The 72,089-nt window shown below is 37.5% G+C and overlaps 3 protein-coding genes and 2 pseudogenes across 3 annotated transcripts; 3 read left to right on the top strand and 2 right to left on the bottom strand.

The window, feature by feature from the left end:
* Positions 1–14,547: 14,547 nt before the first annotated feature.
* LOC143589440 (uncharacterized) lies at positions 14,548–21,034 on the bottom strand. The gene is made up of 6 exons (XM_077070199.1): positions 20,863–21,034; positions 20,445–20,501; positions 19,998–20,393; positions 19,792–19,923; positions 18,388–18,890; positions 14,548–14,612 (listed from the first exon to the last, which is right to left on the bottom strand). The coding sequence occupies exons 1-5, from the start codon at positions 21,032–21,034 to the stop codon at positions 18,394–18,396; spliced, it is 1,254 nt and encodes a 417-aa protein (XP_076926314.1). The 3' UTR covers positions 14,548–14,612; positions 18,388–18,393.
* Positions 21,035–29,413: 8,379 nt separating this feature from the next.
* On the top strand, positions 29,414–31,781 carry LOC143589443 (V-type proton ATPase 16 kDa proteolipid subunit-like). The gene is made up of 3 exons (XM_077070201.1): positions 29,414–29,549; positions 29,742–30,027; positions 31,607–31,781. The coding sequence occupies exons 1-3, from the start codon at positions 29,465–29,467 to the stop codon at positions 31,737–31,739; spliced, it is 504 nt and encodes a 167-aa protein (XP_076926316.1). The 5' UTR covers positions 29,414–29,464; the 3' UTR covers positions 31,740–31,781.
* Positions 31,782–44,566: 12,785 nt separating this feature from the next.
* LOC143589439 (putative late blight resistance protein homolog R1B-14) lies at positions 44,567–46,542 on the top strand (annotated as a pseudogene).
* A 13,582-nt stretch (positions 46,543–60,124) lies between these two features.
* On the bottom strand, positions 60,125–61,460 carry LOC143589438 (uncharacterized). The gene is made up of 2 exons (XM_077070198.1): positions 60,517–61,460; positions 60,125–60,365 (listed from the first exon to the last, which is right to left on the bottom strand). Exons 1-2 carry the CDS (start codon positions 61,458–61,460, stop codon positions 60,125–60,127), a joined length of 1,185 nt encoding a protein of 394 aa, XP_076926313.1.
* A 5,906-nt stretch (positions 61,461–67,366) lies between these two features.
* On the top strand, positions 67,367–68,124 carry LOC143589442 (ylmG homolog protein 1-2, chloroplastic pseudogene; annotated as a pseudogene).
* The last annotated feature ends 3,965 nt before the right edge of the window (positions 68,125–72,089 follow it).

Raw genomic sequence — 72,089 nt, 5'->3', positions numbered from 1 at the left:
TATTACTATTATTATTATTTAGTAATATAAAGAAAAAAAGAAAAACATGTTTTAAGTTATTTGTCAGCATATTATCTCATAAGCACAAGTTGATTGTTTTGGTTTTGGGCCGTGACCAAAATTTGGTGGGCTCTTTTGAGTGGATGACAAGGAACATATAACTATAAAAGGAAAAGGAATTAAAGGGGGTTTTTTAGTGTGCACATCCATAGCCGGCATTACAACAATAATTTTGTGATGAGAATTTGGTGAATTCCTCTTTGTAGCCGATACAACAGAGACGAAGGTTTTGTGCTCCTAAGGTTTTGGTATTTTGTGAAGATAAGAGACGTTCCAGAGAGCATCATTGGTGATACCTCTTACTTGTCTTTATATATTTGATTCCATATACTTGAAGTAATTATTGTACCAAGTATGTGATGATTTGTGTATACCTCTAGTTTTACCTAGAGAAGGCTTTTTGTATTGCTTATATTGGCGATAGTGGATTTGAAGCGGCTCTAGTAATCCCGTGGTTTTTACCCTCGCCTTGAGAGGTTTCCACGCTAAAATTTTTATGTTCTTTGCTACATTTAAATTATACCTTATTTATTTGCATCCTCATTGGTTCTTTCGGGTCGGGAAAAAGTTTAGCCAAACGAAGATTAATTCCGCACTTTTGTTTACCGTTCGTGGCTAGGTGGTCGTTTTTCCCAACAGAGTGGTATCGGAGCTTTGGCTCTTGTTCTTGGGTTAAGACTTGTTTGAATGATGGAAGCTAATACAAGTAGGATGGTGAATTTGAATGGTTCTAATTATCATGTTTGGAAAGGCAAGATGGAAGACCTTCTTTATGTGAAGGATTATTACTTGCCTGTGTTCACTACCGATAAACTTGAAGATAAAAGTGATGAAGAGTGGAATATTTTGCATAAAAAGGTTTGTGGGTATATTCGGCAGTGGATTGATGATAATGTTTTGAACCATATTAGCGGGGAGATTCATGCTCGTACTCCGTGGACCAAGCTTGAAGAGTTGTATGCTCGGAAGACCGGGAACAATAAGTTGTTCTTGATAAAACAGTTGATAAACTTGAAATACCGTGATGGAAATCCTATTACTGATCATTTGAATGCTTTTCAGGGTGTTATTAATCAGCTTGCTGGTATGGGTATTAAGTTTGAAGATGAGGTGCAAGGTTTATGGCTTTTTGCTACGTTACCACATTCTTTGGAGACTTTTAGGACATCTTTGTCCAACTCCGCAGCAAACGGTATTATTACTATGGAATTGGCTAAAGGTAGTATTATAAATGAAGAGACAAAAAGAAATTCACGAGGTTTCTCTTCACATTCAGATGCCTTAGTTACCGAAAGTAAGGGGAGAAGCCATAGTAGAGGTCCGAGTAATAGAGAAAAGCACCGTAGTAAGTCCAAAGGAAAGTCTGAAATATTTGAGTGCTATCATTGTGGTAGAAAAGGGCACATGATAAAATATTGCAGACAATTGAACAAGGAGAACAAGAAGGCTAATTACAATAATAAAAAAAACAACCACAAGAAAGAAGACGTTGATAAGATACTTCTGAAACTAACACTGCCACCGAAGAGTTTCATATTTGTTGTGATTATGATAGGGTGAACATTGCACGTGATGATTCGAGTTAGGTTATTGACAGTGGTGCTACTTGTCATGTGATATCACGAAGGGATTTTTATTCATCTTATACTTCTGGTGATTTTGGGAATGTCAAGATGGGTAATAATGGGCTATCAAAGATCGTTGGTGTTGGGGATTTTTTCTTGAAGTTTGATACCGGGATGGAGTTGGTTTTACACAATGTAAAACATGTTCCGGATATTAGACTTAATTTGATCTCCGCAGGCACATTAGATGATGATGGTTTCCAAAGCACCTTTAGTGGTGGAATTTGGAAACTCACTCGTGGTTTATTGATCGTGGCAAGAGGTAAAAGAACTTCAAAGTTATACATGGCACATCCAAAGATTTCTAAAGACTCGGTTCATTCATTGATGAGTTCTGATGTGACCGATATCTGGCATAAGAGACTTGCTCATATGAGTGAAAAGGGGATGTCCATATTATTGAAGAAAGATGCCTTGTCCGTTGTGAAAGATGTTCATTTGAAGAAGTGTTCTCATTGTAAGAATGGTAAGCAAAAGAGAGTTTCTTTTCATAGTCATCTGCCTCATAGAAAAGAAAGTATACTCGACTTGGTGCATTCAGATGTATGTGGTCCTATGAAGACTAGAACACTTGGGGGCTGTTTATATTTTGTCACATTTATTAATGATTATTTGAGGAAGGTATGGGTTTATACTTTAAAGTCTAAAGATCAAGTGTTTGATGTGTTTAAGTAGTTTCATGCCTTAGTTGAAAGACAAACTTGGAAGAAGCCCAAGTGTATTCGAACAGACAATGGAGGATAGTACATTGGTCCTTTTAATGCTTATTGTAGAGAGAAAGGTATTCGACATCAAAGACCACCTCCAAAGACACCACAGTTGAATGGTTTAGCGAACGGATGAACAGAACTTTGGTTGAAAGGTTTAAATGTTTGCTCTCACATGTAGGGTTGCCTAATTCCTTTTGGGGGAGAAGCTTTAAATACGGCGGTACATGTTATTAATCTTACTCCTTGTTTTCCTTTGCATAATGATGTTCCAGACAGGGTTTGGAGTGGCAAAGATGTTTCATATCGTCATTTGCGGGTCTTTGGATGCAAAGAATTTGTGCATATTCCCAAATATGAAAGATCAAAGCTTGATGTGAAGTCCAGACATTGTATATTCCTTGGTTATGGACAAGATGAGTTTGGATACAAGCTATATGATCCGGTTTCAAAGAAGCTTGTAAGAAGTCGTGATGTTGTGTTTGTGGAAGATCAAAGTTTGAAAGATATTGAGAAGACACAGGTAGTTCCTTGGTACACTGATGATCTCATTGATTTGGATCCTATTCGACTCAGAAATTTGAGCCACATCATGAAGATGGTATTAAAAATAACGAACAACATGGTACCGATTTTTTTGATAATCAAGAGCAGGCAGAGTTGGATGAGGATATTCATCCCGAGTTACCAGTAGATATGCGTGCATTTGTCCCACTCAGGCGATCTTCGAGAGACCGTTAACCTTCTACTCGTTATTGGACTGGTGAGTATGTTTTACTCACTGATGGGGGAGAGCCCGAGTATTAAAAAGAGGCCATGGAATATAAGCATAAAAGAGAGTGGGTTGAAGCCATGCAAGATGAGATGGATTCCTTGTATGAGAACAATACCTTTGAGTTGGTGAAGTTGCCTAAGAACAAAAGAGCTTTGAAGAAAAAGTGGGTCTACAAAGTGAAGACCGAAGAACATACATCACGGGCTAGGTACAAGGCAAGATTGGTGGTCAAAGGGTTCAGTCAAAGAAAGGGTATTGATTTTGATGAGATTTTTTCTCCGGTCATGCAGATGAGTTCCATTAGAGTGATTCTTGGCTTAGCTGCTAGTCTTGATCTTGAGGTTGAGCAAATGGATGCCAAGACAGCATTCCTTCATGGTGACCTGGATAAAGAAATCTATATGGAGCAACTTGAAGCTTTTCAGGTTAAAGGTAAGGAAGATTATGTTTGTAAACTCTATAAAAGTCTTTATGGGTTAAAGCAAGCGTCGAGACAGTGGTACAAGAAGTTAAGTCAGTTATGGGGAAGCAAGGCTACCGAAAGACTGTGTCTGATCACTGTGTTTTCTTTAAGAGGCTTGGTGATGATGATTTCATAATATTATTGCTTTATGTTGATGATATGTTGATTGTTGGAAAGAATGTGGAAAGGATTGTCCAGCTAAAGAAAGAGTTAAGCAAGTCGTTTTCTACGAAAGACTTGGGGCTAGCTAAGAATATTCTTGGCATTCGGATTACTAGACATAGAGCTTCAAAGAAGTTGCACATGTCACAAGAGCAATACATTGAAAAGGTGCTTAGCAGATTCAAGATGTCTAAAGTTAATGTGGTTAATACACCTCTTGCTCCTAACTTTAAGTTAACTGAAAAAGATTGTCCTACATCTGAGAAAGAGATTGAAGAGATGGATGGTGTTCCATATGCATCAGCGGTTGGAAGCTTGATGTATGCAACGGTATGTACACGGCCTGATATTGCCCATGCAGTAGGTGTTGTTAGTCGGTTCTTGTAAAACCCGGGTAAGAAGCATTGGGAAGCAGTTAAGCGGATCCTTAGATATCTACGGGGTACTTCCAAATTTGGTATAACATTTGGAGATGGGGAGCCGATGCTTGTTGGTTACACGGATTCTGATATGGCGAGAAATAAGGACAACATGAAATCCACTTCTGGATATTTGATGTTATTTGCAGGAGGAGCCGTGTCATGGCAGTCAAGACTGTAAAAGTGTGTTGCTTTTTCTACTACCGATGTACAGTATATGGCAGCAACAGAAGCATGCAAAGATTTATTGTGGTTGAAAAGATTTATGCAAGAGCTTAGCTTTATGCAACAGCGCTACGTGGTTCTTTGTGATAATCAAAGTGCTATTCGCCTTGCTAAGAATTCTATGTATCATAGAAGAACAAAACATATTGATGTGAGGTATCATCGGATTAAAGATGGTATTAAAGACAAGTTGTTTGAATTTGATAAAGTTCACACCGATGATAATTGTTATGATATGTTGACTAAAGCTTTGGCAAGGGAGAAACTGAAAATATGTTGCTCGTTCGCTGGGGTGGTGAGTTCTTTCTCATAGACAAAAAGAGGGAGATTTGTTGGGGTATTTTTTTGCCTATGAGAAAGCCCAACAAATATTATTATGCATGGGTTACTACGACTATTATTATTATTATTTAGTAATCTAAAGAAAAAAAAAAGAAAAATATGTTTACGTTTTTTGTCAGCATATTATCTCACAACCACAAGTTGATTGTTCTGGTTTTGGGCCGTGACCAAAATTTGGTGGGCTCTTTTAAGTGGATGACAAGGAACATATAACTATAAAAGAAAAAGGAATTAAAGGGGTTTTTTTAGTGTGCACATACGTAGCCGACATTGCAACAATAATTTTGTGATGAGAATTTGGTGAATTCCTCTTTGTAGCCGATACAACAGAGACGAAGGTTTTGTGCTCCTAAGGTTTTGGTATTTTGTGAAGATAAGAGACGTTCCAGAGAGCATCGTTGGTGATACCTCTTACTTGTCTTTATATATTTGATTCCATATACTTGAAGTAATTATTGTACCAAGTATGTGATGATTTGTGTATACCTCTAGTTTTATCTAGAGAAGACTTTTTGTATTGCTTATTATTGGCGATAGTGGATTTGAAGCGGCTCTAGTCCCGTGGTTTTTACTCTCGCCTTGAGAGGTTTTTCAAGCTAAAATTTTTGTGTTCTTTGTTGCATTTAAATTATACCCTATTTGTTTGCATCCTCATTGGTTCTTTTGGGTCGGGAAGAAGTTTAGCCAAACGAAGATTAATTCCGCACTTTTGTTTACCGTTCGTGGCTAGGTGGTCGTTTTTCTCAACAAATTCATGTTTGGTTTTTATATAAGAAATATTTCTTGGTTTTGAACCTATTTATTTAGTCGGGTTAAAAGATGGCGGGTCAGATTGCCCACAAGCAATTTTTGTTAGTAATTTCTGTGTTAAGAAACAATTAGTTATTACAATGCCAAAATATTTGTATAAAACAGTTTGGGAGTTGTATGTTAAGAATATTGACATTGGACGACTTTTGACTCGTTAAATCTATTTATAACTAAATGAGTAGAAATTGTTTCGCCTTATCATAAACTTTTATATATATAGCTTGTGTGTGCATATATATGTATGTACGCATTTATAAAATAAAATACAGCTCATAGAAGTGTTTTAAGTTCTAAAGTCAAAATTAAAGTCAAAATTAGAAGTTTATCATTTTGATTATTAATTCTTAATACTTTTGTTAGTTGTTATGAACATGCAATTGGATGTTATTGTTTGAATATTTAGGATGTTTTATATATTGATTATTAATTCTTAATACTTTTGTTTTATAGATTTGTGTCTTTTGCTGTTAAAAAATTCAAGTTTGTAGTGTTTTTGAAATTAGAATTAAAATATATATTTTCGTTTATGATGGTCGGGTATATTTCATATATTTTATCGTATTAAGCATTTAGTTTTAATTAAATTATAGTGTGAACTTTGGTACTTCAACCATGTTTCTATATTTCAGGTCGTTGGATGCTAAGAACGCTTATTGATGCAATATACGAGATTCGATTGACATGTTAGAGGAGCGGAATTGATTGGCACGCTGTTTCGATGCATAAACAAGTTAAAAGCCAAAAATTCCCTACCAAGAAGGCCCGTCGCGCTACATGATGGGTGGAAAAGTGTTCATTCGCGCTGCACGAATGAACCAAAGTTTAGAGCTCGACTAATTTGTCCTTCGCGCTACGCAAAATATTAGTGGGGAAGAAGTTTGCTCTATGCGAAGAAGCATAAATACAGGAAAATTAACCTAATTGATATAAAATCACTTTTCAACCCCCATTCAAGATATCTTTTCTTCCAGCGGCTGTAGACGACCTAGAGGGAGATTTTACTTCATCACGGAGCTCCCGGTTCGTCAAAGTAGTCCATGTTCTCATCATTCAATAGATAAGCGAGCTAATCGTCATGCAGAGGCAAGGCTAAACCAATTGTGATCACTTTAGGCGTAGGCTTTGTATGAAAATGAACATAAACTGTGTTTTCTATTGCTTGTGATTGAATTGAAGTTTGATTAATGATAATTGATCTTTCTTTATACTAGTTGTGATTGTTTAAATGGTTGTTTATCTAAGATTAGGGTTTATCATCAATCGATAGGTTGTGTTCATAAACTGCTAGGATTATGTTTTTATGGCCATTGAGCTGCTAACATCGATCATTAATTTACCTAAAATCTTTTATTAACAAACTATTAATTAGGTAGACCACATTAAATTGTGCCAATTAATCGGATTATGTTCAGTGTATCAACACTATCAAACTATTGTACCTAGTAATTGCATACCAATCTTAACTTACGAGACATATCTATGCGTTTATTCAATTGATAGGATTCACAGTGTTCAGTGGATTGCGTATCTCGAAAGCTGAAGTGTGTCACCCTTTTTCTGAATTGTTTAGAAATCATAAAACTAATTGTGTTGCATTAAAATCATCTTTCAAAATTGTTTGGCATTGTCTATCCACTTAGTTAATTAGTTTTTAAGTCAAGAGTCAAACTTGCACTTTCCACTGACTCTCTGTGGCAACGACCTTACTTACCCGTACGAGTTATAGGTATTTAAGTGATATAAATACTTGTTTTTTTTATTAGAGCACGATATGTACATCAGTTTGCTAAATTCGAATTGAATCCATTCGAATTCCTGAGTTGGTTATTTTAAATTCGAATTGAGACGAATTTGACGAAACTAATTCAAATCCAGCTTCAAAATTTTAAAGTTTTAATAATTCAAATATTCAAAATTCGATTCATTGAATTATTGAGTTTTGACAGTTTGAATTTTAAAGGTAAAAGATGAAGGAATTTTATTGCATTTTGACATAGAAGTGCTTCGACAGTCTCATGTAATATAGCATTATGGAACATTCGCGAACACAATTGAACGAACATGGCCTCTGTTCATGTTCGCTCATTTAATTAATCGAACGAAGTTCCTTGTTCATGCTTGTTAATTTATTGAAGGAACAAAACTCTAAAAAAATTAAATAAAGCTGTTTACAAAGAGATTTTCGGAAATTTAGTGTGATACAGTTTAAAACTGGTATGTATTTGTAAACTTAGTTTTCAATTAATATTACAAAATCTTTTTCTAATATGTGTTTTTTATTTTTTTTTCAGGTCTAATGGTTCATTTATGTTATATTATTTCTTATTCATTGCATTGTTTATTTATAAAGTATTTTCTTTTTATGTTATAGATTTAGTTTAACATCTTTTGTAACATTTGAGGGTAAAAAACTTATGTCAAATATTTGTGTTAACTGAATGCGTAGTTTATATTTTATATTGTTTGTTGATATGTTTTCCACCCGTGTGTAACACGGGTTATTATCCTAGTTTTCAATATAACAAATGAAAGCATCATCCATGTAATCGTCACCCATCCGATTACGCGTCATTCATGTTTACTTTTTATTTTGATGTTCTGTTTAAAAATGTTAATTGAGTTGAGTTTATTAACCCATTCTATAAATAACTTTGAAAATTCTTTTTATAATCTATATATGAGTTGTTATTTGTCTATTTATGATGTTTGTTAGTAAGTTTTATAGTTTTTTAAAGCTTTTTATGTTTTATTAAAAATATATTCATTTCTAAAACAGAATTTAACTAATTTTTTCATAGTCCATGCCTTCGAACTTTTTATTTTGAAATGACATTGAGTTCGCTCGGTGAAAAAGAATGAGTTTGCTCATTAATTCAATACTATAGGTTATATATAAAATCGAAAATGACTGGGTTCAGCCGAACCCGGTGGTCAACATGTGGCTCCGCCACTTAATACACCCCAGTTTTCTTATAGTGTAATAGATAAACTAAAATACCAACTAGATTAAACTAACCCAAACAATCAAAAGACTAAAGCGACCTTCATTTTATTCGACCCAAACTTCCACTACTAGAAAATTGATCAATTGCGACTGTCCTTTCAGTCGCAAAACAGTTGCAAAACGCGATTTGCAACCGATTTACCACCGGATAGGTGGTTACAAAAACCTTCGTGGCTAATTCTATTTCGCGACTGCAGTTGCAACCGGTGTAAATCTGCGACCGTTTGTTGCGACCAAAATTATCGTCGCAAATCTTGCCACCGGTTTGTGACTGTTCTTGTTGAGATTACATTGTGACCGGTAGATAACGGGTTGCAACTCCTTTTGGCATTTGATTTGCAACTGTTTTGCGACCGCATCGATTTTCTTTTAATAAAATTCCTTCCGATTATGCAAATAATTTTCAGATTTTTAGAATTTAACCAATCATTTAAAACTCTAAATTATAGAAAACATTTGAATTAAAGTTCCAAAATAAAGCTTCAAATATCCAAGTAATCCAAACATAATAAGATCCAAAACGTCAAATAAAACGACTTATAGCTCCAATGCCCGTCAAACTAACTTTTGAGACACAAGTTTTAACAATGCTTCAATGTTCGTCACCCTACTTTGCAAATTCTCTTTCTCCGCCTTATCCTTTTCTCTTTCGTTCACCAAATCTTCAATGATCCTGTTTAACCTTTCTTTATCTTTTTCTTTTTCTTTAACCAATTCCTCGATGACTCCGTTTAACCTTTCTTTATCCTCTTCCTTCTCCTTTACTAGCTCCTCTATAATTCTGTTCAACTTTTGTATCTATAAATTATATAATATAAAACATATTTAGAATAGATTTTGGTATATGCATAGTAGAAATGCTGTCAAACTACTTGAAAGAAAAAACTCATGCCACTTGTAGTTAATTTATAATATACATTTAGATATAAAATGTACATGAATATAAAAAAATACAAAACTAAATATTATACTTAAAACACATGTAAACATACCTCGGGATCTTGTCTCCCATGTACACACGTAGTACTACTGCAAGGCATGGTAGATGTACCCGTGATCAAGGCTAACGGGCCGGTGACATTGCTGAACCCATACAACTTTCCTTTATTCTTGCCCCCGACTGCTTGTGACCACAAACATGGGTCAAACTTTGGGTGTTCGCTAACATCCTCTCCATATTTCTCCACAAGAAATCCCTCATATGTTTTCTGATAGACAAACGAAAATAAATTTATAGAGCATTGATATAAAATGCTACTGTCTTATCTATGTAACTTATAAAATATACTAACGCAATGATGTTGCAGGAAATAACCTACCCAAATACAGAAACATACATTAGCAAATACATAAGCATATCCATATACACCCTTGTTTTCTCATAAATATCTACATAATGAAGCATAAACCAGAAGCGTGTCATCAACATACTATATCATAAGCATAAGCAAATTTAAAACAAAAGTACCATATACACCTTTGTTTTTCACAAATATATACATAATGAAGCATATCTAAACCAGAAGCATATCATCAATATACCATATTATAAGCAGATTCAAAATTAAAGCAGAAGTACCATATATAGCTTTGTTTTCTCATAAATATAGGCATAATGACGCAAATCTAAAACGGAAGCATATCAATATAATATACTGTATTATAAGCATAAACAAATTTAAAACAAAAGTACCATATACACCTTTGTTTTCTCATAAATATATACATAATTAAGCATTTCTAAACCAGAAGCAAATTTAAAACTTAAGTATATTAATTATTACTCAAATCTATAGTTTGTGAAACATGTCTAAAGAAACCGGTTTGTCAAACGGGTTAAGAGAAACAGGTTTGTGAAACTGATTTGGGCTATCAACTCCATGGAAAAGTATACGTTGGAAGTGAAGAAATTTACCCAAGTCTCATATGAGCTATCATCAACCCAATCCAGCTGTTCTTAGAGTTCTCTTCCAAATCCTGTTCTAGAGTATTCTCTTTCAAATCGGAGTCTTCCAATACTGTACTGGTACACTCTGCCATTTTGTCCAATGGTCTCCTTCCTTTTTTGCAATGCGATTGCCTCCACATCTCAGGAAATGCAAGATCACGCCCGAGTATCTTAGCCTACAAAAGTAATATCTATAAGTTAGTAAAAAATGGTATATGTACTAAAAGAGGTTGATAATGTTTTTTTACCGCCTTTAGGTTGGAAGTCACCAAGGTTTGTGATCCAAGAGTATGTTTACCCCAGATCGATTTCTTTCTGTTATCTTTGTTTCTACTACTTTTTAATTTCCATTCGCGAGTGTTCCAAATCTTAACCAGTTTTTCCCATGACTTTCTTCTCATCCATGGTGGCTTAAAGGGAAGACGAACCGACATATCATCACCAAGTTCTAAGCCCTTTTTGTCTGCCATCTCTATGGCAGCTTTTCGTATCCTACACAACAAATTACCAAATTTTTCAGCAATGCACCTCTCCCAACATTTGTAAACTTGAGCATTCCATTTTTCATCCCATTGAAAGTAACACTACAAAAAATCACTTATTAATAAATGTACACAACAAACTAATTAAAAGTAAAATACACTATAATTATAACTAAATAGTCAGACCTGTATAAAACAGAGGATGAATCTTATATAGGTACACACCTGAAAACGCTCAAACAATCGTTCTTTGTGCACTTTAGGAACATCTTTCCATCCTTGCCATGCAGCAGACCACATAAGCTTCAAAATTGATAAAATAATCTGGGAAGCCGTGCCTTGATTACTGAATCTACAAAAAAAGAAAATAATGAACGAAAATTACATTAGTAGCATCTTTTGATCAACATACAATGACAATATAAACACATATGTACTTACTGCCCATATTCAATTGAAATCCACTCCCGGTTCACTCGCTCGGGTACTTGGACTTGAGAAACGAATCCCCTCCTCACCGGAGCATCATGAACAACAGACTCAACATCAACATCAACACCACCCTCATCTGGTGAAGGCATCGAGGTATGATCTGGCTGTACTCGTCCAACGGTATCCATACTACCTCGAACACTACCTCGTCCACCTCCACCTGAACGACCACCTCCACGACCCATGCCACCTCCTACCGAACTACGTGCCATGATCTACAACAAAAAAATCTATATTGTCACAATATGTTGGCTTAAGAATCCATCAATATCCGTCTTTTTATACATCCACCATCGATCAATATACCACACTACTACTAATCGGAAATCAAAAGATTAACAAATATTTGACTAAAAGATCACCTAATCAATTATTTGACTTCAATACATCAAACATGAACAAATATCTAATAGTTTGTTAACGATAACACTTCAAACTTCATATAAATCACCTATACTAAATTAATCATACACTAGTTGATCAACATGTCATTGGCACATAAAGCAAATACCTACCTTATGTATGCATCTAGTTCGTTTCTAACATATTTATAAGCAGTTATTCGTGAAAGAATCTTTGGCATTTGAAACATGTATAAAATCTTATACTACTTAAATCATACATCATACTCATCAACCACTGTGCATCTAAATCATCCAAACAATAACCATAGCTGGTTATTGTTTAATAAGAACTCAAACCTAATGTAATTTAATTAAATTATGTTTAAATAATAAATCAAACCTTACATAAGTTAAACTAATAGCAAATTAAACCTACATCATGAATGCATAAACATACACATGCTAGTTTTAATAACTTACATCCAATTTCAACTCAATTACAAGCTAAACGAGGCTTCATCACCTCAAAATCTCGAAAACCTAATAATACAAACGAAGCTAAACAGATAGATCATTGATTTAGGTTTCAGCAATGCAAAATTTGAATAAAACTAACCAGCGATTTTGATTGTTCGAATGTAGAGAGATTTGAGCGCCAATAGATTTGACAGAAGCCGCCGCCGGTAATCGCCTGATGGAAGCTGCCAATGATAGAAATCACAGACGCCTGAGTGTGTTCAAATCGCCGATGGTTGAGTGTGTTCAAATCGTCGATGAATTAGGGCTGGTTGTGAATAAACTAAAATATCTAAATTAAATGGGAGGGTTTTATGACATAAAATATCTATTATTATTTGAAAGCGTCTTGACGATAGGTTTTTTTAATTGATCACTTTATTTATTATTAGAACTTATTTTAAATTTTTTTTTTGGAACGGCCAACTAAGTAACGCCGAGTACTCCGTACGCGGCCCCCATTGGCTAAAGGTAGCCCGAACCAGCCACGAGTCCGGACGGACGGAACCTCTAGCGGTCCACCTATTGAGGGATTCCCCGGATAAAACCCGACCCCCACACCCGCCAAACGGCACGACAGCGAGGAGCCGGTAAAACCGAGTGAGATCAGGACTCGAACCCTGGCTAGCCAGGATCATCCCTCATATCTCTCATATAAATTGGCATAAAATGAAAAAAAAAAACTTTGCAAATATGTTTTTTTTTCAACCGTCATATAAGGAGAAAATAGCCGTATCACAATCAAAGTTATAAATTTGGTATTAAAATCGTAAGAGCGTACAAAAAGCGAGATAGAATAATAAAAAGCCATTTTACTTTGATAGTTGTGGATTCGTTAATATAACCACTTTTATATGCCTGCAAAATTTTAATATTAATTGTCTCCCGAAATAAAGACAATAGTAAAACTTGCGATTGGTATTTACAATTCAACTTTAATTGATTAATCTTGGAAATTTGCGACAGCATATAGACGGTGGCAAATTTGAGACCGCATTGCGACCGATATTCATAACTCAATTTTAACTGATTAATTTTAACCATTTTTAGACTGATTTGCGACGAACTCTGGACGGTTGCAAAATCTGCAACTGTTTTGCAACCGAATTTTAAGCGGTCGCAAGTCAATCACTATCTTTGCCACTGTTTTCTTCAGTCGCAATTGCTTAGTTTTCTGGTAGTGTTCCAGCTCTTCGTCGATTTGGTCCTAACAGATTTTCGTTTGGGATGATAGGCTGTGTTTTCTAATACCAGAACGAGTTATAATTACATGCTGGTCATTAAAAGAAAAAAAAAGTATATTCAGAAATACAGAAATGACATGAAAGAAAAAAAAAGGTAATGATATTATGATAATTATATATATTCTTTAGTGGCATGGAATGCAAGCTAGCATCATGGCTCATTGCCAACAAGTAATGCATTGATTCTTGTATCAAAATATACAACCGCAGTAGTCAATTATTTACCAAGTATAAATATAACTACCTCAGAAACAACGTCAAAAATACATCCAATTTTGAAAACTACATAATCATGCTCATTAAACAACCTTTCCACCAAGTGGAATCAACCGTTACACTAAAAAAAAAGGGGAAATAAATACTAGAACTCTTGATTTGACTAGTAAAGCATAGGCTTTTTTTGGCTTAAAGAGGTTTTTAGAACCATATGTTGAGTGATAAACATCAGCCAGAAGATCATATTGAAGCCTCACATACAAGAAAATGGGCATCGAAGCAGATACGGTGATTAAAATTGGTACCCAAATCAACTTACTGTCATAAAGAGAAAAAAACTAACACTAAACGAAACCATCATGGCCGCAATAGAAAGGAAACGTGTTGCTACGCCTATCAAAAGTTTTTTGGGTAACGAGTTCAAGAAATCTTGCTCGGCGTAGCGAGACGTGAGTATGTATAAGAACATGAGGATTGAAATTGTGGCAAATGCCAAAGAAATCGCATCTGATATAACGAATATTATAAAAGCTTCATGATTTTGTAAAATAGGAATACCATTGGCGTTACTGTATCCACCTGGTACTGTGAAAGCGGCTGCAAACACTACGGTAGCAATTAGTGCAGCAACCACCATACAATGGCTAGATGTGTCTTTCATCCACCTCTCACTTGCAGACATGAGATCTTTGTGGTCTGTGGTGAACAATTCATGTGGTAGTAGACCTTCATTATTCTTCTTTCCTTGAAAAAAAGAAGGGAGCACACCTTTCACTTCCTAGACAAAACAGGTTAGATTTGGTGTCAAAAATTTGAGAATGCAAACGTGCAAGGAACTCAATTTACATTCTCATGTAGAACCAGCAAGATATTAAAATGTGTTGGGGAAAATATACCAACATTTATTTCATTAGTTGAGATCTTCTCTGGTATTTTTGAATTTATGATAAGTGTTTCCTTGAACAAGATACACAAAATAGATACACAACCACGCTACTGTCTTTCTCCCACCACTTTAGTCATCTTGTGTGCACCTTTGTATAAGTGTATTGTACGGGTATGATACTTCTTTACATAGTCCTCTCTCTCTTACACAACACTCATGGGATAACATGAGCATATGTACGTCTTATTTGGTTGTATGTGTTTCTTTGAAAGAATATATAGAGTTTTGGGGATTTTAATGTCACCAAATGAGAATTTACATTTTGGGTAATCGTGCAATTTTTTTTGTAATAGAAATTTATTTGTAGACCAAATGAGAATTTACAATATATACACATAGGGTTTGGTTAAAATACAAAGTAAACAAAAAATGAGAAGTACGAGAAGTAATCTAGTCCATCGATCTTTAGTTTGAAAGTTTTGATTAATTTGAGATAAAAAAAATGATAGAAAGAGCATATATGGAATAGTCCATATTTGTTAACTTCTCTCTCCACATTTAAGGCACATGTCAATTCCCTCATCATTTTAAGACGTTCATAACTTTCTCATATGCCAATTTAAAAAAAACATTCACCGTAATAACAGACGTTTTTTTTACCTTTAATATGAGTACCATATTGCTGTAAAAAATAAAAAAAATTAGCAGGTTTTTAAACATTGTGTTATTGGTTTGTCATTGCGTTCTTTTAATTGAGTTTTTTACATTGTGTTATGGGTTATGGTCATTGTGTTTATAATCCTTACACATATTAAAGATTAAATTTAAAACAAAAGGTGCATCATTGTGTCTTTTGCTCGTCATTTTGTCTTTATGTTCATCATTTTGTCTATTGTTCGTTATTGTGTTCTTATACTCATCATTGTATTTTAGTCATTGTGTATATGTTAAGGTCTTTGTGTATTATGTATTTACCATTGTGTTTTACATTTCAGATCAATGTATAATAATATGTATTCACCATTGTGTTTTACGTTTTATGTTATTGTGTAATATGCATTAATCATTGTGTTTTATGCATTAGATATAGTTGTTGTTTTATCATTATATTTACATATTAAAATTACACAACGATGTTATTTCACTATTACAATTTTCAGATTTCATCATTTTTTAAAAAAAAACACAATGATAAGCATAAAAGACACAATGATAAATAGAGAGGCACAAAGATGAACATAAAACACAATGATAAACAGAAAGACACCATGACGTAATATTTTTTTATTTTATAAAAGAAAGTCATACTAATTTAAAGATAACAAAACGTTTGTTATTATGGTGATTTTTTTTTCTAAAAAAAATATCGTACGAAAAAGTTATAAACGTTTCAACATGATGGAGGAATTGACATGTGTTTAGCATGTGACTAGAGAAAATATGTGTTTTATCTTTTATGCACTTCCTCTTTTGGTCCCCACTTGACCATGGCAATCAGTATGGTTTCTCATCTATGGTTTCTAATCCTTCTAATTTTAGTTGCCCTTTGTAGAATAACTCAATTCTATATACATACATGCACACACATATATATATATATATGTATGTATATCTAGGGTTGAGTTATGTATATGCATATGCACACACACACAAACACTTTGAGTTTTAAAAACTCGAAGAACTCAACGTAATAATTTTTTTTGAATGTTTTTTAAACATACGTAATATATGTAGGTTACATGTACGTAAAAAAATTACAGATTTTTTTACGCACCGAGTCAACATTTTACATATGTGTAACGGGCGTTTAAGTTAGTGCAATCACTGTACATCTTTATTCTCTCTCCTACTTTAATTTTTAATCAAATTTAATCTCAGCCACATAATCTAATCAATTTAATTAAATGTGTGGTTAAGAATGAAGTTCTTAAGTTCTTAAAACTTGACAAGGTTATCAAATTATCCCTCCCCTATATATATATGGTAAGGATCCTAAGATAACTCTTGGTAAATTGAGAACTTTGAGAACCATGTTGGACCACTAAAAAGAATCTCTAAAAAAATATTTAAAAAATTATAAAACAAAAAATACGAAAATTTTAAAAAAGTAAAAAAAACCAAAATTCTTATATTTCATTCCGGTTTCATTAAAAACAACCAAATTTTTTTTAATCGTATTATATCTATACACATATGTATACTTTCATTTAATCTCTAGTTTACGTAATGTACACATATGTATATTATCACTTACCTTAAATTATACATATGTGTATAAAAAACATATGTGTACATATATGTATATATTATACATATATGTATAATTTAGTTAAACCGAGAAATTTTTTTTTCATTTTTTTTAATTCATGCTATACCTATACACATATGTATACTTTCATTTAATCTATAGTTTACGTAATGTACACATATGTACATTATTATTTACATTAAATTATACATATGTGTATAAAAAACACATATGTACTATATGTATATATTATATATATATGTATAATTTAGCTAAACCAAGAATTTTTTTTTCGGTTTTGTTTTGTTAGAAACCAAGATGATAAATAAGAATTTTGGTTTTTTTTACTTTTTTTATTTTTGTGTTTTTTTGTTTTATGATTTTTTTTTTTTATTTTTGGGTTTTTTGTGATCCAAAATGGTTCTTATAGTTCTCAATTCCTATAAAGTTCTCACATGATCCTGATCCTATATATATATTGCTACAAGTTAAGAGGTTGAAGAACACACTTGTCCATGACTATTGTGACTTTGGTATTGAGAAACCTCTATGAGTTTAATATCATGAGGGGGTTCCAAGGGACACCACATCTTGACGGGTTTGTGATAACGCCCTAGCAGGGTTAAGAGGCAACACCCTATAGCAGGGCCGCACACGCACACTGAAAACTTGGCTAAGAATACTTAGACATGAATGGGAAAAAGGTACTTTATCGGAAACGCATATGATCGAAATGGATGACAAAAGATTGGATGAAAATGAATTTTGTTAGTTACTATGTTTCAATAGTAAACAAAGGTCGGTAGGGATGTTGAAATTCGGTAGTGAACTGAAGGCCAATGATGAAGCTGAAGTTCAATAGTGATTTGGAACTTTAGTAGCTGTCGGGTCTGCTATCGAAGGTAACTTCTTAATTGCCTTAATCGACCATGGAACAATCGTGACGTTTCACCCTAATCTTGGTGTTTTTGCGACACTTATATAAGGACACCACTTGGTCTAATATCACGATCACGATTTTCATACTTCGAATTTCTTAGAAGAATTCTCGTTCTTTGGAAAACTTAGTATCTTATCTGATTATTGATTTCGTGATACGTGAAATGCTTAAATTTGAAAACAAAATATTCGTGATTCGATCTAGAAAAATATTCAATCATATCCAAAATCCAAAACTCTTATAGATGTCGGAGTCAAAAGGAAAAGAAATGGAACTTGAAGGGAAAAGATGTTTTGAGGGTTTATTTGCTTGTCTATTCATCTTCAATACACTGGCCGTCTTCCTCTCAAATTAAACCAGTTGTCTTATATGGGATGAAAATTTGTGTGGACTAAATAAATCTCATGTTGACTAATATATTGTGCATTAACAAAGACAAGAAAAACTAATTTTTGAGCAGAATGTTGTAACAAAATTACCTTGTATCATAACAATTCCCTATGCATTTGTAAAGCAACACCTGAGATTTCCTGAAGTCGCTTTTTCTTTGCACTCTTGGCAGCTAAATGCAACATGCCATTTCCATCCATATCAACTTGAGTAGTTATTAAATCCTTGATCCAACCTATCTGGTACATAAGATTGTAGACGCCCACTTGACGGTGTGAGACGGCAACATGAAATATACTTTGGTTACTATCATTTAACTTCCAAATTAGATCTGGATATTGGCGTATGAGTTCAACTATAAATTTAGAGTTTCCCATTTTAGCGGCAATAAATAGCACGTGGGAAGACTGTGATCTTGGATGGACATGGGACGTTGTTGGCTCATACTCTTGCAGTTCATTGTTAGCTGAACGTCCGATAATATTACTAATATGAGGTTTGTCTAGATTCTCCATAATGTAAGTCCAAATGAATCTTAATAATTTCATAACATCACCTTCGTTTTCAACATGAGCAACCTTCCTATGAATAACTGCGAACACTTAAATCAACAAGCGAATAAGAACATCAAATACTTAAGGATCCATTAGCAAGAAGAGACAGCTAAACTTGGCCACGATGGTGATTTTAAGTAGTCAGAGTTAGATGGACCAAAATGAGAAATCATAATAAACATTGATATTTGTTAGAACGTGTGGAGTATGCACTCATTCAATACTATTATAACTTCGGTAATTAGGAACCTCTAAGGTTGTAAGGAGCAAAGCCTTAGACCATGAGGTTTTAAGGGGGCACCACCATGGTGGGGTTAAGGAGATGACCCATAATGGGGGCCAAGGGGAAACACCTTTAAAGACGAGTCATAGGTCGACATGGATAATTAAAAGTTGCATGAAAACAAGATCTTCAAAAGTCACTGGAAATCAGTAGCAAGTTTCTACGGATCGATGGCAACTTGGTTACTGATGGTCGATAGTAACTTTAATACTAAAGGCCAATAATGGTACTAAAGTCTGAAGGTCGATAGCAAAGGAGGTAGTAAAGGTCGGTAGCAATGGAGTTGTTGAGCGTTAGTAGCAACAGAATTACTACCGAATCATAATTGTAAAACAACTATAATACCAACTTAAATGTTGTGATGGTTCATCCCTATATAAATGATTCATTTGGTGTAATTTTAACATCAAATTGATCAATTAACACTTCGAATTTAACAAAAACTCATCATTCTTTGAGGAAACACATTCTGTCTTATCTAACTATTGATTTTGTGTGTTCATCAAATACTTAAACCAGAAAATGAAATTACACGATTTAGAAATCCATCCAAGTCAGATTGATTTCATAGAGTTCTCTTGATCATCCACAACATTAAATTTAATCCCTTAGTAGTCTAAACCTCAGACACTAAATATGCAAGTAGGGATACTTACTTCGACTTATGACTCTCCAGATAAAATGGGGTTTTATTTCTCTAAATGCATCAGTTTTCCGAGCTAAAACTCTGAGTATTTCCCCACTTGTGGCGAGTTCTGGCCGGCCAGTCACTATTTTCAACGCAATATCTACAGTATTTTTATAGATCGATCGCTTAATTAGTGAAGAAAAAAAATGTAGCAAGTACTATATATACACATACCAAAGAAATCAGCTTCTACACATCTCAAGAGAACCCAAACACGATTCCGATGTGTCCAAACCTCACCGCTCATATTGTTCGACTCCTCATAGAGATATTTCACCATCTCATACTTCTGATAAAAAGAAGCGATATAGAGTGGCAGCATTCCTTTATTACCAGGAATATTCAACACGTCGTGGTTGCTACCTACTATAATCTCAGCAATACTCACATTACCTCGTGCGGCTGCCAAACACAGGGCGGTATTGCCTCTTCGATTCTGAAGTAGTATGTCTTCACTGTTCATCTTAGACACCAGCTTTCTAACAAAATCCTCCATCAGCTTCAACTTGGTGCTTATTGCAGATGCGAATATGTGAAGTGCAGTGTCACCATTTTCAGTAATACTATAACCTGTGACCATTTCATATTGGTTTATGATGTCTTCAGCTCTTTTCCAATTACCTTTCACTGATGCTTCATATAGAGGTATGCAAATCCGGCGATATTGTTCTCTATTTCCTTTAAAGATTCAAAAACAAAGTTATTTAATAACCGGCCAGTTAATTACAGCTTAATGTAACAAGAAATACAGAACCACCTAGCAATGCAAAAAGTTCTCTAACCCACGAAAGAAGAGAATGGAAAGAAAATTAAGGAGAGAACAGAAAGGGAGGTAAAGAGAAATATTTAATCAACTATCGTATTCCCAAGTTTGAAGGAAATATAAAGACGATCTTCAATTTGGAATGAAGGAAATAAACATAAATTTTCCTTCCATTTCTTTTCTTAAAAAACCTGTGTCCCACCCGCTTTTCGTTCACATCCCTCAATATCCTTTCTTTTCGCTCGTTAAATGAGACGGTGTCGTTTTAACTTTTACCAAGTAGATCTCCCCTGGGGAGGTTTGGTGGTGGTGGTAAAGATGTTGATGCCACTGGTTCAGAAGGCATGTTTGATAGCATCGCAGGCTCTATTTCGACGCTAACGGAGGTGCTTGTGGGATCCATTTCTTGGACCCGTTCACTTACAGTCTCTTTTAGATGTGTATGCATTATGTTAAGAATGAATATTTGAAGACGTCTGGATGGATCTATATGCAGAATTCGATATATAAAGTCAAAGTCAACATTTATAGAAAATTGCATGAGGGGAGAATCTCATTGCTGTTATGACGAGCCTGAACTTTGCAGAATTTAAGAATGGAAAAATATTGAGCTGACAGTGATTGTATTATTGCATTGGCAATTATTGAGTGGAAGCACGTCATCCTTGTTAACTATTAAAATTTTTATATGTAACTTGCATGTTCCTGAATAAAAACTAAATAATATCATCATTTTGGTATTTTTTTTTTTTATGTAAGTTATTTAGTCAAATCTTTAAAACATTATAGGACGTTTATAAAACTGATATTGATTATATTTTGTCATAACCAAAGGTGAGAAAGATCAATGCTTGACGGTTAGACACGATAAGGTCGTTCCACTACTTGACCATGACACCGACCATTTTCTTGCTGTCATTTTGAATCACATATATAGTACGTCTTTGGTCAGAGTGTTGGTGGTCGTGTCGTTCCACGGTGTACGTATGGGTGTTGCATAACGACTCACATATTTTAAAAATGTATAGATATATTAGAATAACATTTAGCCTACATGTTTGATGACAACTTGTCACAAACTTAATGCTTGTAATATTCACAAACAATATCCAAAAATACACCAAATAACTTCTGATAATATAGATGTGGGATAGTAGAAAGATATAAAAAAAAACAAGTAAAGATACTCGCGGATCATTAACAATACCCGCGGGAGATATCCGCAGGCCATTAACAGTACCCGCGGGAAATACCTGCAGATCTTTCAGAATACTCGCGGGAGACACCCGCGATTCATCCATAATATCGGCGGAAGCCTCACAAAGGAACGAAAGTCCAGATGTCCCTTTTAGGGGCCGCAGAAACTTCCTGCACAAGAAAGAAACAATAAAGGACTTCACATGTATTAAAGAAGGCAGTTACAACGAATGCCCTCCTAGAAGATTGGCGAAAATTTTCCCTTACAATGACGTTTACCTCCCAAAGGAAGAGCACGTGATGGCACAACTAATCAAGAGCGGCCAGCTGGGTATTTTGTAACAACCCTACACATGGCTAGTTGTCACCTCCTATCAAAAGGAGCCACGTGTCAATTCAGGTAAGAGGAAGCTTCCTCCAAGATATGAACAACTCCACCAATCATATTCCCTCCATCCTCGGTTATAAATATCTTCATCATCATCATAAGGTAATCATTCACAATCACAACATTACATCCATCATTTTGTACTTATTCTCTCTTAAGAACGGTATTTATTCTCACGTCGGAGGATGGTTACGGGAAGGCCCCCCATCTTGTCCTTCCGTAACAAAACTCACGGTGATTTGTTTTGCAGGTGTAAATCCGGATTTAGCTTGATTATTGATTCTCTTTGATCTTGATTCACTTCTTAACCCTTACCTAGTGGAAATACAGATTCAATCCTAATACGATTTAGATCCATGTTTCTTCATTGGTGCCACCCATGTTTTTTACTAGAATTGCATTTTCTTCGTACGTTTTGGTTGAATATGAGTCAGATTCAGGAGAATCGGTGGATACGCCGCCGGTGGTTAAACGAATTGCTACTACTAGAGGTCCAGTTCCTGTTGATTAAGGACGAGTGACGATTGAAACCCGTCGACGTCAGCAAACTCTAGATCTGGACACCAAATCTGGAGATTCTCGTCGTAATAAACGGGATCTGGTTCGCATACGTCAGAACGAATCTGGAAATCAAACAATGACTCCAGAGGAGTGGCTTTAGAAAGACCAAGAGTGAATTTCATAAAAATATGAGCGTATGCTATGGAAGGAAAGAATACAAGCAAGAACTTTGGCTTACGAGGACTCACTGTCCTCATCTCCGTCTCCTCCACCGGTAGTACGACCCAGCCAATTTGACTTCAGTGTGAGGACTTTGATAAGTTCGGGAGAATGAAGAGAAGAGGGAAGTCGCGACAGAGGTCGTCAGGTTAAACGGAGTGTCTCCCGCAAAACCGTGTATAATCAGAGTTGTGCTTTTCACAGTTACCGAGACGACACTTATAGAGATAGCAACGACGACTATCCAAGTGAAGATAGTAGGAACTATGGCCTAGAAGAAATCAGTCACCTGCAAAAACTCGTGAAACATATTGAGTATTGTAGTGATGCAGAGGTAGATTTCACAAAACCTTATCGACCCGTGGCTTTTGCGGAGAAATTTAAGTTCATCCCGTGGATAGCTACTGCTCCTTTTCCCATTAATGTGAAGATTCCCAGTAACCTAGGGATATATGATGGGATGACTGATCATAGCGACCATCTTCTTAATTTCACAGCGCTTGGAGGAGTAAGCGGGCGGACTTTACCCTTATGGTGTCACATTTTGCACTCAAGCTGACAGGATCCGCCTGCGAATGGTTCGAGAAATTGGTAGATGGACAAATTCAAGATTGGAATGACTTGGTGGCAAAATTTTTGCAGCACTTTAGCCAACAAAAAAAGAATACGCGAGATCCGTCAGAGATTCTAACTGTAGCAAGGCGTGATAATGAATCGATAGAAGTTTCATTACTCGTTTAAGAAAGAAGGATTGAATATGGGTGGGATAAGTGAAGATATGATGAGGGGTGCATTTAGACAGAATGTCCGCAGTAAATATTTGATAAGATGTTTGACGGGACAAGATGGCACATCTAAGTCTTGGGATGCTATCATGACAACGGCGAAGAATAGATAATTTAGACAGAATGTCCGCAGTAAATATTTGATAAGATGTTTGACGGGACAAGATGGCACATCTAAGTCTTGGGATGCTATCATGTCCGCAGTAAATATTTGATAAGATGTTTGACAGGACAAGATGGCACATCTAAGTAATAGATAATTTATATCTATTACCGACTCGTTTTATGTTCGGGAAATTTTATCACTGAAAAGTAATCGCGTTTATCGAGAAAATTATTATACAATTTATATTTGTTTATTATATTTATTTAATATATATTTAACTTTGAAAAATATACATTTTTAACCCAAAACTAAATTTTAATCCCTTATTGTTCCCACCTTGAATCTCCAAGGACTAAACCTACAAATTCTGTCAATTTAATTTATCACATTTGGCCCTGAACCCGTTAACCCATGATCCAAGACCCGTATACCCGTAACCGTGACCCGTTTATCTTGCTTGAACCACAATCATCGTTCTTAACTAGGAATTGAATCCTGGTTGTGATTCCTATTACCATTAGCGGCCTAAACGACAACATTAATTAGGAAACAATATCAAATATAACGAGTATTGATTCATTAGCTTGACCGTCTGACCTAGAATCAATTATATAACCTAGGACTAATCATAATTCAATTACTCGCGTCTGTACACTGCTAGAACCAGCGCAAACTGAAGCCCCCTGGTTAATTGGACTATCACGTCTGGATTAACCCTGTTTGTCATCATCATTAGGCTGGCTCTGTTGATTCAAGTACACTCGTTTTTAATCATCGAAGTAGGTAATAAGTTATATGTCTGAGTTCGTTTTGATATGCTTCATAATAGCCCTAACCTCAATTTATCAAACGTTTGACGGATTGAACAATTGATAATCTAGGGTTCTTATTCAATTTCGTTATTAATCAGTATTGTATAAATAAAATTAAAGTCTTTCCATAATTAACTGACACACCAGCGCATATGGCTGGTGTGTTTGTGTTAACTCCTTTAACCGGCCACTGGCGCGGGTTTGAGTCTCGGCCAACCGAATTTTTTGGTTATTTTTAATTCTTATTGTTTTAACTTGTTTTAATTGTTTATAATATATTATAAATAATATTAAATATTAAATAAACAATATTTTATGTAACCGACATCATAAAGTTAAACGTTTCTTGTCAATTAATCTCATTACACGTTTTCACACACACACACACATATATATATGTATTATTATTTTTACACAAAACTATAATAAATGTATTAAACGTGTTAGACGTACTACTTATATTTTTATGATAATTATATAAATTGGGTTACGTTAAAGATTCTAACACATAAATTTTATGATAATTATGTATTTAAATGTTTAAACTAGTTGCTTTCCGAATCCTCGTTAAAAACTATATATGAATATATATTAAGTATAAAAATTAATTTTAATAAGGTTTTTAATCTAAAATATACATTTATTATAATCTGGTTGATTAACGAATTAAAAGTATAAGTTTAAGTATATTTAATAAAAGATCATATTTTATATGAAAATTATTATTTATTACTTATCCTTTATTATATACAATATTTAGTTAAAACGAAATCTTTTCTAATGGTGAAAGATATCTATAAATATATCTTTGGTTTAAAATAATTATTTAAAACAAATTTCTTTATATAATCTATGGAAGAATGTAAATATTTAATTATTTGAGCATTTTGTTTATAATTATAAATTTATTAAAGATACGCTATTTATTATAAAATTAATAAATGAAAGGTTTATTGGATTTTAATAATCCCTATTGACTGCTATTGGCCGATAATAATCTCTATTCATTTTATCACAGCTGGCGGTCCCAAATTTAAAAAAGTTGGCCCCCAATGGTTCCCTATTAAAAATGAGTTAACGGCATTATACTTTTTCCGAATTTCAAACTAATGTTTTAGGGCTTTTGATTGGAAGGAGGATACGAGTTGATTGATGCTAAACTTAGCTCGAAACGGTGCTCCAAACGACTTGATTTTTGTTAATTGTAAGTTCAAACAACCGAATTGAAGCATTGTTTCGTCGTTTTAGAGCACCGTTTCGAACGAAGCTTTACATCAATCTACTCGTATCCTCCTTCCGATCAAAAACCCTAAAACATTAGTTTGAAATTCGGAAAAAAGTATAACGCCGTTAAATCATTTTTAACGGGGGACCATTGGGGGCCAACTTTTTTAAATTTGGGACCACCAGTGGTGATAAAATGAATATGGATTATTATCGGTCAATACCAATTAATAGGGATTATTAAAATCCAATAAACCTAAATAAATTGATAATAAGTCTAAGTAATATTTAACTTTCGCAAGAATACACTCGATCACCAATTCTCGAGTCTCTGTCTAGTTTTAGGTTCGATGTTGGATTCATATTTATTTCCGCACTTGTTGTAATTTGGATCCTTGTCGGTAATTCTCGAAGAGCGTGATTTCACTTTCTTGTCATAATCATTCCCGTTTGGCTTATTCGATCAGATGAGTTTATCATTCCCCTATTTTACTAAATTTTCTAAATGTTTTGGGGACATGTGCGTACGTATTCGTATTTTCATACTATATATATATATTCAAACAAATGCATACGTGTTATTGTGAGTGATTTAATCAAACACGCGTGCTACTTGCTTACTTGTGTTACCATTCAATCAATCGTATATTGGGATTACTATTCAATCAATCATATAGCGGGTGTTCCTGTTGGTGACCAACGCCCGATTCGCTTGGCAACGATCCACATACTTGTTTGTGTTTTGATTATATTTACCGCACTTATCACGTCATGCTTATTTATATTGTTGTGTCGAAACTGATGATATTCTCACTCAACTTTATGTTGACAAAAACTCCATTTTATACGCATATGCAGGTTGCTTATATTGAAGATTGAAGTTTGGACATGTAGACAAGACCTTAGGATATAATCAAGTTAACCTTTATTTGAGTTAATATTTGTATATTTAAATTGTTTATTTTATTTGGATATTGCGTGTATAATTGAAATAAAATAATTAATTAGATATTGTCACATTTATATTATGATAGTATCTTCGAGTTGTGAGCAATCGGATCACGCCTCGACATTTCTGCCTTAGGTTGGGGTATGACAAACTGGGCAGAAGAGTAAGGTGACACCCTGTGGGCGTGATGAACAGAAGTGGACTCCCCTCACAAAGACCCCATCTAAGATTCTAACAACCGAGAATCTTGAATTCAAGAAACCTAAACCAATGGGTGGAAGGAAAATTTTGAATCCCAACAAACATTGCATGTTCCACAACGATATTGGTCATCATACAGATGATTGCATCAGTCTAAAAAGTGAGATTAAAGAAGCAATTAAGTCTGGAAAGTTGGAACATTTGTTGAAAAATGTAAGGCAAGGAGCGCGCAACATACACACGTGCATTGTGCGATAATTCGCAGAAGAAACAAATAAAAGTTCTGAATTTGCAAATGATCCAGGGTGAAATTATGCGCATGTATAAGAGGTTAGAAATGGAGGATGATGACTGGAAGGCAGAACCCGTTATATTCCCAAGAAACAAAGGTGGCCCATGTATGAAATACCCGCTGGTGATCACAGTGTTGATCGGCCATTATAGATCCCAAAGTGTGTTTTTCGATACACGAAGCACATCTTATATCATGTACGAACAATGTTTTGACTAGTTGGATGATGAAGATAAAACTCGTTTAAAACCCATCCATGCGCCACTGTCAGGATTTGGATATGAGGTTATGCATCTAAAAGAGGTCATTGCCTTCCCGGTAACACTTAGTGATGGAGTCCGTTCGAGAACTGAGGATGTGGAGTTCCTGGTATTACGGGTGCGATCAAAACATGATGTAATTCTCGAAAGAGAAGCAACTGGTGATTTTATTGCTAATCTATCTACTGCACATGGCGCAGTGGGAATTCCTATGCGGACGGGAGTAGCAATTATTTACATCAATAAACATTGTCTCATAACTGAGGGTTCCAAGCCCATTAAAACACGAAGTTATCCATAAGGACTGAGACGGAAAAATGGATTTTAAATCCTAAATTACCGGAGCAGACATTTGTGATAGGGCCTACGATTTCAAAAATCGTCCACACGGCGTTCTTAAAACAATTTCTTACGAAAAATATGGACATCTTCGCATGGCAACCCGCAGATATGAATGGGGTTCCACGAAGTCGCGCGGAACATAGGTTGCGGGTGAACCCGACGTTCACATCTATAGTTCAAAAGAAGAGCAAGATGGGTCCAGACCAGACCAAGGCTATGTATGAACAAGTCTAGACGTACTTCGTGCAGGAATCATCTAGGAGATTCAATATCAAACTTGGGTTGCAAATCCACTCATGGTCGCCAAGAGCAACAGATTTTGGCGGATATGTATTGACTTCAAAGACTTGAATAAAGCATGTCTAAAGGATTGTTATCCACTGCCAGAATTGATTTAAAAGTTGACGCGATAGCTCCTTTTAAGTTTAAGTGTTTTTTGGATGCTTATAAGGGCTACCACCAGATTCGCATGGCAGCGGGAGATGAAGATAAAATAGCTTTTAGAATAGATCAAGGTAATTTTTGTTATTCAGAATGGTGTTCAACAAACCCTAAATCACATCAGATCCCTCTTGTCCCTCATTCCCACTTTTTACTCTCACACTCAATCTTGCCTCCTTCTCTCTCTCTCTAATAATAATAATAAAATTATTATTATTATTATTATTATTATTATTATTATTATTGTTCTTATTATTTTTATTGTTATTTTATTTTTTTAAATAACAAAAAAAGACTAAAATACCCTTGAGTTAATGATGAAAATTAATGAAGTTAACGATTTAGACGTAGTTGACAAAAAATAGGAAACCTCGACGGTCTAACTGCAGAAAAAACTTTTTGAACGAAGTGTCATAAGTAAAGTGATGAAACATCAGGGGACGATTTTTAGTTATTAGTCATATAAAAATCAAACATATTAATTATTACCCATATGTTTAAACCAAACAAATAGTCATCGGTAGGTTCAGTTTTAATGGTTATGGTTTGTTTGCTATTACGGTTTTCTCAGTTTTTTTAGGTTCCGTTCGGTTTTTTCGGTTCTTAACAAAACACAAAACCGAACTAAAAACAAATATTTCGGTTTTTGCTAAAGTTCAAAACCATTGTAGGTTTCTAATTCGTTCGGTTTTTTCGATTGCTTAGATTGCAGTTTGTTTTTTTCGGTTTCGTACGCACCCCTAGAGGAAAACTATACTCTATTGATTATGTATGTGTATGTATAACTGACATTATATAAATTCGGATTAATCTTGTATGTATAACTGACATTATATAAATTCGGGTTAATCTTGTTACCAGTAAACTTTTTTTTAACCCAATTATTGAACCGGATAGGATTCCATCTTAATCCGTTTTGAATTAATTCACGTCGGGTTGCTTTTATAAATAAATATTTATGTATAAGAAAATAATGATTAAATATTTATTATTATTTTCATAGATCCAATCGACCCTAGATGTGATTGTGGTAAAAATCCTCTACAAAGTCGTCCTCTCGTGATCCAAAAAGCCAGGTGTGTGTGTGTAGGTGTCTTCAAACACAAACGCAACACAGATCTATAACTTTCACTTTCTCCGATCGATTTCAATCCGTCAACAATGTCTTCAGGTTCAGGATTCAGCGGTGATGAAACCGCCCCGTTCTTTGGCTTCCTCGGCGCAGCTGCCGCACTCGTCTTCTCCTGTACGTCATCAAACCCTAACCCTATACTTTCCTTTTTCATAAAAACAACTTCCGTTTATTATTATTATTGGAATTCTCGATCTGGGTAGTTTAGATTTAGGTGGGTTTTGATTAGTGTTTGATTTGTGGATCTGGATAATTTAATTTTAGATTTTTGATTGATTGGGTGATGGATTTGTGATATGGGTGCAGGCATGGGGGCTGCATACGGGACTGCTAAGAGCGGTGTCGGTGTGGCGTCTATGGGTGTGATGAGGCCTGAGCTGGTGATGAAGTCGATTGTTCCTGTCGTTATGGCTGGTGTGCTTGGTATTTATGGTTTGATTATCGCAGTTATTATTAGTACCGGGATTAACCCCAAGGCCAAATCGTATTATCTGTTTGATGGCTATGCTCATCTTTCGTCTGGTTTGGCTTGTGGGCTTGCTGGTTTGTCTGCTGGTATGGCGATCGGGATTGTTGGTGATGCTGGTGTTAGGTACTGTTCTTGGTTCATAAATAGTTTAACCGTCAAAAATCATTTTTACAAAAACTTGTTGTGTTTGATCATTGATGCACATTGGTGATTACTGATGCTAGTGATTATAGTGTTAGTATAATTATATTTGAAAATTTGGCTTGCTTGTTGAAGATGGCTCTAGGATAGTCTATGGTTAAGATAATATAGTTTGATCTATTTCCTCTATGTTTTTTTTTGTTTTTAGCAAGAAACTTTAAATAATGTATTGATTTGTAAAGGATTATTGTGTGATTATTGGATGAAGCAATTTTGGTAGCAATTCAATGCTCGGATGAAGTTTTTATCAAATGTATTAGTAGTCATCATAGCAGATAATAAGACTGGCACGACCAGTTTAAAGTTGTTTAAAGTTAGTAACATGTAATCAGCAATCTCTGTTAGTTATATATATTTTTGGATCATTAAATTGACCATGCTATATAACAACTAGAAGTCAGTATGCTACTAACTTTAACCAACTTATTACTAGCTGTTGCTAGTCTTGATGTGTATTACGACGAGCACAAATTATATTTTGTAATGGCATCGACTGAATTTTGGATTTTTATCAATGCTTTTTTATTCATTAATTGCACATTAACCCTTTAATAATCACTACATTATTTAATGCTTTCTACTCATTTAAACAAACACTTTGCGAGACCTTTATTTGTTGGACATGCATCATTTTTAGCTAAGTATTTTTACTTGTTTTTCTAGTTAGATAAAATATAGGGCGGCAAGTTGGCAATTTCTCACACGAAAAGTATTAGGTTTTAGGTTATTAAATATAACTCATTTAATAAATGGGTCGTGCTTTGGTCGACATGTTTAGCATGTTTAGTTGAACAAGTTGTGTTTGGGTTGACCTGCTTAATTATACAGGTCGACCGTCTACCCATAACCCACCCAACCCGTTTAAAATCCATTTAGCTCATCTATCACACGTCAATCACACATTTAACTCGTTTTAAATCCGCCAGCTCGTTTGGATAAACGGGTTAATCAGGTCATGTCGGGTTCAATGATTCAACCACCAACCCGAATCGACCCGGTTGAAGTTGACATTTATGATCATGAGAATCGGATAGGATGCCCGGTTGGAGCTGTTGGACCGGCAACCGGGCATATAAGCGGTCTGGTTAAGCCTGTTGAACCGTCCCCATTTGAATTGTCTGGTTCGTGGTTGACTGGTTGGACCAGATATTCAATGTTTTACTTTTCTTTTTTTATTCCTTCAAAAAACTCATTTTATGATTCATTTGTTACCAAGATTTTATATATCATTTAATTTAGTCTGAATTTTTTTATCGAATTTGCAAATTCACATTAAAACATAAATTATTTTCATACTTTGTTTTGCATTAAATATATAAATACAATTTTAAATTTTACATTAGTTATGAGTTCAGCAGGTTCTAAAACCTATTCATTCAACCAGTACTAGTAGACCAGTAAGGCGGTCGGTTGGTTGTTTGATCTGGTTTCTGAAAACATTGATCATAATAAGACCATAATATATATCTCATCTAAATATTCTTTGTATGTATTTTTACAGAGCGAATGCACAACAACCAAAGCTTTTTGTGGGTATGATTCTTATTCTCATCTTTGCGGAAGCTCTAGCCCTATATGGTCTTATTGTGGGCATCATCTTATCGTCCCGTGCCGGCCAATCAAGAGCAGATTAAGAAGGTAATTCGACAACGAAACTTGGACTTGTTTCTATAATTTGTCTGTTATTTTGTTTGTTGGTTGTGCTCATAAATCAAGATAATTTTTCTGTTTTTTATATTTTGAACTTCATTTGTTGCCATATTTTCCTAAATATTATGGGTGGAATTTGTTATTATTAGTGTTTATGATGTTACTGAGGTATAAGGCCACAGTGTTGGTCAGTTGTGTAATTGTTACACTCATGATTTAATAAGCCTTTGCAGTCACAGATTATATGATATGCTGCAAAAAAGGTGGGTCCTACTTAGACTCATTCTTTCATTTGGTTGAATAAAAACATACTGCCTAACTGGTTTAATGGTTGGACTATTTACTGATTTTTATTAAAATAATTTGATTTTGTTTGTTTTTTTATATTATTTAAATTAGTTATAACGTTATCCGGTTTTGCGACGGACCTGACTGGTAGATTGGTAGAAAACCAGTTCTATTTCTGGTGTGGCTTTCAGAAGATGTCTAAATGAGAAGCATTCTTCATATAAACATATAATACCGATACCCGTTGGTTATTAGCAGCCTTAACTACCGAGATTAACTTCCTCATATAAGTCGAAGTTCTTACCACATTAGTAGGGTCGCCCGCAACGAGACACTTAAAGTCTGTTAACAAATCTAGCTGACCCGAGCCAATGGCATTAGATGTGCTACCAATGCTAATATGCACAACTCAGTTTTGAATGCATATCTAGTGTCGGTAAGCATGTAACTTGACATCCAACATGTAACTCGTGTAGAGCTAGTACGTGTGTAACCGGTGATTTAACACGTAAGAACCAACATTAAACATGCGTCACTGACACCACGTTCGTAGCTCACATCGATTGTTCATCCGGGATACTGGGTTTAGCACGTATCAAGGTAGGGTTACATGTGTTACGTGGCGCCGGACACGCATTTATCGACCCAAAACCCATTCTTACTTGGCCCCTTTCGACCGGAACCTGTCCCAACCTGAACCAAACTAACCTTTTTTCTTGTATCGACCCACTCCGACTCATGACCCAAACTCGTTTGACTTGTTTGCTGCCCTTAACCGGTAATCATGTAATATGTTAATTTTCAAAAAAATAAAAACTATATCAATATCATATAGTCAAATTAAAGTGAATGAAATGTTCGTGTTTATGGTGTTATCTTTTTGAAAAAATAATAACGCACGAGTGTCGTTTAAATATTGCAACGGTAGAGGTAGTTAGTTTAAAATAATGGGTGAATGTATAAATATTTATTAAATTAACAAAAAGGATGACAATGAAATCTGAACCTGATGAGAAAACTCGAAACCAAACAAAATTGGGATGTGTAATACCAAACCCATTACCTGACCTAATTTCCTAATAACATAGACCTATTTACCTGATTATATACTCGATGTACCCGATATAACTTATATATATATATATGTTTAATTTTAGGAGAGAAATGAAATTACTGTGAGAAATGAATATGGACCACTAGTTTTATTTTAATTTTTAAATTTTTAAAAATTAATGAAAAACATGTAAATGCAACAATAAATGCATTTTCCCTCTTCAATTAATAAAATTAATATAATCATAATAAATCCATCTCTAATTACGGATGCACATACCCTATACGTGTGTAGGTTATATGTTTTTTGTATGTAGGTAATATGTTTTCTTATTCTTAGAACATGTGTATGTTATATGTTTTTGTTTAGGTTATATATTTTTTATTTACATTTAATGCTAACATATGTAAGATAGTTTTTTGTATTATTCATCACAATGTACCTACGTGTTGATTGATATTGATATATTAAGTTGGAAAATATTGGTTTTGAATAGAAAAAAATTTAATATATGAATAAATTGTATTTGTGTAGTATAAAATTTTCGAGTGTATGCTATATGTTTTTCCTGTGTAGGTTATACGTTTTCGTGTGCGTGTGTAGTTTATTGATGCTGAATTTTGTGTGTCGGTTATATGTTTTTCGTGTGTAGGTTATATGTTTTCTTATTATTAGAACAAGTGTAGGTTATATGTTTTTATGTAGGTTGTGTACTTTTTTGTTGATATTTAACGCAAACACGTGTAAGATAGTTTTTTGTACTATTCATCACAATGTAACTACGTGTTGATGGATATTAATATATTGAGTTGGAAGAAATTGGTTTTGGATAGAAAGAAATTTTTAATGTGTGAATAAATTGTACTTGTTTAGGATAAAAATTCAGGAGAGAAAAAATAAGTTATAAAAATAAATGAATTCTTATTATTTTCCAATTATAATAATTTGATTAGTTATATTAATTGAATAGATAACTATTATATTTATTAGTTATATTAATTGAAGAGAGAGCATACATTTGTACTTTCCTTATTTATCTTTAAACATTTAAAATATAAAATAAAACTAGTGGCCCATATTTATTTTTTATATTTTTCTCACAGCAATCTCATTTCTCCCATGAACCATCCTATATATATAGGGGACGGTTCAGTGGAGAAATGAAATTAAAGTGAGAAGTTGGAGAAGTGAATCCCGACCATTAGATATAGTGATCTATGGCCTAAATTATTTGTGGCATTTTTGTAATTATTGATAACTGTTTTTAATGAATTTTTATAAAAAAGGGCAGTCTTGTAATTTCTTTCTTATAACAAACATGGAAACATCAGATTTGTCCATGATAATTCCATTGTTCGTGCTTTCATCTTTTTAGTTATCACTTACCAAAATTCTCTTAATTAACACACCACAACACAATCTTCACAAATTGGACGTCGATTCATGCATTCCTCGTTAAGTAGTCAAGATTAATCATCAAATTTTTTATAAAGTGGTGTTTCTTTATTAAACCCTAGCTTTTCTATTTTCCGATTCAGAGGTGCAGGAGGCCACAGTTGTGAAGGCTAGTTATATGTTCTTGATCAATTTCTGTTATTTTGATGATTTAGTAGTTCGTAACATTCGTTGATTGAATTACTTATTTGGGGATAAAATTAGGGTTTTTATGTTATACCAATTCCGATGAATTTTCTTTTGTTTTATATAAACCTACACTAATTTATATACTCATTACAATTTCGGCATCTTTAAATTGGATCTCTAACAAAAAAAATGGATTTTGATGAACTGTAGGGATGCATATGTGTTTGGCATAATCCTTTTTTAAAGGTTTAGTTTGTTTTTTTAGGTTTAGCTCTAGTATAAATCTTTTTTAATTGGTCTATTATTGTATTAAAAATGTAGTTTTGTGGAATTTCTTACACTACACTAGAATTCATATATTAAAAAGAAAACATGAATAGGGGATGGATAGGTCCATGGAGGTTTATCAATTATGTGAAGGGATATATGCTAATAAATTAGTTTTGTGTAGGTATGTGTAGGGTTATCTGTGTATGATTCATGTATGGATAGATTGGTTGTGTAGGTATAAATATATGTGTTATTTGTTCATATGATAATATATTAGGTGTGCGTATTTGTTGATATGTCTACAATCTTTCTATATTACAGGTTTAGTAGTCACAAGATGATGTAGGAAGGTGTTGTATATTATGTGTTTATGATATTTGATAATAAAACATGTACAATGGAAACTTGTTACATTAATGTCGTATATGTTTAAAACCTTTTGTTATGTTTTAATGTTTTCAATCTTTATTCTTTAATACATGTGAAGGATATATTGTTTGTAGTGTAGGTTAAAGTTTAATTCAGTTTGGTATGCGTGTAGGACCAATTATGTGTGTATATTATTGTATTGTCTGGGAGCATTCATGTTGTTTATGTGTGATGTGTGTGTATATATTAAGCGGTGTACGTTGTATTGAGAATAATTGTTTTTAAATCTTCAAATAAATCATTAATACTTACCATATATAACAAATGATGATGTTTACTAATATGCCCATACAATTAATTAAATGAAAAAAGGAAAAGAAAAAATCTGATTGGTTTGAATTATTTCTTTAACTTCTCACACTAATATGACTTCTCCATTGAACTCAACCATATCTTTCGCAGTCTCGATTTGTTGATTTTGGTATAAAATTAGGGCTTTTTATGAAGTGATTTGTGTTATAAAAAGTTATCGGTCGGTGAAGGTTGTTTCCTATCAATAGTAGAAGTTATCAAAAACCGATAATGGATGGTTAATAGCTTAAATTGTGTTAGGGTAACAATAGGGTTTTATATTATAAAATTCATCTATGTAGGAATAGTTGTTCTCTTGTGTTAAGAAAACTATTTTGCATTGTGTTGGAATAACCTAAGACAACATTTGTATTGATTTTTTTTTGGTGTTATTACTTGTCGTATACTTGGGATCTCAGTTAACACTATCCTACACTAATAATAGATACTAACAAGAACACCGCGAACATGGATCCAAATGTTGGTGTTGTGTTTGTGTGTAGTAGTAAGCTTGAGGCATGTAGGAAGACCAATGAAACATACTTTAGACCACACCATTCTAAATGTTAGTGGTGTGGGGCTATACGTGTTATCATGTAGGGAAAGCTATGTTTCGTTGTGTAAGGAAACTATTGTTTTGTGTAGTGATGTAGGACTATTGTTTTGTGTAGTGATGTAGGATTATTCGTGTTATTGTGTAGGGAAATCTATTGTTGTGTGTAGTGATATAGGACGATTCGTGTTATTATGTAGGGAAAACTATTGTATAGGTTCTAGCTATGTAGGAATATTTATTGATAAAAATAATTTTGTGTAAATATGGATGTAGACTTGTGTGTATGACTAGGTTTTAGGTGTGTAGGAGTTTTTATGTAGGAATATATATGTTAAAAGACCAATAGCACATACCTTAGACTACATCATACTAAATTTTAGAATGTGGGAGTGTTTATGTTATTATGCAGTAAAAACTATTTTTAGTGTATGTAGATAATCACACAGATATATCAAATAATACATTGTTTAAAGTATACCAACACAAATGAAAAAACAAAAAAAAAAGGAAAAAAAAATAATGTTTTCTGTAGGTTTTTTATTATTATAGATGTATTTTGTGATTCAAAATAGAAAACTTTGTTACCGTCATTTAGTATTGTGTGTATTATTTTTTTTCTATAAAATATGATAATTACGTTTATTTGCTTTGTTTTTTTTTCTTATGAGTAGTCTAAAATGAATTTGGGCTTGCAAATATTGTAGACAAAACAGGGGAGCCACTGTTCAACAGTTCAAGCCCAATATTATACGCTCTAATAGTAATTTACTTTGTGCAGGCTTTATTTTGTAAGAAAAAACTTAAGGATATTAGAAAAAAAAAGGCGAAAGCTATGGATTCGTTAACAGCAATCATGTTGAAGTTAAAATGGGTTACAACAAATTATTTATCAAGATGCATGAATCTTTACTATTAGACATATTAAGATCTGCATGGCTAAAAGAATTTAGGATTGGTTTTTATAATTAAAGTTGTTATTTTGAATGTTGCACTCATGTGTAGGTGTAGTATAAGCTTGTGTAGGATACTCTTATATATACCCGTCTCATTTGATATTGCTCACATTTATCCAATAAAATACCAAGTTAAAAAAAAAAAGACTAAAAACTGATCAGAAAATTGATATACGACTCGACAAAAAAAATTAGAATGTTTCTTAAATTTAACTAGCACATAGATAAATTAATTAAAGAACAAAATTGAAACTTACAAAAATTCAATACTTACCAAATATAAGAAATTCAATCTTTACCATTATACCCTTGGATTTAATTAAAAGAAAAAAATAAAAGAAAATTTTTGATTGGTTCAAAAGATTTCTCCAACTTCTCACACTAATATAATTTCTTCATTGAACTCAACCGTATATATATAGAGAGAGTATATTCTAAATATATTATTTGTCAAAACTTGTTTATGGAAATTATCTAAGACATTTTATCTTTATAGTAACCATTTGTAATTGACTAGTAATATTTTGTCAAAACACTATAGAAATCCGATGGGTTTGGAGCTGCGTATACCTGACGGATATTTTATCAAAACCCAATAGAAAACCCGATGTGAAAACCTGAAACCCGATGGGTTTGGGATGGACTTTAATAATCGGGTATGGGTTTGGGAATATCTAAACCCGACCCACTGCCATCCCTAATTAAAGTTGAGGGGCCAATGATATAACTATTTTTAAGAAATTATGACTAAAACACAATATTACCCCTAAAATCCAACTTTTTGTAATATGTGTTGTACATGCAGCATTATTTTTTGTATCTCTTAAAATCTTCAGCTACTAGTGTAAATTGTCTTGTTTGTTTACTTTTATCTTCATGAATATTAAGTATTTACTCATCATTGTTTATATATGTTTTTCCAAAGAATATTTCTTAATAAACCTTTCAAAAGAAACTTAAATAACTTATCCACATCGTACATGTATTATTACACCGGTTAGAGCATCATCAATAAGGCGGTTTGTTATGGGCGTTCAAGGGGAGGGTAAGGGGCGGTTTTGGTTCTGAACATCGCAGAGGGGCGCTATTGTAGATGAGCTCGTGGGGGGGGGGGGGGGGGGGGTTCACGAAGACCGACGCTCAAGGTGGGCGGCCTCACTTTCTCATACATACATGTGTGTGTGTATTTAACGGGGTGGTAAAGCGACTTTAAAACACGACGGGACGTTATGAAGAAGGGCTTCGAAGCCCCATTTTCTACATGGCGATGACATGGAGGGGCTTATAGTGAACAACCTAAAGGGGTTTTTAGATTGTGTTTTTGTATGCACACATGACATTTAGCCCACCAAAACCACATTCTTTCTCCTCTCCTTTCCACTTACAAACCCAATTCTTAAAGATTCTTTACCAAGAATCTTATCTTACACTCTCTCATCCATCTCACCACCTCCTCTTTGTCACCTCATCTTCTCTTTTTTCTAAAACACTTAAGAATCTTCTATTTAAGATGGTCTTTGAGCATTCCTAACCCATTCTCAATCCATATCTATATAAGACTACCCACTATGGTGATTGGTTTCCATGGCCTTCACTTTTGGGAATCACATAAAAATGAAAAATAAGCTTTTTGTCTCCACCGGTTGCAGCCTAGGTTGTTCCAGCAAACTAAGGTTGCAACCAAACTTTTAGACTTAGGATCCTCATATACCATTTTAGATCATGACACACCATTTTTGCCTATATGGCTCGTATAGGGCTATACACGCTGTATAGCACCTGATTCGGGTCAGTTTGTGTCGGGTGTTATCGGTCATTCTTTGTAGTGTCTCGTATAGCCCTATACTAGCCGTATAGGCCTATACGGGCCGTATAGTAAATTTTTTGTACACAAATTTTTTATGACCATATATTTATGTGATTTATGACTTTAACATCCTATACTTATAAAGCTATAATCCAGAATTGCACCATATATATATATATTGTGATTTTAGCTGCTTCTTTTTGACCCTTTAATGTTTTGTTTCACTTATATAGAATTATGTTTTATACTGAAAGGTTGAATAATGTATAGAATAAATTGTCTATTAAAATTTACATAACATACTTGGTTAAGTAATTTGTAGTTGTACCCCGAGAACCTTCGTCTAAGATTATATTGTGTTAAACTTTACAATAGTTCATATACAATAATCAATCAATGATTAAGCAAACAACAAAACATGTGGCTCTATACAATCGTATAGCCCTATACGACCCGTATAGGTTTTATGGTGTACCAGGTTTTATATGAGCAATTAAATACATATACGGCTCGTATAAGTCTATACGGTCGTATAAGCTTCAAAAAGCCTTTTTTTTGTCCCCTCTGTACACTTGTCTGTCATGTGTAGCCTATACGGCCCGTATAGGCCTATACGAGCCGTATAGACATGTCCAGTTAGCATAGGGGGTGGTGTATGAGGATCACATCCCAACTTTGATATATAATTTGGTTTTTCTTGAAACTTACAACATTTAAGTTATAAAAAAAATGTAAAAACACGGTTTAATTTAAAAAAAAGTAAAAAACTGAATATTTTGACATAAATTTTATAAAAAAATGATGCTTATTTACTTAATAAAAAGTTGAGTTCGGTTGTGAAAATGAGTAAAAATTTTGAATTGGTTGGGTTGTGTATGTGAAAGAGCGATAAATTAGTTTTTTTTTAAATTGTTCGGTTATGACACCAGATAGTCTAATTACATTAAAAATCACTACATTCTCTATCTTTTTTTAATTAAATAACTAGGATACCGCCAATGTGATACATGGGTGGTTAAAAACAACAATAAAGTTAAATTTAATAATATACATGATAACATACCTTATGGATTTATAAGATATAAATAATGATAAACAAAATTTTACAATTCATAAAAATGTAAAAACATCTTTGAATACAATATTGAATATTGACCTAAATGGAGTTGGTAAGTGAATTAACAATATATCATTTATAATTCATAAAATCCAACACAATTGCCAATTAAGTGGAGTTGGTAAGCATCTTTAGTTTGAAAGATAAGATCTTGAGTTTGAGTCTTGTATCACACAATAATTTATTTTTCTAAATTTTACAAAGTCTTACTGTCATATGAAGATGGATTTATTTGAGAAGAAACCGAGTCATTGTTCTAGCATGAAAACCGGGTCATGGGTTATAACATAACTAAACAGCTCCGTGTCCCATATTGTGTTTTGAAGATTAGACGATAAAATAGGAAACTACTCACATAGCATCCTTTCTGTGACATATTGTATTTTGAATCGTTATTCAACTAATAAATCTATGGATGTTATTTATATTGTGTGGTTTTATGTTTATTCATGGTAAACCAACTCAATTATGTGTTATAATCAAGTTTATTCGAGTATATTCGCCATTTTGGAGTATTTATCAAGTCCAACTTCCAAATTTCAAACTTCCTGACACTCAAACACGAGGCCGAGCTTCCATTTCCACGCTCCCGTGGTCACCTTTCTTGAATAAGACAAAAAATGTGGTCCTGACACCTCAAAACAGGGGGACGTGCTTCCCTTTCCACGCCCCAGTGTCCAGCTGTCATAGATAAGACAAAAATATAGTCCTGACACATGAAACACGGGGCCGTGTTTCCCTTTCCACACCTCGGTGTCCAGCTTTCAAATGTACTTCCTAAGAAGCATTAAATGCGCATGCAAATCTCAAATCACGGGGTCGTGCTAGTGAATCACTGGGCCATGTCAGGCTACCTGGCTCAACCTATAAATAGAGTGTAGGTCTGGAATAGATAACTACAGAAGATATCACAAACTCAAAGGGTGCAGAATCCCCTATGTGTTTGATTACTAGTATTAGTAGTAAACATGAACAATAGATAATATATCAAAGGATTTCTTTGTATTGAATAACAACTCGGTGTCTTTCAATACACCACAAGCACCTTACACAATTTCTCTGGAAGACGGCTGACTAAAAGATTATAAAACCCTAAGCCGAAGATGTGTTTATAAATTACACATCTTCGCCTGTTTACATAATAAGCAAAGTTAAGCAACTTCGCTTAAACCATAACTTCGCTAATCACGAAGCCGTTTAAACAGAAAACACAAAACAAAACATATTGTTTATTACGGACAAGACTAACAATAAACCTATGAAGTACTGACACAATAAAATGCACCAACAGACTCCACCTTGGCAGTAGCTTCATTTGTTTCTTGTTTCTCTTCAGTCTGTAATCCAACACTATGTTTAAGAAAAGCTTCCAACATGCACTCCATGTTTCACACAAACTGAAACAACTCGCTGAAACTTCTTCCCCTCTGACTTCCATGCCGGAATATAAAAAATCTTGATATCATTGAGTACCTGCAAATTAGATTTAGAAAGATTCACCAAGTGCATTGGATCATACACCCTCAGTAACTCCTGCTCGTCTTCATCCTCCATCACTACTTTAGTCGTTTCACTATCAATACCCCATAATTTCATATTCTTTAATACATCTTGAGTCATCGGCTTCAACGGTATATTTTTCCAAGCATCGAACGGGTTTGTATTTTACCATCATCCATGGTCTCTTGTTTGACCTTACACCTTTATCAACATCTTCAACAAATTTTCCTTTCTGAGGCTTGAGCAGAGTAAAACTTCTTGTCCTTCACAACTTGCTTTCCAAATTATCTTCTTGACCCAGTCTGCAAAGTTATCTTTACCCTGGTTGATCAAGTTCATTCTCGTCAAATCCTTTACCTCACACTCAGGAAAATTATTAAATGACTATAAAAACCTTGGAAAGTACTGAACCCCATCATATCATTTCAACACAAACAACTTCAACTTGTCATCATAAATCCAATTAATAATACCTTTCTTCGATTCACAAAACCCCTTTGATATTATATGACTTCTTAAACGAGGGAGGAACTGCTGGATTATTTCTTTTCACAAACCATTCAGCACACCCTTCTTTCCACTTGGGCTACTCTTCCCAATCAAACTCCTCACTCTCTTCCTCAACACGTTTAGAAATCTTATTAAAATCCACTAATTCACCACCATCAGTGTTAATCCAAATTTATTCACGAATAGGAGACGGTATAACATGCTCCACCCCTTCCTCAGCAATCTCTCTTTCTTCCAATGACTCATCTAAACAATCTGCTCTCCTATCTCTCTTATCTCTCCCTCTTATAACTCATCATTAACTTCAGACATTGCATCGACATCATCTAAGTCTTGAAGTGCACCAAACTCTTCATCAATTATCACCGTATCATCACCAACAACACCAGAACGTGGTTCACCTGATTCCCCCTAAGTTGTAGCTTGAGTACCAAGAACTTGTGAAGTGCTTGGCATTTCACCACCTGCACCTTTCGATGCATTATTATCATTGTCAGTATCATCACGCCTAACACCCTTCAATGCGTCTTCTTTACATCTAATCTCCCTTAAGAAGCTTAGAACTTCTTAAGAGCATCTATAACCTTGGTCTGTTCTACCAAAAGAGCTTACTGCTGCTAATTTTCAGAGATCGGATGATGAATAGCTTCATTTTGAATATGATTAGTGTTAGACTGTTCAGCCACCACTCGTTCTAGTTTAACAATTCTCTTAGTGTCAGAATGAGAAGCATCAAAATTCACCAGAACCTGTGGCACTGTATAGATGTAGGGTGGAGGAATATCGACACCTATAGACAGAATCGGCAACGAAGTCGACACTGGTGGAAAAGTCTTAGGCACACCAGAAGTAGTCATAACCGTCGACTTAACAAATAAAGAAACCACCTCCGAAGGTGTCAAAGAAACCTGTGGTAATGAAACAATAACCGGAGCATCCAAATTTGTTACAACTGCTCTTCCTTATCATGTGAGAAATTTTTACTATATCTCCCTTGTGTGAGGTTCCTTATGCGATCTGCAGATTCCTCCCACGGGTGTCTGTTGATGACCCGCGTGTTTCATTAGTGATCCGCGGATAATTTCTTTGGCTTGCGGTAGTTTTACTACCCTATGAATCATTCAGTATGTCTCTAAAGCTTAACCATTAAGAGGCTCTCTAAGCCATTAAGAGGTGTAAAGAAACTCACTCTGCCTTTGACTGATTCAGAGGTAAACTCTTAGTGGAATCATTAAGAGGTTATCAAACAACACTTGGTTGAACACCAATTAGTAGATAGAGATAAGATCGGTTATCCGAACTACTATAAATCATTTTGTTTGTGTAGTTGTATCATTGCATCTTCATGAACTTAAACTATTTACTTATTATTCTGGTTCTTTTTTGAACGACCAATCACCAATGGCCACCCAATGATACTCATTGGCAAAAGGCCACACACGTCCATGATTACAGACGTCACTGGTGATCCGGTTCGCACGAATTCTTAGGGAAACCAACCACGTGCAGGCTCACTATGGTAAAACCCTTGACTCGCGAACAATATATTGTCATCAACAAGACTCAAGCAACGACCTTTCTTAAAGAAAATCACCATGTATCGTTAGAGTACCACTCCTTTGCTCCAATTATTCTTTAACATATAGGTTTGAGAATTGTTATTATTTCTTAAGAGTTCTTGTAAACAAAAACCTTTTGAAAGTGAAAGAAATTGAAAACTAATTCCACGTACCTTCGTGCATCACAACATATCATCTCCATAACTTTGTATGTTTGTATAGACAGCAAAAATAATTTTATTAAATATTTATTTATATAAATCACAAGATTACTTTGAATATATTAATATATTAATTATGTGAACACTAGCTAAAAGAAACCGTCAACATAAAACGTATACCAGAGACTCGGTCTCATTTCCCTCCAAGCTCCACACCCCTTATCCAGTCGTCGACCAGAATCCAGATCCCGTAAAAGAAACTACTGTTTGCTCCGACGAGTTATTAAAAAGATGGCATACGCAGCCGCTGGTATCCAGATGTTCATGGAGAAGTTGAAGCAGCTCATTAACTGCCACGACAATCCGTTAATCGACAACCCCTTAATTACGTTTGAAAGGCCACAATTCCAACTTCTTTATGACGACCTAGGCTCCGTGATGCAAGCCCTTCTCATCGGACAACAACATCAACACCACCTCGAACAAGTTAATGATCTGAAGAAAAGATTCACAGATGCAGTAGAAGAGGCACAATATATTGTCGATATGTTTCTATTCAACGTTAACCAGTGGAAATTAGCTCAACATACATCTAAGGACTTTAATCACACCTTAAATCTTGATGAGGTTAGAAGATCATTAAACTCTGTCAATGTAGAATTCATGAGCGTGAAGATTATGGATTCATCTACAAGACCTGAAAGAAGGCAAATTAAGTCTGCCTCTGCTCCGATTAATTCGAAAGGATCAATGAAACTATTGGATGAAATTGTGATCGGGGTTGATCGTGATGTTGATTTGATAAGAGACAAGCTTGTGGAAGATCAAAAGAAGGTGAATGTTGTCTCTATTTTTGGAATGGGTGGAATAGGAAAGACTACCCTCACGACCATAGTGTTCAATGATGGTTATGTTAAGCATCATTTCCATGTGCTTGCATGGGTTGCTGTGTCTCAAACATATGATAAGCGGGGTGTGTTGATTCAAATTTTGGCGTCTGTTGATGTTAAAGAAGGCCTTGAAGAGGCTAGTGAGTCTCGACTCCGTGAATTGGTGCACAAAAAGCTAATGGCTAACAGATACATGATTGTGATTGATGAAATCTGGCACGTAGAAACATGGGATAAATTGAAGTTAGTTTTCCCCATAACAACAATGGAAGTCGAATTCTACTCACCAGCCGCCTCACTGAAGTTGCTAACCATGCAAATTCACATGGACTCATTCATCACTTGGGTTATATGAGCAAAGAAAGAAGTTGGGAGTTGTTGTGTCAGAAGGTGTTCCGTGGTAATGAGCGTCCCGAATGGTCAGTAAAACATGGAATGCAAATAGTAGAGAATTGCCAAGGATTACCACTTGTGGTGGTTGTTATTGCAGTGAGTTTTAGCAAAACAAGCATGGAGCGAATAGTTTTGGGTGGAAATTGCTAAGAGGACCGGCGCATGTTGTTGGTGACCATAATGGATGCCTCGAAACATTAGGTTTAAGTTACAATAATCTTCCTCTCCATATGAAGGATTGCTTTCTTTATCTTGGCTTCTTCCCAGAAGACTACGAGCTAGTTTCAAGTACGATGGTTGATTTGGTTATGGGTAGCTGAGGGGTTTCTTCAAGAAGATGGAAATAAAAGGTTGGAAGATATTGCAGAGGGTTACTTGACGGATCTAATTGACAGAAATCTTGTAATTGTAGCAGACACGAGTTATTCTAGTGGAGTTGTCAAAGCTTGTAGAGTGCATGATCTTGTTAGGGAAGTATGTTGGAAAAAAGCAAAGGAAGAACAATTCATCCTTCAAACAGAAGCCATATTGTCCTCTCAATTTTCTAATGTTGTTACACCGCCATATAATCCAGTTCGTGTGTCCATATATAAAGATATCAACATTCTAGGCTCCGTTCAAAACCTTCGAACGATTTTGTGCTTTGGTGATTTTAGGTCCTTGAGTAATGACATTGCAAAGTATTTTTGTTCCTTTGCACTACTTAGGGTGTTGGATCTACAACACTATAAAGTGAAAGATTTTCCCGAAGGCATAGAATTGCCAGTTCACTTGACGTATCTTGCAATTTGGAATTCATCAAGAGATTTCCCTTCATCAATATGCAATTTATGGAGCCTTCAAACACTTGTTTATAATGCACGTCACTATATTGCCATTTTACCGAGTAACATATCGGCTTTAGTAAACCTAAGGCATTTGTGGAGTTATGATCCTCCTTTAAAAGCAGATGAAATTCGGGTATTCAAGTCGTCCTTTTATCTTCCTTCTATTGAAAAACCAATGAAGTTGCAAACTATTTCAGAAGTGATGTTGGGAGATGGGGTAGATAGTTCTCAAAACTGTTTTCCATGCATTAAGGAACTTAAATGCTATACGACCTCACAAAAGGAAAATGACTTCCAGTCTCTCACCTATCTCGAAAAGCTTAAGTTAACTTGGGAGTAAGAAATAGCTGAATCAAATGAGCATGATAGTCCCAAAGTTGAGCTGAAGAATCACATTACATTCCCAGTAACATTGAAAACACTTAAACTACATGACTGTCGTCTACATTTGAGTGATATGTCAATCATCCAGTCGTTACCTAATCTCCAAGTTCTAAAACTAAGAGCCAATGCCTTTGTGGGAAGTTGTTGGAGCACAGGAGGTCAGGAGCATCGACAACTAAAGTTCTTGAGACTTGAGGATTTAGATATCAAATAGTGGGAAGCTTATAGTTCAAGTTTTCCGAGTCTCAAACAATTAGAAGTTTCTCCTACTTCCATCTTGAGCCCCCCCCCCCCAAAGTCATGTACTGTAGGCACTCGGTTGGTGAATCGGTTAGAAGAATTGAAAAAGAGAAACGTAATTTGGGAAACTACGACCTAAAGATTGGCGTCTTTGATTGGTAGATTTCCTGTTGATTCAAGGTGTTTTGCTTCAATTTTTATGACTGTTGATTCAAGGTGTTTTGCTTCAATTTTTATGACGGTTGAAAGAGGTAAGTTTCAGTTCCATAATATACATGTAATTCTTTATTTTTGCTTCATTTTTCATTATATTATGTTTTAGAGATTAATCAAAGTTTATGATAAAATTTTGACTGAATTGGTTATGGTGGACTTTTGTAACAAATAAATAAACCAGTGATGTAAATTTGTATTTAGGGTTGTTTGGATCTGCCTTTCGAAAGTGAGTGAAGAAACACGAAATGAATCTAACCGGGATCCCTGACGATGTTTCTTGGTCTTCAAGATGAACGAACCACGACTTCGTCTTCTTCTTCAGTTGCTCGAGACCTGCCATGGAAATATGGGGGAAGTTGAGGTGACTCTTAAGAGTTTCCTCTTGCTTACAGACACAAAAATATGTGGAGGCCAAGTGTCCAAGAAGGGATCCCATGGCTACCATCATGAAACCCTAACCTTAATGGGCCAAGCTCGATTAGGGGTTACCTCCACAACCCCCCAGCCCATTGGACATTGGTTAGTAAACAGTAATAATATAACAAATATAATATAAAGCACAATAAGTAAAAGGTCGTACCGGATATTTAGGACCCTACTTCCACAAGTCCCCCAGTCCAGTGCTGCTCGTGCAAGCGGTTATGTGGAGTTCTGGACTTATTAGGAGTTCTTGTACGGTTTTTCCGACTCGGTGCTTCCCAAATGTACTTTTTTGTATATATGTCTACTTTGCTTCAGGTTGTAAGAGGTTTTAATCATGATGGCGTGTTGAGCGGAACAGAGCGCGTCCGGTCTTGTATTCGGCGCGAAGCCCTATGGGTTTATAAGGATTCCCAACCTTTATATTCGGATGTCTTCCATCCTTAGAAGAATTATGCGGTGTGCCCAACCTAATATTCGGCGCGTAGCCATATAGGTTTGTAAGGATTCCCAACCTATTATTCAGACGTCTTCTATCCTTAGACGAATTATGAGGTGTGCCCAACCTAATATTTGGCGCGTAGCCATGTAGTTTTATAAGGATTCTCAACCTATTATTCGAACGTCTTCCATCCTCAGGCGAATTATGAGGTGTGCCCAACCTAATATTCGGACGTCTTCCATCCTTAGGCGAATTATGAGGTGTGCCCAACCTAATATTCGTCGTGTAGCCGTACGAGTTTATAAGGATTTCCAACCTTTAAGTTTGGCGCGTAGCCATATGTTTTACATTAATATAAGCACTTAATAACTTTTTGTGCAATTTTTTCATGCAAATCTTATATACTCAAACTTTTCGTTTTGTTTTATTTTGTTTGTTATACAAACCAAAATCAATATAGGCGAAATGTTTTAGGTTGTTGTAAAAACTTGTGAAGTAATTCATTTACTTGAGGAACTATTAACCAAACTTGTGCTACTGTTGGCGTTCCGAGACTTGGTCGCAATGATTCTGCACCTCTGACATGAGTGTTCCACGCCTCTTATGCGAGACTTCTTTTAGTTTGCCGTGAGAATTCCACGTCTCTGATGCGAGTGTTCCGCGCCTCTGATGCAAGACTTCTTTTAGTTTGCCGTGAGAATTCACGCCTCTGACGCGGTTTTCCGCGCCTCTGACGCAAGACTTCTTTTGACTTTGCCGTGAGAATTCCACGCCTCTGACTCGAATGTGACGCGCCTCTAACGCAAGAGCTCCTTTATAATTGACTCCAACTTTTGTTATGTATAAAGTAACCTGAGGGTGGTAAAATGCCAATAACTCAAACCCTTTCTTTGTTATAAATATGTTAGGGCCATTATTAAAAATGATAATTAATTCCACTTTTGATTTTTTGCTTCTTCCACCACATTATTATTCAAGATATACATGTGCTGTTTGTGTTTCTTCTTGACAAAGAGACCTCCGCATAAATTTGCAAATTTGGGAGGTATGTACAGCGAGGATGAGTGAGTATGATACATCATAGTGGAATGACTGGCTGTGGTCGGGTCCTGCGTAGCCTTCGGCTTTCAGCTTCGCGCATGTCAGAACCGCCATGTGGGTCGCCATGATCAATTTTTTGGGCGCCGAAGCGCGAGAGTCTAAGGCGGATGAATCTGGACCGCCGATGTGCGCATGTGGTCTATAGTGACCTGAGTTGGTCGATAATTGGTGTGGCGGAGCTTGCCCGTGACCCGCGCTTGGTCGGAAATCAATCGACGAAGTGCGCTCGTGGTGGCAAAGTTGACTCGCCATAACTTGTACGCGGCCTGCTGCGGTGCTTTGAGTCACCGGTGTGGGTATGCCATCCGCAGAGGCCGGATGTTCATCCGGGAGTGAGCCTATGACCCACTGTGGCGGAGCTTGTCTGCATGCTTCCGTGTTGGCGGCGAAGTGTTGACGCGCGGCGGCGCGCATGATGTATGGAGGCGTAGTGCATCATCTGCAGCGCCGCACAAGCATGACGGCAGAGTGTAACATTCGCGTGGCGCGTATGCATGGCGGGGGATTATTCATTCGTGGCGGCGCATGCATGGCAGCGTGGAGTTGAACCGCGGGGCCCATGCATGGCGGGGGAATGCATCATCCGAGGCAGCGCGCATGCATGGTGGCGGATTGTTGATCCGCCTAAGCTTTTTGGGAGCTTTCTTGTATCCTTGTTTTAGTCCCGCGGTGTATGCTGGTCATCCCTAACCGGTGTTTTGGTACGCCGGAGTTGTTGCCTTCAAAGATTCACGAAATGCTCAGAAGTTGTTCCCTTCAAAAGGTGCCATGCAAAATCAAGCTATATAATGCTCCATGCAAAGTTGAGTGCATCAGTCATAAGTGTTGTACACATAGTTTCTCGGTTGTAACTCGCGGATGAAGACATGCAGGTGTTGTGGAAAGGTACTGCGAATGATGCTCGGGTACGGCGAATGAGTCACACTGGTGCCGTGGAAGCCTCTGTTTGGTTCAGCCCCTTTGATAAAATTATAATATAAACAACTTGATTAGGCTACATGAAGAAGAAATAAAAAGATAATATTATTATTAGAGTGAATATGTTATTGGAACCGATAAAGTTGCGAAGAACAGTAAAACAAAAGGCATACTTTATTCAACACACCAAAGGACTATAAATAGCCTTTACAAAAGCAACGTGTAACAATAAAATAGTAAATAAACTAGCACCTACTAAATACCACCTAAAGAAAAAGTACTATGAATGACCCAATCTCTAATGTAAACTTCCAAGTGATCCGGTCAAACAAGTCACCAATTCTATCTATTAAACAATTAACTAAAACATTAAATAAAATCACAAACAAATACTTTAGTCTTCAAGAGTCCATCTATGCAACTGTTCACGTGAACAAAAACTTGTACCCCTTGAAACACTAGCTTATTTCATGTAAACAAAGACTCATAACCCATGACTGTTTGATCCGTCAAGATTAAACCAACATTCTCCCCCTTAATCATGACCTGCTTCCATCTTCAACATAGAGATGACTCATCATCATCATCATCATCATCATCATCTCAAGTAAAATTAAGAGCTTCTTCCTTCGGTTCATTCTTCGGGCAATCCCACGCATAATGCCCATACTCTTGACAATTGTAGCATTTAATGTGCTTTTTATCTCGACTCGTACCTTGTTCCTTTCGGTCTTCATTTGGTTGGAACCGGCCACCTCGTCCTCCACCAACACCTCCGTGGCCTCTACCTTGACCGCAACCTCGTCCTTGTCTATCAAAATCACCACGCCTTGTTCTCTCTCCCCACTCCTCCTTTGTCGGCAATAACTTTCCTTGATCATTATCTTCCTCATCATGAACTTTAATCCTATCTTCATAGGCCTTCAACCTACCCACCGCTTCCTTAAGTGACATTCTTTCTAACTCCGAATACTGCTCAATCGAAGCAACAATTTGCAAAAACTTTTTAGGAACAGAAGTTAACAGTTTTCTTACCACAACCTCATCCTCCAAGTTAGACCCGAGACTTTTGAACTCTGTGGCAATCTCACTTAGTTTGCCCGAAAACTCTGTCATCTTCAACAACTGTAGCTCGGTTCTAAGAGTATGAAGCCTTGCCTTCTAAACCTGTCGGCTCCCAAATATCGTAACGAATCGCCTCCCACACGTCCTTTCCGTTTTTGTTCTTCGCCACTTGAAGTAACACATCTTGGGGTAAGGTTTGAAACACAAATGCTCTTGCCATCAAGTTCTTCTTCTCATCTTCGGAAGCACCTGTGATCGTGTCCCACAAACCGTATGCTTGTTGGATCGATTCCACCAGGATTGACCAACTCGTATAGTTGGTTGTCGATAACCTCGGACATTGTAACGGGATGCTGCTTTGGTTACTCGCCGGAACGATCGCACTTGAACCGCCCTTTTCTGCCATCTCGTCCTTTCGCGTCTGTTCCAAATTATTCTTCAAAAACAATTACACAACCTTTTTCTTCGGTTTGTATCACACAGATACACAACTTTCTCGCGCAGCTTCTTAAAACTCCAAACTGGATTCTTCACAACTGGTTGAAAAAACACAAATTCTTCTTCAAGGAATCACACAGATTCCTTCTTCTTCTCTTATGTTCATACAGAACTGCCCTTAAATCACAAAGATTCACGTGGGTCTTTACTCAACTTCATACACAGCAGCTCGTTCGACTCACACAGGTCGTATCAATTCGAATCACACAGATTAGGGTAGCGTTCTTGTTTCCTCCAGTTCGCTCGATCACACAGATCGATCTTTTCTTTCTTTGGTTCACAAAGAACCATTCGTCTTCTCAGCAAAATTCTCCGTCTTCACACGAGCTCTAGGCTGTGATACCAAATGTTGGTTCAGGCCCCTTAATAAAATTATAATAGAAACAACTTGATCAGGCTACATGAAGAAGAAAAAAGAAGATGAATGTTATTATTAGAGTGAATATGTTGTTGGAAGCGATAAAGTTGCAAAGAGTAGTAAAACAAAAGGCATACTTTATTCAACACACCAAAGGACTATAAATAGCCTTTACAAAAGCAACGTGTAGCAAGAAAATAGCAAATGAACTAGCACCTACTAACTACACCTAAAGAAAAGGTACTATAAATGACCCAATCTCTAACGTAAACTTCCAAGTGATCCGGTCAAACAAGTCACCAATTCTATCTATTAAACAATTAACTAAAACATTAAATAAAATCACAAACAAATACTTTAGTCTTCAAGAGTCCATCCATGCAACTGTTCACGTGAACAAAGACTTGTATCCCTTTAAACTTTAGCTTATTTCATGCAAACGAAGACTCATAACCCATGACTGTTTTACCCGTCAAGATTTAACCAACAACCTCCCGTGGATATTGCTGATGAGTCGTCCGGTCATGCGGGTATCCCTAAAAGTGCTCGCGGCTTACACGAACGGGTCGTGCAGAAGATTCGCGGTGTTGAATCATACGAAAATTTTAGAAGGTACTCTCGAATACAACAATTTTCTCTTTGGCGCAGCGGAGCTCTTACGTTACCCGCCGTCGCACGAACCGACCTCAAACTAAACTATTGTTGTTGCACGTGGTGTCGTCTTCCGACCCGCATGACGGTTTCTGCGTGAAACTAAGGGCATGGTGTTGTCTTCCGACGCGCATGGCGGTTTCCGCATGGTGGTTTCCACGTGAAACCAAGGGCACGGGTCGTCTTCCGACCCGCATGAAACTAAGGGCATGGTGTCGTCTTCCAACCCGCATGAAGTTTACGCGTGAAACCAAGGGCACGCCGTCTTCCAACCCACATGGTGGTTTCCGCGTGGAACCAAGGGTATGATGTTGTGTTCCGACCCGCATGACCTCACACTATACTATTTTTGACCCGCATGGTGTTGTCTTCCGACCCGCATGGGGTTTTTGCGTGAAACCAAGGGTATCGATGTCATCTTTCGACCTCATACTATATTATTTTTGACCCGCTTGGTGTCGTCTTCCGACCCGCATGGGGTTTTCTTGTGAAACCAAAAGTATGATGTCGTCTTCCGACCTCATACTATACTATTTTTGACCTGCTTGGTGTCGTCTCCTGACCCGCATGGTATCATGTTCTGACCCGCATGGGTTTTCATGTGAAACCAAGGGTATGATGTCGTCTTCCGACCTCATACTATACTATTTTTGACCCGCATGGTGTCATTTTCCGACCCGCATGAGGTTTTTGCATGAAACAAGGGTCTGATGTCGTCTTCCGACCTCAAACTACTATTTTTGACCCGTATGGTAGTTTCCGCATGGATTGACGGGCGACGGAGTGTTGGTCCGGAGCATGATTGCATGGCGGCAGAGTCTTGACCCTGGCAGTGTGCATGCATGGAGGCGAAGACTTGATATCCGGTGGCGCATGCATGACGGAGCTTTGATCTTTGGCGGCGGAGTCTTTGCAATCCCGCCATGAACGGTAACCCACCGGAGGCCGAGGTTGACATCTCTTCCCGCTAGGATGCAATGATGTAGCATGCGTTCCCCTATTTGTTTGTCCGCCGTCGCGCATGTGGCCGGAGTTGGCTTCACCTGAATCTGCTTGTGACCCGCAGTAGCCAAAATCTATCTGCGTGAACCTTTCGCGGTAACCGCCGTTGATCAATCTGTACCCGCATGTGACTTGTAGTGGAAGAGTTTATCCGCGCGAACCAGCCGCGGTGGTCGGAATTTATCCGTGTAAACCTGGTGCGCCAAAGTGTACACGCGGTTCACTATTAACCCGCGGTATCTGGTATCGGTCTGCCATGACTTGCACGGCGTCTTGCGGAGATGACATGCTGGAACCTTCATTTAACGGAGGGATGACGTTACGTCAATTCGGTGGTGATATCGTAAAAACTAACTCCACAAAAGACAAATTCTCTGGAGTTGAGTTGTTACAATGGTGGTGGTATACCGCAGGCCATGGTTGTCATGATGTTGTGTCATGCTTTTTAGAAGATGTTTCTTTTAAGGGACCATCCAAAAATTGAGTTGTATAAGAGGCTATATCAGTTGTACTTCATCTTTTTTTCATGATATTTTTATATGGATGATGACTATAATTTCTAGATTGGGATTTTTTATTAGAGTCACAGATCCTGATATCAAGCTGGAAAGATGGGGGGTATGTTTTTTAGACAAAATCCCAAACTCTTTTTTTGTTTTTGCACTCTAAAACGAGCTGATGACTCCAGATCTAAAACGACCTTCTAGATTTGTGAATCTTTTTATGAGCTAAATCGAACAGATTTGGAAGCGTTTTCCAGATCTATGGATTTTTTTGAGCTTCCATTGAACAGATCTGGAAGTATTTTCCGGAGGCTTGACCATCCGAATCAAATTAAAACCATCACAAATCCGGAGGCTTGATTATCCGAATTAGGTAGTTTATATATATATTTTTAATTACTTCCAGATCTGGATTTTTTCTAGAGAGGAAAAAATCCTAGATCTGGAATATTTCATGGATCGATTTGAGAACCGAGACGAAAATCAAGGTGTGGTTCGTTGCCGGTCCCACGGATGGCGCAAATGAAGAAACACGAAATGAATCTGACCCGCATCCATGACGATGTTCCTCGGTTTTCGAGATGAACGAACCACGACTTCGTCTTCTTCTACGGTTGCTCGAGATCTGCCATGGAAATATGGGGGAAGTGGAGGTGACTGTTAAGAGTTTCCTCTTGTTTACAGATACAAAAATATGTGGAGGCCAAGAGACCAAGAAGGGATCCCATGGCTACCATCATGAAACCCTAACCTTAATGGGCTGGGCCCGGTTAGGGTTACCTCCACAACCCCCAGCCCATTTGGCATTGGTTAGCTAACAATAATAATATAACAAATATAATATAAAGCACAATAAGTAAAAGATCGTACCGGGTATTTAGGCCACAGTGTGTATATTTGTAATAGTTATATAATTTGTTTTGTGTTGCTCGCTAAGCTATTTAAATGTCACCTAATTAATTAGGTGATCAAATAATCTGCGACACGATTTTTTCTAACCCGCGTGCTTGCCTATAGTTCTTCGAGCACTGCCTCCCCCCCAGCCGAGCATGATCGCGTCCACTCTCATACACAGGAAAGCTTGGCTCAAACACTTAGCTATCATCTAGCTAATGTGTTGTCAACTGGGCGTGAGATGTTTGAGGGATGGGCCACCGGGGAGATGGATTTGGCACATGCTGATCGCCTTCTAAAAGAGGCTGAAGAAGATAAGGATGTTGCTAGGCGGAAGCTAGGGAAAAGGACGCTGCCTTACAAACTATTAAAGACAAAAAAAGCATTGGAGGGTCATGTTGATGCTCAGGATAAGTCCCTATCCGCCCGGGATGAGGAGATCCGGAGGCTCCAAGCTGAGCTGAAGGAGAAGGATGAGCGCCTCTCCTCTTTTTCTGACGAGAATGACGGCCTGCAGAAGGCCAACGATGCTGCAACAGACAAGAGGCATTGGCTTCTCAAGTTCGGCATTCCCAAGGTAAATGTTCGAGTTAGCCTACGACTTTCCTTTCCTTAAACTGCCATGCTAACGTTGTAAAGTTATCAGATTGTCCACCTTATCAAGGATGGGCCCGAGCTTGGGGACTGTCTCGCCAATCTTCTTGTCAGTTCCTCGCGGGCGGGCCGGAAGGCAGGCTTTGAAGAGGGTTATTCCATGGCTCGCGAGGGACGCCCGCCAACTGAGTTTGTGCTTCATGGGTGAAATTGTCAAAGTAAATACAACGCTGATCTTGATTCATTGGAGGATCTTTCCTTTGACATCTTGAAGTACATTGAGGAGCATTGTCACGACGTCACCTGTGTTGGCGATCTAAGGCTCCATGTCAACGAACTACTCGCCCAGGCGGAAGCTTCCAAGGAGGATTAGGAACTTAGGAATTTTTTGTAATTGTTATTTCTATCTTCCTTCTATTGTAAATATGTTTTAGTGAAATGAAATTATCTTTCCACTATCATACTGTATGCATCATGCTCTTTTGACTTGTTTATCCGCGAGTTTATTTTAATCATCCGCGCTTTCCAGTAGCGGATGGCTTTATTGTCTACGACCATTGCCCGCGACTTTCCGTGACTTGTCTTTTTGTTGTTCTTTTTGTAATTTGAACTTCTTTAATGCCTGGTGTTTCAGGTCCAAACATTTAGTTTGTCTCGTTACTGTGTAACTAGGAATACGCCTGTTATTTTTGGTTGCTAATGCGAAAGGCCTGCTCTGCCCGAAAGTAGGGTATGGTATGTCTGCGAGTTGTTGACAGCTATGCATCGGGATTTTAAATTTTGAACTTTTTATCTCCCGCCTTACGTGTCATATTCTGATTGGCCGATGGTTACTTTTACTGTTCTCCCTATTAAATGCAATCAGGATAAATACCCCATGGCTGTTCGCTTCCTTCTTTACTGTCTATGAGAAATTATTTCATCATTATTGAACTTTTGGGATCTATTATCGTCCGCTCACGTGAAATTTCTTTTCTGTCGTCGATTTTCCACCATTAATCATAGCTCGTTCGAATCGGTCTTTAGCAGATTATATGATGTATTCGAGACCAGTTCTCCATACTATCGATCGAGTCACCATTGATTGGGACGAAAGGAGTTTTCAGACCGTCGTCAACGCCTATGGCATTGTTCCTGAATGGAACCAGAATTTCCAGTTCCAGGCTCGACGGTTAATTGACCTCCGAAGGGGAAGGTGGCGGTTTATGCCGAGTTGTTCAGTTCCGAGAATTTTTGTTTTCTGATTACCCGGTTTCTGGGCAAGCTTATTATTGGGAATATGCTCCGTCTTTCCTAGCTTCATGTATTAGCGGTGATGCGCATGCGCCCTTTCGAGTTCTGCTGTAGGGCGCATGGCATTGTTCCCACCATTGAGAAGTTCTCTGTCTTCTATCAGATGCATTGTTAAGGCGGGTGGTACATTTGTTTGCCGACTGATAGAAAGGTTGTTGCCCTGGACACACCTCCCCAAGATCCCCAATGGTCAAGCAAGTTCTTTTGGATTCGGGAGGATGTGGTTCCGTTGTCCATGTACTGGCGTTCGGCGGATCAACCATTGCTTGCCTTGCCTTATGTTGAGCGTCCGGAGAGGCATGTATGGTTCGATCAACTGACCCGCACTGCTACTCCAATGTGCCCCATCCCTGAGGATGCTCTTGTGAGAGCCGGGATGAGCCGCTTGTGGCCTTATCCGGATGAGGTGCCGTATTTCCAGAAGCCAAATGGAGGTAAGTATACTAGTGTTTTCCAAGTGTATATCTGGGTATCTGATACTGACCTTTTGTGTAGATGAGGGAACTCTCTTATCCGTCTTGGTTAACGAAGTTCCTAGGACGATACAACTTGTCGCCCGGAGGACCCGCCTGGACCTGTGGTTTCTAAGGGTTTATATGCGACAGGTAACGTGTTTTTATACCTGTCTTCATGCAACCCGCTTACTGATAAGTGTTTCTTTGTGCCGCGTTTGGTCGCAAGACGAAAGATGCTTCTTCCTCTAGTGACCCTGCGGTGGTGGCTGGTGGAGGTTAGGGTTCGGACCCTTCACCTCCTGTCTCTCCTCCGAGGGCGACGAGGAGCCGCCTCCGCAACCGGGTTGCTACTCGTACGCAGGGCTTGCCAGGTATTCTTTAGGGCTAACTCTTAATGTGCTTTTGTGGGTTTCAGCTAATTTTGTGACTAGCCGTTATTTTTCTATAGACAATGTTATCCTCTTGGATACGCCTCCTGCCAAGAATGATCCTAGTAGGTTGCCTACTGCTGACAACGGGAAGGCACGAGAGGTGGCTACGCCTAAGTCTGTTGGTCGAGAAATTCACATGCCTGTGTCTCTACCTTTGTCGTCGCCAATCACCTAGGAGTTTGATGAGTAGGCGGGGCAGTCATCTGGACTTCCACCACCTCCTCACTCCTTGGAAGATGGGATAAAGGCTCGCGCTTTGTAGGAGGGCGCCGTACGCCATATCCCAGATTGGAACTTGACTCCCTCTTCCCGATTTTTTGACGGGGAGGTGTGTTTCGAGTTCTTTCATTAGGGCGTGCCTCCTGCAGAGAGCAAGTTCCAGAATAAACATGCCCAGGTATCTCTTGGGAACTCCTATATATATCATCTGGCCAATCTGGCCTCGACAACCCTGGAGATATACTGGGATTGGAACTTCATGGGCCGAAATTAGGGAGTACAGGATAATCTCCTTGAAGAACTCCGGGCTGAGAAGGAAAAATACTGTCTCGAGGCTAACACTGAGATATGGAAGCTAAGAGACGCAGAGAAGGCCTTGGAGCAGGAGAGGGGTCGTCAAGCTTCTGCCGCCAAGGACTGGGAAGAGACGTGCCGACGACAAAATGCTACAATCAAAGCCGCACGCGCTCAGACCCGAGCTCGCGATGCTGAACTTGCCAAGGCAGAGGATGCAAAGCAGGCTCTTGAAGCTCAGCTCGCTACCCAGGAGGACATTATTAGTTCTCTACGCGCTGCCTCTGCTGACAAAGACCAATTAATTGAGGATCTAATCAGGGATAACACCCGGCTGATTGGCGAGCAGGGCGAGCTGAATCTGAGTGCTGAACGAGCTACCTCTGACCAGGCATGGCTGATGGAGGAAGGTCTTCCCAAGGTATGTTTCATGGGCCGAAATTAGGGAGTACAGGCTCTTGAAGCTCAGCTCGTTACCCAGGAGGACGTTATTAGTTCTCTACGCGCTGCCTCTGCTAACAAAGACCAATTAATTGAGGATCTGATCAGGGATAACGCCCGGCTGATTGGCGAGCAGGGCGAGCTGAATCTGAGTGCAGAACGAGCTACCTCTGACCAGGCATGGCTGATGGAGGAAGGTCTTCCCAATGTATGTTTCTTTCCTCTTTTTACCTTCTGTGATTTGTGAATCGGATCTTGACCAATGTCCGTTGGTGTAGGTTATCTCCCATATACATGGAGGAACTACTTTAGGGGACTGTCTTGCTGAGCTTTTTTGCGCATCAAGTGACTCGGGGTGCAAGGCAGGTTTCAAGGAGGGGGTGACCTTCGCTCGGGAGGGCGATTCCTTGGAGGATTTTGCCTTTCATGCTGTGAATGTGGATGGGAAATATGATGAACAGATGGATGCTTTTGTTGAACTACGCTTTCCCATCCAGGACGCCATTCAAGGCTTTGCTTCTAAGACGGATGGCGTCCAGCAGCTGCGTAACTATCTTCGTGAAGAAGAATGATCTTGTTTGATGTATATTATTTTTTTTGTTTCTGTAATCCCTTTTTTGGTTGTATACATGACACTGGTTTTACATTTTGTCTTGCATGATATTACAATATAAATGTGTGTTAGCTAAAGCCGCCATATTTCCAAAATATAGGATTAGGACCTTTGTTGGCGCGCAGGCATGTCCTTGTAGGAACAAAAATATTGAAATTGACCAATCCACGTGTTAACTATTTTATATTAACGGCTCTCCGTGATAAAAAGGAAAAATTTGGTACGTAGACCAAGATTCATGGCACGCAGGCCAGTAAAATGGCACGTGGGCTAAACTAGGCACGTAGGCCTAAAAGATAATTACATTCCTATATATAACATCGCCTTAGTTGTGCGACGTTCTATGTTCTGGGAACTGGCGTCCCGTCTAATTTCTTTAACTTGTTTGCGCCTTTTCCCAGCACTTCGTCAATCTCATAGAGACCCTCCCATGTGGGAGCTAACTTCCCTCGTAACTGGGCATTTGATGCCTCGTTATTCCGGAAAACGTAGTCCCCTTTGCTGTACTCACATATCTTGACCAGCTCGTCATAATATTTATGGAGTTGGCTCTTGTATTTTCTTTCGCGTATGGCTGCCAACTCTCTTCTTTCCTCCAGAAGGTCCAGATTCAACCAGAGTTCTTTCTCATTACCTTCGATCAAGAGCATTCTTGCGGATGGGATACCGATTTTGGCGGGAATTATTGCTTCCGTGCCGTATGTTAGACTGAACGGGGTTTCAAAGTTGCTAGTTTTCTTGCTGGTTTGATGTGCCCATAGCACATGAGGCAACTCATCTACCCATCCGGTTCGCTTGGTTCCCAATCGCGCTTTGATTCCTTCTTTAATGCTTCGGTTGGCCTGTTCCACTTGCCCGTTGGCTTGCGGATGATCTACTGATGTGAGCACTTGGTTGATGTGTAGCTCGGACAACCATTCTTGGAGGCTCTTGTCGACGAAATGGGTGCCATTATCGCTAACCAGTGTTTGAGGGAGACCAAAACGGCAGATAATATATTCCCACATGAATTTTTTGAAGTTTGCTACCGTGATGTGAGCCAACAGCTTGGCCTCCACCCATTTGGTAAAATAATCGATTGCGATGGGCAAAAATTTCACCCGCCCAGGTGCTTCGGGGAATGGTCCCATGATGTTTATGGCCCATTTCTACAAAGGCCATGCCGAAGTCACTGGGACTAACTTATTTTGGGGTCGCAGTGTTTGTGGCACGTGATTTTGGAAAGCATCACAATTCCGGATTTCTTTGACCGCATCTGCATGCATGCCTGGCCAGTAATACCCGGCGTTCACAATCTTGGCCACCACCATCCTTAGCGCTGCGTGTAACCCGCAGATGCCTTCATGGATTTCTCTGATTACGTAATTGGCATCTTCTGCGTCTACACATCTGAGTAGTGGGCAAAGGAAGGATTTTCAGAATAATACGCCTTCATAGACTTGATAAGACAGTGCTTTGTGGCGAATCTTCCGCCCTTCAACCTTGTCTTCTGGTAAAGTGCCGGAAGACAGGTATTCTACGATAGGTGTCATCCAAGAACCTGTTCCCGTTTGGATGACCATGACCTGGTGTTGAGGGACGGATGGGATTATCTAGGACCTCAATTCTCATGTCTCTACCCATGTGTTCGAAGCTGGTGGATGCTAATTTGCTTAATGCGTCCGCGGGTCGATTTTCACTCCCTTTTATGTGAACAACTTTGCAAGAGGTGAACTGCTGCATGAGGTCTTTAGCCTGCGACAGGTATGAAGCCATTACATCATTTTTTGCTTCATAAGTCTCTAAGACCTGACCCGTGATGAGCATTGAATCTACCCGGGCTTCCAAGAACTTGACACCAAGTTTCTTTGCAATCCGCAGACCGGCCAAGAATGCCTCATATTCTGCTTCATTATTTGTACTCTTGAAGTTTAGCTTGATGGCATATGTGAACTCTTGGCCGTCTAGATTGATTAGCTTCAGGCATGCGCCTGAGCCTTCCCCGCTGGATGCTCCGTCTGTGAACAGAGTCCATTTTTGACTCTCATCTGTGGGGGTCGGGGGTTGTTGCTCGTACAAGCATTCTTGGATTTTTTCGGTAGGTACCTCCGTAACAAAATCTACCAATACCTGGCCCTTGATCGCGGGTCTGGGTTTATGCTCTATCGAGTGTTCCCCTAGTTCGATTGCCCACTTAGCCAATCTCACGGATAATTCAGGTTTTGCCAATACACTCTTCAACTTGTAGTCGGTTAGCACATGTATGGGGTGGCCTTGAAAGTACCTTTTCAACCTCCGTGCTGCATATACTAATGCCAGTACCAACTTTTCCAGTATTGAATACCAGGTTTCAGCGTCCGCCAATGTTTTGCTGATATAGTATATTGGCGTTTGCACGGTCTTCCTGTCTGTCAAAAGAACTGCCCCAACTGCGATATCGGACGCGGATAGGTACAGTGTGAGGGGTTCTCCTTCCTCGAGTGCAGTTAGCGTTGGAAGCTCCATAAGACATTTCTTCACCTCGAGGAATGCTTTCTCTGCCTCTGGTGTCCATTTGAAATGTGCATTTTTCAGTCAATTCCGTAATGTGGACACGAAGGGGTAAGATTTGGCCGCATGATTCGCGAGGAACCTATTTAGGGCTACCAATCTACCATTTAGCATTTGGACTTCCTTTAACGAGGATGGGGAAGGCATCCGGGCGATCGCCTGGATCTTGTCTGGGTTTGCTTTGAACCCCTCCCGTGTCACAATCACCCCGAGAAATTCACCCTCTTACATGCCAAATGAGCTTTTTGAAGGGTTCAGCTTCATATTGACCTTTCTTAGCATGGAGAAGACATCTTCAATGTCTCTCAGCATTTGGTCTTCTTCCACGCTTTTGATAACTAGGTCATCCATGTAGACTTCTAGGTTTTTCCCAATCTGTTCCCTGAACGTGTTGTCCATCTGACGCTGATACGTGGCTCCCACGTTTTTCAGACCGAACGGCATCATCTTGTAGCAAAACGTGCCTTCGTCATTATGGAAAGCTGTCTTGTCCTCGTTGCGGGCAGCCATTCGTATCTGGTGATATCCTTTGTAGGCATCTATGAAACACTTGAACTTGAAGGGTGCCACCGCGTCGACTTTTAGGTCAATTTCCGGGAGTGGATAGCAATCCTTTGGGCAGGCCTTGTTCAGGTCCTTGAAGTCTATACACATGTGCCATGAGCCATTACTTTTGGGACCATCACTGGGTTAGAAACCCATGTTTGGTACTGAATTTCGTAGATGATCCCCACGTGCAATAAATCTTGCACTTGCTCGTTTGTGGCTTTGGTTTATTCAGGCCCCATTTTCCTCTTATTTTGCACGATCGGCGTATAAGCTAGATTGACCCTTAGCCGATGTTCCGATATTTCTCTTGGATCGCCTGTCATGTCTGAAGGTGTCCAAGCAAAAATATCGGCGTTTTTGATCAGCAGCTGTTTCAGGAAGACCCGAACTGTCTCTAAAATGGTTGCCCCAATAGTAACGGTCTATTCCGGGTACTTTGGGTTAACAACGCATTTTTCTGGCTCTGTTCGCAGTGTCTTCTTGGAGATTTTCGCGGGTTTTGACCCTTCGGTCGCATAGCAATGTTTATTGACCCTGATAATGGCTATCCCCGTTCTCGTGGGTACTCCGATAGCGTCGTGTGCCATTGAAGGATTAACATTGAAGTCGCCAATCACTTCTCGCCCTAGGATGATGTCGTGTTTGGATCTCGCGGGTAGGACGCGGAACTCGACGTCCTCAGTCCTCGTATGAATTCCATCACTGAGTGTGACTGGAAAGTTATGACCCCTTTAGGGTGCATAACTTCATACCCATGCCCAGAAACAGGGGCGCAGACTGGCTTAAATCTTGCTTTATCTTCATCTTCCAGCTGCTCGAAGCATTGTTCGTACATTATATCGAATGTACTCACGGTATCAAAGAAGACATACTGGGACCGATGCCATCATGAAAAAATGCAGTGCTTGCTTGGGTTCAGGTTCGCCCGCCTAGTCAATGGCTGGGGTTTCCTGAACTAGATGTTTTCTGTCGTCAGGATTTCTGACGGAGTTTTCTTCAGGGGAGTCCAGTTCTGTTAATCATGTTGACCAGCCTTTCTGTCTTTTTGTTTCTTCCCAATCAATGATCTGGCATCAAACTGTTTGGAAGAGCTTTCCGAGGGCTGAATTCTGGACCAGATCGAACCCCTCTCCTCTTTCTTGGATTGGGTCTTTCTGGGTTCAGTTTTCGTACTCTGTTTTGGTTTTTCTCGCCCCAACATCTTTTCTGTGGCTGCGAAGACTTTGGCCGTGGACATGATGCTGTTCCATGTCCGAGGCATACCATCTCTTCCGGTCAGGCAGCGGATCAAGTCTGGACTTTGCACGTTCACCCTGAATGCTCCCCTCAGCATATCTTCGCTAATTCCACCAATGTTCAAGCTTTCGTTGTTGAACCTAGTGATAAAATTTTCCACTGACTCGTTGTCCCGGCGGACGACACTCAGGATCTTTGAGGGGTCGCACGTGTGCTTGCGCTGCTGGCTGAAGTGTTGTGAGAACTTAACCACCAAATCATCCCAGCTCTTAATTTGACCGTTGGGAAGTTTCTCAAACCATTCCCTTGCTGCTCCTGTTAGTGTTAATGCGAACATGTGACACCAATAGGGCAGCGTCCAGCCACTCACTCTGCCCACTGTAGTGAAATTCAGCAGGTGATTGCTCGGATCTGTCATCCCGTTGTATTTTCCCAGATTACTTGGTATCTTGACATTGATTGGGAAGGGAGCAGTGGCTATTCGCGGAACAAACTTTGACTTTTCTGCAAACGCGGAAGGTCGATAGGGTTTGGTAAAGTCTTCCTCAGCATCACTGTAGTACTCAGTGTGCTTCATCAGTGCGCGGACGACTGGTTTCTTCCCTACCGTACTCCCAACTGTCCTTGCTTGCGTAACTGTCTTCTTGGTACGTGACATCTCTGTGTCCCTGGGTAGCACGACTGTTATCTTGTAGAATCTTGCGGGACGGGGTCCACTGAGTCTGATGACTCTTGCCGTGGCTTCTCGGGAGTGAATGACCAGCTGTCTGAGAAATATCACCCACCTCTAGATCTTGAGTTCGCTGGAATGCTGGTGGTGGCGACGGAGATGGTGAGTCGTATATCAGGGTTCTGGGTTGCAACTGGTTGGTCTTCACCCTTCATTCATACTCCTCTCTTAACCTTTGTTGTTCCTGCTAGTACCACTCGTCGGGAGTAAGAATGGCCTTTCCAGATCGGGTCTGGTAATGAACTCTCATTTCGTCACTGTCGAGTCTGGGAAAATCTCCGGTTCTGTCTTCCAAACTGGGGTACGAGTGGTACGGCGAGGTTCAACATCTTCATACCTCGGGAACTCTCCAGCCTGTCTTGCAAGACCGAAGTTCGGTTGTTTCGATGAGGTGCAATATCTTCAAATCTCGGGAACTCTCCGGCCCTGTCTTACAGGACCGGAGTTCGGTTATTCCGGCAAGATTCCACCAGCGTTTGTCCTTCAAGGATAGGATCGTCTAGAGTTTCGGTACGTCAGACTCTCGCCGGAGTGGCTGCAGGTGGTTGTTGGCTCTGACTCATATTTTAGATCACGAAAACTTCCAACAAATCATTCAAATGACCGTATTTCTAGCAAAAACCGGATGGAGCCAATGAAGAAACACAAGTTCGAACTGGATAGTCCGGACCTATGTTTACCCCAAATGTGAGTCTACTGAATAACGACGAGGTCAGATCCAATCTACTGCCTGCAAAACAGAACACCGTGAGTCTCATCACGAGAAGGACACGATGGGGGGTCTTCCCGTAACCATCCTCCGACGTGAGAATAAGTACAAGTACGGATCGGAATAATCAATACGAAACAAGTAGTTTGCGTAAGGCGTGTGGGAGTGAATGACTACCTGAAGTAGGTGATCTTAGTATTTATAGCCGAAGGTGAGGGAAGGTGATTCGTAGAGTTGTCACTATCGTAATATTTCTCCTTCATCTGAATGGACACGTGTCGAGCCTTTACTGGATGTGACAGCCTGGACCCGTTTATGGGACGGCCATTATCTGTGCACGTTGTGGGATGGCCATTACGTGTCCAGGTGTCATCTTTCCATTGGTCGATGTCGCTATCAAGGGGTATTGAGAGGATCTTCTATTAGTAGTTTGTTACAACTGCTCTTCCATATCACGTGGGGATCATGTGTGTGGCTTGCGGGTTCCTTACGCGGATGCTCCTTGGTGATCCGTGGGTTATGGTGGAGACCCGCGAAGTGTATCTTCGGAACTATGGATGACTGCTAGTCTTTGCCTTGTTATCATTACTGCAAGCGTTCTAGTCCACGGATTCCTCTCGCGGGTGCCCGCTGGGCACCGCGGGTTTTAATAGGGATCCGTGGGTAGTTTTACTACCCTATCTCTGTAAGTACACTTTGTTCCCAATGCATCATAGTCTTGGTTTGCTATGCTTATAACATATTGTAGTTTACATTGATTAGTGATTTGTGTTTTTTAGGGTGATCGACATACTCTAGGCTTTCACTAGTTTCTCATGGACCTTCAGATTTTGTGTCATGAAGTTGGGCGAACGTGATGCATACTTTCCTTGGGTTATGAGTCTACATACCGTTGTTTTAATGGAAATAGTTTATACATTTATCCCGTCGCAATGCGCGGGGTAAAATTCTAGTTTTTGGTTCTAATCATAAAGTCACTTATACTTTACTTAACCACAAGGTAAACTCTTTTTTTTATTATTTTAATACATATAACAACATCCAAAGTTTGAGAATCCTAAACAGATCCGGTCAAAGGCGCAGTGTACTCATGTTGTGTTAAGCAAATCAAACACGATACAATGTATACATTTAACGCGACTAGTGAATAATTATAATTGCATAACGCGTTAATTAAACATTCTTTTTCGTTAAATGTTAAATATGTTCAACAAGTGGCCTACGTGACAGAAAGCATTTAACATGATTCAAGGTAACCTATGTATTAACACGAATGACACGACATGACACAATACAACACACTTAACACGATTAAATAAAAATATTTCGGTAGCATGAATGATATGACTCACTTAACACAAGGGAGAACAATAAAGTTGCAAAAAAATAAAATCCATATTATTATATATAACAAATGACAACTTTAGTGCCACAAGGACCCTCATTGGGTCACTTGGCGGCACCTTATTGGTCGACGAAATTTTGCTTTGTTATTTTTTTAGTTGCACTACCGTAACGAACATAACGTAAACCGACTGAATGACAATTTTGTTTTTTCTTTTTTTGTTTTAGTTCCGGTACCGTAACGAACGTGACGAAGACCAACCGAATTTGCATAAGCTCACTACAATTTGTTTTAGTTTCAGTATCGTAACGAACGTAATGAAAACCGACTGAATGCCAAATTTGTTTTTGTGTTAGTTCTGATACGTAACAAACGTGACAGAGACCAATCGGATTTGCATCGACTCACCGTCTCAACTCCCGGGATTCACAATGCTCGGGTTTTACCAACGCTCGACTTTTACTGGCAGACAAACCCCATTGGGCCACCCTAATATATATATATATATATATATATATATATTGTTTTAGTTCCAATACATAATACGCGTAACTAAAATCAACCAAATTCGTGTTGACTTGCACCTTAACACCCGTGCCTGATAACGTTTGGGTTTTACCAACCTGCCGGGTGAGCTACTAATTTAATTATAATACACAACTATATATATAAAACTTTGTAGTATGATAGACATGTCATATTAACCTACTACCTACTAACATGATATATATATATATATATATATATATATATATATATATTGTTTTAGTTCCAATACATAATACGCGTAACTAAAATCAACCAAATTCGTGTTGACTTGCACCTTAACACCCGTGCCTGATAACGTTTGGGTTTTACCAACCTGCCGGGTGAGCTACTAATTTAATTATAATACACAACTATATATATAAAACTTTGTAGTATGATAGACATGTCATATTAACCTACTACCTACTAACATGATAAGTTAAACATGTTATAATGCCATAAACTGGTTAAGCAGGTTGAACATGTTTAGACACATTTAATTATGTCATTGACATGTCGATTCCCTTGTAACCCGAACTAGTTTACTCCAAAAACTCAACCGATATCACGTTAGCTGCTAGCAGGTCATACCATAAATCGCAAGCCTTAATTCAAGGGGAAGTTCTGTCATCTCTCAATTCATGAAGGGCCATTCCAGACTCTTCCAAAATCATAACAAAGGATTGGGGTTCATCAAATAATATTTATTATTATTATTATTATTATTATTATTATTATTATTATTATTATCAATATCAATAAGAATGGCTTCTTCCTCTGTATCTCCTCTAATGGCTTCACAAACCCTAATCCTCCAAACCCACACTCTCCTTCACCCTCACAAGCCCTCAATCATCACTTTCCCCAAACTCAATCCCCAATTCCCTTCAAAACCCATTCAATTTTCCCCAAACTCAAACCCTAAGAAACCCCTAGTGTTCGCCTCATCATCATCCTCGCAATCTCCAACACTAAACCCAAATCCACAAGTGGGTTTCCAACTCACCGGGTCAACTCGAACATGGTCAACGTTAATTGCAATCGCCGTCAACGTTCTCAAAATATTCACCCACAAACCTCACCAGTTTAGCCCTAAATCCAAACGTTCAGCAAACCCTGATTTCCACCAGCGGCAGTTTGTTTTTCGCCACCATGAGTGGGCGGCCGGCGCGGCTGCACACGCCGTTGACGGTGGTGGCGGCCGGAATGGCCAAGTGGCTGGATATCTACAGTGGGGTTTTGTTGGTTAGGGTTTTGTTGAGTTGGTTTCCGAATATTCCGTGGGACCGGCAGCCGTTGTCGGCTATTAGGGACCTGTGTGATCCGTATTTGAATCTGTTTAGGAATATTATCCCCCCGGTTTTCGATACGTTGGATGTTAGCCCGCTGTTGGCGTTTGCGGTGCTAGGGTTTCTTGCCGGTATTCTCAAGAACAGCAGGATGGGATATTAAAAGCGCAAAGGTATTATTATGAATCTTGCTTTTCTATAAAATGTTTAAACCTGTAATCGTGAATATGATTGTAGGATTAGGTGGGAATGAATGAGTTGGATAGTCTAGAAATTAGTGAATATGAGGGCTGTAACCGAACCGAACACGGCCTTGTTTATGCTAGTATGTTAAGCTTTTAACGGACAAAAGAATGGTTCACGAACATCTAACCAAACAAAATTTCTTGTTAGTGATCATTCATTAAGGAAATGAACCTGTTCTAGAACGGTTCAAGAACACATATGAACACAAGATTGCCAGTTTCGATGGTTCGGTCCGGCAACCATGATTGTGCTGGTGTTTTTTAGCATTCATATTTATGTTAGTTTATATACAAATTAATCACATAATAGTTTAATACTTATATATTTTTGTTTGTAGTTAATAATTTTGCTTAAGTATATATGATAAGATTAGATAAGTAATTTAAAAAATAAAGCGAACCTTTAATAAACAAACATTAACAAACATAAATGGATGTAAACGAACATCTTATTGAATGAACACAACTGAATGGACACGGTCTCCATTTGTGTTCGTTCATTTAGTTTATCGAACGAAATTCGTTGTTCATGTTTGTTCATTTATTAAAATGAACGAACATAAACGAACTTCCCGCCGAACTGTTTGTTGAAAGTTCGATTCATTTACAGCCCAACTAATCATCAAATTAGGAGAAACATGTTATATGAAAATTTGCTATAAAAGACTAATTATTGATTATGTGATTGTGTTCATCCAAACACGTGAAACACCTTGAGATTTTTGTGCATATAAGGCGAGCTTATGTTCATTGGTTATTATTGATTGATCTTGTTATTAACTTGCATTGCTCTTAACCTTTTGAGATACATATATTCTTGTAGGTTAAATGTGTGTGATACCTTATGTGTTATTGTATGAACTATAAGTGTTATAGCAACATCTAGTTTAGGGGTGTTCATGGTTTGCGGCCAATAGACAAACCAAACTGGTAGGGTTGGGTTTGGGTGGATTGTTTGGAGCAGGGAGATTTGTGTTAAACCTTTAAAATCATAATGGTGGTTCATGAATATATTACATTTACATCATTGCGTATTCTAACAATGAGAAAAGAAAATAAATAAAAAAAGGGTAAACGGTTGGTTCCAGATTCCAAACCGTGAACTGAACCCATAATCTCAAAGTGACCGGTTTCATTCTTGGTTTATATTTTTTTTTTTGCTTAAAATTGGCACCTTTATTGCGAACGAAGTACTGATGGGGTGTTTGGATGTGGTTTAATATTTTATTATTGCTATGTTTGGCAAAAAGTAGTAATGGCTTTGCTTTTCCACATTACTAAACGTCCATAATTAGGTAAGCAATTGGTATTAGAAAAGTAGTAATACGAGGTAAATATATAATCACTTAACTGCCCTTAAATCTAAGCAAATGACTATATTATTGTAATTCTAGTTCTTCAAAATTTTTATAATCACTTTGAAAATGCTCAAACGCCTTCTATCATGTCATTTTTTTGTTGGTTATGAAACTGGTTTGCGGATTTGTGGATACGAGTTTGATGGATTATTCAGCAGCTTCTTAGCAACGTTGTTCCTCGGTGTCTTCAAATTTTGCTCTTTTTATCTATTTTATTCGTGAACTAGTAATATAGCGTGAATACTGCTTGAAGGTACTGTGGCATTAGCAACTTTTGCCAGGCATGCAATATATACTGGTTTAAATGAATTTTCATCTATTACATATACGTTTTGTTTAAATGAGACTACATTTTGTTTCTTTCATTTCATCTTCAAGTTACATGCTTGTTTCGATGTTGATTAAGCCGTGATATTGTGGATCATTTGTTTGTTAGATGTTCTGGTTCTAGCACCATTTTGTCATAGAACATGTTGGGTAGCCTAGTTTTGTGTTGTGTGCTACCAAACATGCACACCGTGGGCATATTGAAGATCATGGGAAATAGCTTGCAATGCTACTATTTATTTGAGTATTGGTAGTTAAATGTTTTGTTAATTTGCAAGTAGTGGATAGGTAGATTCTTTGTTTGTGGGTCTAGTTAGTTTTCAATTTGAAGCCTATGAAAGGCATGTCTGATTAGGAATGTAAGTATGATTAGGAATGAAAGTATGAATGAAATGATAAGCATTAGTCTATGTTCTCCCTATTTTCTTATTTGGATTCCCTCTATTTTCTCTAGACCGTTTGATTAACGAATAGGTTTGTATCATTTTGTTAGCTGTTTGCGGTTATAACTTAATACGATTTGTGGTTTGATGAGCATAGATTATGATCATCATATAAATATAATTTGTACTGAAGCAGGGAAGCCTAGTTGCGATTAGAGGTGCACAAATCGGGTATTAAAAAAACCCGGGTTCGGGTATGATCGGGTATTAGTAATACCCGGGTAGGGCTCGGATCCGGGTATTGGCTTGAAAAACCATACCCTATGTACCGGGTCCGGGTCGGGTATTGAATCGAGTCTTCAATACCCGGGTATTTGAATACCCTATTTCCGGGTATTGAAAAAACCCATTTTCCAGGTATTTGAATACTCTATTTCCAGGTATAAAAAAACCATTTTTTCTGCAGCGTTCTTATGTTAACGGGTCTAATTCGTTTTTTTTATTCTAGTTCCATTTTTTTGCATACAAACTTCAAAGCTCATTCAAACATATGTAAACAACTAAACAATGATATAAAAAACATATATTTTGTGTTTTAAATTGTTGTTTGGTATATTAAAAGACGTTACTCTAAATTAGTATTTATATAAAATATGTTCTTCAAAAAAGATTCGTTAGAGAACGACTATAGATCTGTGGATATCCACACAATCATTGCCAAGTGTCACATAGACACATGTGCACAAACACTAATATCCGAGTATGTAAAAAAATCTAGTTCGGGTATGCAAAAAACCCGAGGTTTGGGTATGACTAGAACCGGGTTTCGGGTATTATCGGGTTTATATCGGGTACGGGTTCGGGTTCGGATTTTAGCATTGAAAGTCATACCCTATTCGTACCCTACGGGTAGGGTCGGGTTCGGGTATTAAAAACCTGGGTTTAAAAATTATCGTTTCCGAGTTTTTTTTTAGGTCCGATTCCGGGTTCGGGTTTTTTGTGCACCTCTAGTTGCGATAACTATATAACTCTTTAATAATATTTTTTTAAAAGGTACCCAAAAAACCTGAAACCAGTTTCTTATTCCTGGGTATTCTATACCCAAAACCTGAATCGACTCTACCCGTATGGTATATAATGTATATTGGATATGCATTTTTTTTAATCTCAATACCCATAATGGAAATTGCATCCGCTTTTTAAATGTTTAATTAGTACCCAAAACAGTCATACTCGTATCCAGTCATACATGTCACACCCTGACTAAAAGCGGCGGAACATGCCAAGACGTAACATGATTGTTTCAATGCACACAACACTATTTAAGTGACAATATTTAAGCAACTCATTCATTTTATTTAACATCAAATACAACACATCTTGTTCATACAAATACAACAAAATGCAAGGAAATAAATAGTTCATTTAACTAAGGGGAAATTCCCAAAATGGCCATATTTTAGAAAGAGATTTCAATTTTGTCCCCTAAATTTAATAATTTCAAATATGTTCTTTTCTAACTCATCTTTGACAATGTATTAGGAAATCTAACACGTCTGTAGCGACGTGTTAGTATAACATGTTGTCAAAGACGTGTTAGATTTCCTAAAGCATGATCAAAGATGAGTTAGGCCTCCCATCACATGGTCAACGACATGTTAGCATCAAATATATAATCAAAGATATGTTAGCCTTTTGTTTGTTTGTTTTTTTTAGTATTATATTATTATAACTAATTTTAGTTATATTTGATATTTCTTTTATAACTTTTAATATAAAATTTTTTTATATTATTTTGAATATACCGAGAAGACATGCGTATTTTTATCTATATGTTGACCAAAAAAATTTTAAAATCTTGTGGGGTCAAATTTTATTGAACATT

This window comes from Bidens hawaiensis, unplaced genomic scaffold, assembly GCF_021521415.1.
Source record: "Bidens hawaiensis isolate Kalapana, Puna unplaced genomic scaffold, B.hawaiensis_p1.1 tig00037562_1, whole genome shotgun sequence".
NCBI lineage: Eukaryota > Viridiplantae > Streptophyta > Magnoliopsida > Asterales > Asteraceae > Bidens > Bidens hawaiensis.
This window is presented reverse-complemented; position numbering and strand designations above follow the sequence as displayed.

Bases quoted from the DNA above. Each gene is read 5' to 3' on its own strand.
- LOC143589440 (XM_077070199.1), bottom strand. From the start codon at position 21,034: ATGCATACACATCTAAAAGAGACTGTAAGTGAACGGGTCCAAGAAATG. The intron at 19,924-19,997 runs GTATGTGTATAT...AAAATACTGTAG, and splicing joins TGTAGAAGCTGATTTCTTTG to ATATTGCGTTGAAAATAGTG. The intron at 18,891-19,791 runs GTAAGTATCCCT...AAGTGTTCGCAG, and splicing joins CTGGAGAGTCATAAGTCGAA to TTATTCATAGGAAGGTTGCT.
- LOC143589443 (XM_077070201.1), top strand. From the start codon at position 29,465: ATGTCTTCAGGTTCAGGATTCAGCGGTGATGAAACCGCCCCGTTCTTT. The intron at 29,550-29,741 runs GTACGTCATCAA...ATATGGGTGCAG, and splicing joins TGCCGCACTCGTCTTCTCCT to GCATGGGGGCTGCATACGGG. The intron at 30,028-31,606 runs GTACTGTTCTTG...GTATTTTTACAG, and splicing joins GTTGGTGATGCTGGTGTTAG to AGCGAATGCACAACAACCAA.
- LOC143589438 (XM_077070198.1), bottom strand. From the start codon at position 61,460: ATGGAGCTTCCAACGCTAACTGCACTCGAGGAAGGAGAACCCCTCACA. The intron at 60,366-60,516 runs GTTCTTGGATGA...CCCACTACTCAG, and splicing joins GGTCATCCAAACGGGAACAG to ATGTGTAGACGCAGAAGATG.